This window comes from Platalea leucorodia (assembly GCF_965183815.1).
Source record: "Platalea leucorodia genome assembly, chromosome: 1".
NCBI classification, from domain to species: domain Eukaryota; kingdom Metazoa; phylum Chordata; class Aves; order Pelecaniformes; family Threskiornithidae; genus Platalea; species Platalea leucorodia.
The window spans coordinates 31,662,950-31,734,604 of record NC_138823.1 but is presented as its reverse complement, the minus strand read 5'-3'; the positions used below and the strand labels follow the sequence as shown (position 1 = coordinate 31,734,604).

Below are 71,655 nucleotides of genomic sequence, written 5' to 3'. Positions count from 1 at the left end.
CTTTACAGAAGATGTGCAATTCTGCTATAACACAGATGCTGATGCTTTCTGCAATTCAGTTTATTTTTTCTCAATATCAGTTATTCTGTGGTATCATAAACTGGTTTTGCAAAGCATCCAAAACCAGTAAAAGCACTATAATAAGTCTGACCTTTCTTATGGCTTTCTTTAAAATAATTTTTTCTAAAAAATGTGACTGTTTTCTGATTCCATCAGTTTTGGTGATATTCCCTGTAATATCCGCACAGAGTATCTCTACTCTGCTATCAGTGTTGCCAGTTGATGGGTTTACCTGCATCTCTCAACATTCAGTAACTTCCTTCAAGTCCCATGGGAGACAGAGGCTTTCATTTAAAAGCTGTTTCTAGCTTTGATGACTATGAAGAAAAAAAAACCCTGAAATTGTGTACTCAAAAAGAAATAACACCTAATTTATTGATTCAATGCACATAGACTTTAAATTAGCTATATGAGCTCATGGTTGTTTGGTTGTTTTTTCTTATGTTGGGGACTGACTACACTGAATTTCCTTATATATATATATTTATTTATAGCGTGCCTAGTCAGAGCTAGGTGTTGATGGGCTGACTGACTATGTCTTTGCTAATATCAGTTGTGTGATGCCACCAACTAAAGAGGAGACCTAGTCTTCTCTGTCTTGTACCATCAGGGGACTGTTAATTTCTGCTGACCCAAACCCACAAAGGTGTCTATTAGAGTGGCAGGGTTTGTAAGGAAAATAAATGTTTACAGAGCAGCAGAGCTACAGGAAAAAAAATGGACAAACTTCTGAGCACACCAGCTCTTCCAAGGTTGTCTTTGCTTTTCAGTCTTTTATGTACATAGGACTGCAAGTGCACCAGCCCTGGGGGCTACTGTCCATGAGGCAAGAGCCATATGTTGTCACCCTCTGCCTAAAATCACCCAAACTCTAATGGCAACCCTGAAGACTGCAGAGATTCACCAGTCTGTCCATGAGTTCTGCAGGCTGTAGCAAGCTCCTGGCCAGCTGGGTTGCTCACTTCTGCTTGGAGGGCTTCCCATCAGGCATTAGGTCATGGCAATGGCTCATTCAGGGAAATTAGGTGTCAGCTCCTGGACCTGGACAGGTTCCCAGCAACGGGCAGTGTGGTGGTGCTGTCATCCTGAACAGTTATAGTGCCCAACAGTGCCAGAAGCATTGGCCGCCTGTATTATTGCCACAGTACTCACGACCCTGGCCTTTTGTCCTCTCCTGGCTTTCCCAGGGCACACTTGCAGTGCATGGCGTGCATGGCGGCTCGCTCCCATCACCCATCACTGTGTGGCATTGCAGCCTCTGCTGCAGAATGAGGCCTCCTGAGGACAGGTCCCAGCTCCAGAGGCAGATCCAGTGGGCTGGTAATGGGAACAAGCTGAGCAGACAAGATGCCATACCCACAGGACCTGTAATCTTATGGACCCATTATCCAAGAAACTTTAAAGTTAGTAGTGATACAGCAATACTTTTCTGATATCATCATCATGAGAAATTCAAGTGGGTTTCTCACCCTCATACATTGTGCATGTATATGCATACACAAATAGCTTGGTGGGTTATTTGAAAAACACTTCTCAGGCTCTTTAAACTTGGCCTTCTGTTCCTGCATGAAAAGTAAAACTAGAGGGCCCAAGCTACTGCTTTCCAATTTTGTCCAGTAAGGAGAGAGGGATTTTTGCATTTCAGAGACAAACCATGGCAGAGCGCTCAGCTAACAGAAAAAAATAAAACCAAAACTAAAGTTCAGCTGTCCCTTGCCTCCTCACTTCTATCACCATCCCCTAACAGGAGATTCCCTTAAAATAAACTCATTTTGAATGATATTGTTTGGTTTCTTTCCATGTACCTCTGGGTCTTCAGAGTATTCTGAATTTCTCTGCATCTAGGAGAGTGAGAAACACACTCTTCAGACAGAAGGTGTAAGTCTAGTGCAATTTCTTGACTTCTGACTTCGGGTTTTGAAAAAAAATGTCCTCAAAACCAAGAAAGAAAGCACACAAATTTATGAAACACTCTGCAGCTTGAGATAAGCACACAGTTAGCTGTACTGAAGCTATAAAAAAAGGCAGCAGCTCTTTATGAAGCCCAAAGATGCTGTCAGACTGATGGTTTAGGCAGGAAAAAAGAGGTTTGCGTTTTCTTGATAAACAAGATGTATGTTACTGTCAAACTGACATACAGAAACAAGTAGCAAAAGCAAAGAAAAGGCACTAGAGAAAGCGTCCGGCTCACTGTGGATGAATTATAAAACAGCTGAACAGGGAAAGGCCTCTAAGAACAGTGTTAACAACAGCCGTCACACTGAGTGAGGGCTGCCCAGTCCAGACAGAGCACGCACATCTAAAAGTGAATTTGGATGTAATTTCCTTTGGAAATTATTGATGTCAGTTAGTTTTATGATTACCTAAAATTGAAGGGTCTAAACTCAGGGGGCCTCTATAAACCCGCATCTCTGCCTTCATCTTACACACTAATACTACTGAGCATCCATCACACTCAGCATCACCTACTTGTAACTAGCCAGTTTGTAGCCAGGAGCAAAAATATTTTAACAGCATTTTTAGGGGAATCTTTTCCTAAAAATAGCAGAGGCCCAAAGATCTTACCCAGTAATTTTTCTCTCTCCTTTTTGGCTCCAAAATATGGTTCATAGACAGCAGAACTTCGTCAGGAAGGAAGGCTGAGACAGCTGGCTTCCACAATGCCCTGCAGCTTCTCAACTATGTCATTAGTCTTAAAAGAAGGAGGCCTCGATGTGCCAAATTATGGGTAGAAAGTAATTTGACCTGGGTTTCCCATTTCAGACTATTCCAGTTATGGAGATCCTAGATTCCTTGATAGCTCTTTTCTGGCATGAGCAAGAAATGATCTGACTCTAGGAAAAGAACTGGTCTTTGACTGGATGGATGAACATTTCCCTGACCTGGGTAAAAATCAAGTAAATCTGAGCTGCCTGGGGCTTCTTCCACTCCATGCCTACTTCGAGTTTCTTCCAACCATGCTTAGTTACTCTTCTCTCTGTGTGCTGGCTTTTGTGGGTGCCACTCCTATGGGCCTACCTTCCCCCCCCCGCCCCCCCCCCGCTTTGCTCCTACCACTCTCAGCTCCCTTGTAAAGGAAGGAGACCTGGACAGGCAGCTGGAGAGAACACACAATGTGCTCTGGGCAGCTGGACTCAGGGTCCCTGGAGCCTGCTGGGGCATGCATTGGTCACCCTGTCAAGGTGTGCACCCGTATTTCTGTGTATGTTGGTTCCTACCTTGCAACTTGGGTCCTATTTCTCCATTTGCTCACTGAGCACCCTTGAGCCCTCTCAGCCCGGCAGCTCTGGGATCCAGCTGTCCCAGAATACTTGTAAAATTCCAGCTTCAAAAATTTTTCAAGTCAGCATGACCCCGGTCAAAATATTTTAAATTTTTTTTACTCCTTTCCTGTATTGCATAACAGGTAGAGTGTTTGGTTGCATTGCGAAACGCCGGGGCTGGGCTGCTTGCATTCTGCTGCAAACGTGTCTGAGTGTGGAGGGAGAGTGTCCAAAAAGCTGAGATCAGAAATCAGCAGGTCTTGTTTTAACAAGCCAGTAGAATTCATTACAGGCTTTTTGCTGAGTGTGCAAGCAGCAACAAAGAAGAAAAACTTCAGTGCTCAAGTGGTGTAACTGCTCCTAGCTCTTCCCTGGTGGCTCAGGTCTGACAGCTCAGGATGACTGAACCTGCCAGACTGAAATCTGCAGAAACAAATGGGACACCTTTGGATCCTTTCATGAATGTCTAACAACAATTTTTGCCCCCTTCTGCTGGACAAAAACAAATCACTTCATCTGATGCAGTGTACCTCTTAATGATCAGGATTTTGTGTATGTGGCCTCAATTCTACCATTTTGTTAGAGGTTTAACTAATGCCATAATTAATATCTAAGGTCCCAATGGTGCTGCCATTAGAGCTGTTGGACTCACTTGACTTCTGTAGTAGTGATGCATACTAATGATTAGAGGACCTCTCCATTCCCTCTTGATGCCATTGCAGATAATAAGAAGCCTACTATTACCTGTTACTGTAAATATTTATACATCTTCCAGCTCTGCAGCAAGCCCAAGAGTAATGAAAGTAGATTCTGTTTCCATCTGCTAAGTGCCTTTACGCTTATCATTTAAGCAAAAGTTTTGGTTTCTGCTTCCATGTTTATCTGCTTATTATATTCAGACACTGCCCCAGGGACCTTCCAGTCTCCCGATGCAGAGCAGCAAAGGAGAGTAACCTTCTAAAGTTTTTAATTAGTTGGATTTTCTTCCAGTTGCTAACATCTTCTGTCATATCTGCATCTGTTTTGTATCTTATCATAGAAGTACAGACAATATGGCTGGAAAGGACCTTGAGAGGTCATTGTCCCTGAAGGGATGATCACTAACACCTCATTTCTGATGGACATCTGCATAACTTGTTCTTGACAACTTGCAAGTAGATATTTCCCAGTCTCTCTGAGATTTTTTTCTAATGAGCATGAATCTTTCTTGCTGCAGTTAAAGTCTTTTATTTCTTGTTCTCTCTCCACTGAATGTTTATTCCTTTACTTTTTGCAGCAGCTGCCTGAGGATTTTAGGTAACCCTAAGTATGTCCTCAGTTTTCTCATCTCTGTTTAGCAACCACCCTTCTTCACAGCCCAAGTCTTCCAGGTGCTTGATCCTTTCTGTTGCCTTTTGCTGAACTCCCACTGGCAAACACTGTAGAGACGGGCTTCTCTAACTTGCTTCTTCTTCATTGCTGTCAATGCTTAGCACACTTTTCAGTAATGGCCAGCAAAAAAAGCTTCAATATGTCTCTGTGGCTGGTCCTTTTGCAGAAACCAGTTTAAAATATATTTTTATTGAGATGTATAAAACCAGCTTATGAGGATAGTCACAGTCTTTGGTTTTGTTTTCTTAGCATCCTTCTGTCAGAAATACAACATTTGTGCATAAGCAGCTCCAAAAGTCTTCCATGTATAGACCTGCAAGTAGGAGGAAAGGCAAATAATAACCCATTTATGTGTAGAAGGACAAACAGGTTCTTTGTGAGGAAATTGAGCAGGATTTGGAGAGATGGGTTTCCAAATGAGGCATGAATAGTCCTAACCAGAAAGATTTGGTCCTAACCAGAGAGATTTGGGGATTGCTGTATGCAGGGACGTAAGGCACTGTTTTCAAGCTGTATGAACAGAGTGCTGGATGCTCAGTCTAACCTTAGCTGGTTAGAAATGCTCCAACGCTACCTGGAACATTTTCTCTGTGACCAGAATATTTTCTTTTGTCACCAGAAAGCAAAGCAGAGGCTTCTGCTGGCCCCATGCCTGTGCTCCTGACACATGTGATGTGCTTGGTGATGGTTGAGGCAGATATTGAACCCTTAACTGAATCAATTACCTGGGAGAAATGCTAAGAGCATCGCCAGGATCTGGGTCATGGTGTCTCTTCCCTGTAAGCACCTGCTTATCGCCTGCATTCCTCTGCCTGTGCTGACAGCTTTTACTGCTGAGAACTCAGCAGATATGTTCCTCTTCTCCAGTGTGCCTTGTCTGCTGCCTGGACACAGGGCTAACATACTTGCACTGTGGAGGTTTTAGATGCTGTTTTCACTAAATAAACTTTTATGAAGTGTGAAGCTGCAAGTGACATAATAAGCTTGGATCTAGCGCTGTTATCAAGATCAAGAGGCTATTATGCACACACCGTGTGAAGCAGTCTTTACAGTCAGAGGTGTCTGAATCATAGAAAATTATGGCTGGAAAGGGCTTCCACAGATCAGCCATTCTACCTCCCACACAAATACTGGATAAACTCCACCTACAACTTCCCTGGCAGATATTTGTCTTATGTCTTGTAAAAAGTCTGCTATGATGAAGCTTTTCACAGATTTCCTCAGGCAATTTATTCCTGTGCTGGACTATAGTCACTCATTTTCCTAATGTATAATTTAGCCAGAACTAATGTGTAACTTATCTTTAGACAAGAAAGCAGTATGATCAGAGAAAGGTAATATTTCTATCTCTCTCTTGTACAACTGCAATAAGAGAGTAACACACACAAATATCTTGACAGAGCTAACCCAGAGAGACCTCTGTAGATACATACGTGGCTCTGAGCATGGCAGCAGAAAACTTGTGAGGGAGCTATGTAAATTAGGTGGCTGGAAGTGCTGAGGTCTGACATTTTTCTTAAGTTTCTCCCTCTCCGGGCTGTAGGTGTCTTAGTGCTATGAAGTGATGCTTCCCTCCATGCAGGTTTCACAGCTCTGAGCCTTCACCTGGAGCCTCTCCTTTGGCGGAGCTCACTCCCTTTCTTCAACATAGATTGGCGAGAGGAACAAACGCTTGTTATAAATCACTCACTTGTGCAGGATTCATGCAAGACAAGGAAAATTGGCTTCAATGTCCTCTTTTGCCTAATGAGTCCAGGCTCATAACTTGCACTAAGGTACCTTTCCCGGCGATTGCTTGCAGTTTTCCCCTGTTGCAATGCCCTGCTTGATGTGAAAAAAGTTTCATTGCACTGGAAAGCAAGACTGTGATTTTTAGCCTTGCAATTAGATGCTTGCGTTGAAGCTTGGAACAGTTGGTTTGGGCCTGGCCATAAGGATTGCATCAATATTTTATGCAATATTTGTTTCATGCAAAATGCATATACAAACTTTGGCTGAAAGAGCAGGTATCACCCTCCACCCCCCAACCGGTTTTTTCAGGAATTGTGCGTACTTTCCATGACTCACTGAACATCCCACTTTTCCACACAGTGGAACAAGTTCAGCAGGTGCAGCAGAGCCTACCCTGCCCTCGGTTACACACCCTTTCGAAGGTGAGCAATGGTGGTTTGAATCCTTTCCCACAAAGAGAAGAATGAACCCTGTAGCCCAGTTCTTGGTGGCTGCTGCAGAGCATTCAACAGTTTCCATCCAGCTGCATTTTGAAGGAAAGCAGCAGCTTCCACTGGACTTCATGTGGATCCAAATTTGGGAGCTCAGAGGGACCTTGCCTGGCCACAAAGCATGCAGGGGAGTGTTTGGGGGAATTTAGACAAGTGAGGGCAGGGACTGAGCTGTGCATTGCTGTCCCAACAGGCCCAGAAATGGAGCTGCTGCTGCAAGGGTGGGGGTCATGCCAGAAACCCCCCTCCCTTCATGGTGAAGTACAAACAAAGATCTTGAGAGCCCCAGCTGGAAACAGCTGGATTTAAATTTCAATTTAAATTGCCTTCCCAAGAACTCGCAAGAAAACTACAGATCTCAAAACTTCCCATGTTCCAGTACAGTGGGCTAGCTCCCAAACGAAATGTGGTCCTATTACACCAATAATATGTTAAAGGATGCTAACTGCTTTTAAAATTGTTATCCTGCATCTTAGAGAACAGGGCAACAATTAATTAACATAACCTTCTTGTTACTATTCATCAAAGAATTTTTATCTAATTATAGTAGTTTACTACAAACTTTTCCCCAGAGAGTTTCAGACTGTGGTATTGCTGGGTGTGCTGAATAAGTTAAGGATGCACATTTCTAATTCAGCCATTCAGGAGTCTTTTAGTGCCTAATTCCCACAGAGTTTCTTATCTCTTTTGTTTTAATTTCAGATGTGGTTAAGTTAATTCTGGAAAATTAATTAACACCCAGTAGAGAGAATATGAGATTGAAAGCAGCTTGCATGAATGTGGCCAAAAGAAAGAGAATTCACAATTAAAAGGTGAAGAAAAAGGGAGAGTAGCAAAACAAAACAATAGACTTCAAGAAGGTAGATTTGAGTAAATTCAGGTAGTGCATCACTAAAATTTCATGGGAAGCCAGTAAGAAGGAAGGCTAAGCTAAAGGAGAATGGCTGTCACTCAGAAAGGAACAATATGAAGAACAGATACAGATAAATTCAGACAGGACACAGAGACAGCTTGCCTCTTTGTCAGTTCATCACTGTCCTCAAATGCAAGAGGAAAAAAAAATGGAAAGGAGGTCATGTTAATAGTTACAGGAAAACAAGAATGAGCATAAGCAATTAGGGACAGGATCCGAAAGACCAAAGCATAAAGGAAGATGCCACTTGGAGACGGCAAATGACATGAAATTTGGCTATAAATGGCCTTAGTATGGGAAGAGCCAGGCAAGAAGGCGGCCTCTGCTTCACTCGCTGAACAGCTGGATGTGGAGAAAGCCAAAATGTTCAGTTCTTTCTTTTGCTCAGCTTTCCCTAAAATGTTCAATGAGCAAATCTAATAATTAACACCAATTGAAAAAGTGTAAGATTTGAGCCTGAAACAGGCGAAGGATGGGGTAGGGAGATCTTGGAAGGTAAAATTCTTAGATGTTTGCTGTTTCAGCATGGCTGATAAATGTTCTGGTATGATATTTAAAGACAGGCTGAGGCAACCTCAGTGGAGAAGATACAGGAGGGGAACAAGAGTTCAGGCCAAACACCTGCCCTTAGGAGAGAGGGAGAGAATAGGAGAGGAAACAGGGAACACCAGGCCTTACTGACAACAATTGAAAAACTAATTGTAAGCATCTGGATGATGAAAAAAAATTCTAGTACTTGCCAACATAGATGTCAAGAGCAAATGACATCAATTAAACTATATTTCCTATTTCAAAAGGGTAATTGGTCTTATGGTTAGGGAAGAAGTAATACACCATCTGTCCTGACTTTAATAGGGGCTTTTGACACTCCCTTTTGATGCTCTTACAGGGGTGTTAAGGAGGCACAGGTAGGATGAAATCAGTAGAAAAGTACGAGGAAAACTGTATTTCTCCATGATTTGGTGTCAAAATGGAAGGACTGGGGATTCTGTAGGGCCCTTACTTAGGTTTAACCCTGTTAACTTTTCTACTCAATGTAAGAATAATTTTTGTTTTACATGCTCACACAGGATGGAACAAGAAGTAACAACCTTAAGTTTTAGCAAGATTCATTTTAGACATTATCAAAAACATTTCTAACTGTAAGTGACACAAGGAGAAGGAAAAAACTGCAGACTATCTGGCACTGGAGATCTGTAATAACAGCTTAAACAAATATCTGTCAGGGATGGACAATTGTAGTTGACCTTGACTCTTCTCTCCCTCCCTTTTTGCTGTGATTAAAGGTATTCAAAGAAAAAAAATTTGACCGCAAATGCAATTAAAAAAATAATTTTTCCTCACTTTAAAAGGAGAAGAACCCTCCTATTGGTTTGTGGAGTCAGACACTTACATAGCTTTGAGAATCAAAGCCTCTGTGACATCAAATGTTAGTGATGTTTGTAAAGATCACTATTTATCTGTATCTTTTATCTTTGTTTCTAACAGCTGTAATCATAATTATAATTCCAACATTGCTTACTGTTGTGGTTCATGTTGAAGCTTCTTGCTTTGCAGTGGCATAGCTGAGACACTGATCAGTCTCTGGAGCTGTTAATTAAAGGATGAACATTCATGGCAGAGAACTATAAAAAATGTGTTTGTTGTGGGAGACTAAGTGCTAAACGGAAATGCAGGCGTTTATCAAGAGAAGCAGTAGCCACACAGAGAAAATCAGTCCAATGAGTGAACATGACAAAAGAGAGTTTCAGCAAATGCGGTTATTAAAAAGAAATGTCAGTGTTGCCTCCTGAGACTCAGCATGTGAACTGGTGCCTGCTGGGACGGAGGGCTCTGCTCCAGCAAAACCCTGAAGTCTTTGCATGTCCTGATGTGAACAGGCATAAAGGTGGCCTGCTTGGAAGGGTGAAAATTACTGAGCAAAAGAAACCCTTCTGCTGAAAAATACTGACAGAGAAAGGCCTGCCAGCCTGGAACTGCGAGCCAGGGGACTAGGCCTGGGAACCAGAAACACCCTTGAGAAGTGCAGCTGGCATCTTTGAAGTACAGCTGAGTACCTAGAAACCAGAGACATCCTGAGATACTACTGATTAAGCCCCAAAACAAGAAACTGTAACAGCAACTTATTGCCTGAAAAAGTGGAAAGTCTGGGAAAATAAAATGGTTCTAAAAGAACAGAAAACAGCATAATCTGTTGGCTGCTACAGGTGAAAAATTGAAATTAACAGCATCTATTGGCTGCTTGAGGTGGTGATGTCCTACACCCTCTTATGCCTCTATGATATAAGAGGAACTTAATTTTTATCCAAAATGAAGCCTCTCTCTGAGAACTTCCCATGTTACACATGCTTTTCCTTTCCTAAACAGGCTGAATCTCGCACAAACTTTCTACAAGCACTTGGATGCTCACCAGGGATGCCTGGCTGACTCCAGGCTCAGTGATGCAGATCATCTCTGAAGTGAGACCTTGTCTATTTATCTTACTGGAGTCCCTTTGGGCTCAGTTTTGGGGGTTTGTCCTCCCACCTCTGGGGTGGTTGAGTCACCCTCTGGGATCAGTTTGTCCTCTCCTTTGGGATGGTTTGGCCCCTTCTGAAATCTGTCTAATTGACTTAATACTGGCCAGTATTATATACCTGCATAAGTAATCATCTCTCATAAGTACATTTGCTGCTATATTGTTGATAAGTTACTTCACTAATAATGTTTGTAGTAATCTGTAATAGCATATACCTACTTTGTTGTTGCTATGCAATTGGTTGCTGCTGTTATTAACTGCTGCCATACTAATGATTGATACTATGCTATTGATTGCTGACCACCATTTGTAATAGCTTGATATATGTATATATTTGCTTTACTAATCATAGGTATACTTGCTATTGGTGATTTTTGTGGTATTTGTGCTAATCTGTAATAATGTAGAGAAATTTAGAGGATAAAAGCCACTGTGTCCTTGTGCATTACGGAGTCCTACAAACCACAGTCATGTTCTCTACCCACCTGCAAGCTGGGTAGCCCGTCAGGTCGTGACATATTCCCAGGCATGTTCTCAGTTTCCCTAAGTGTGCTCCATGATGCCATTGGGAATACAAGTGAACCTAAAGGTAAGCATGTGACAAAACGTTTGTCTGGAGAGCTGCCTGGCAGAAAAGGACCTGGGGTGTTGGTTGACAGCCAGCTGAACATGAGCCAGCAGTGTGCCCAGGTGGCCAAGAGGGCCAATAGCATCCTGGCTTGTATCAGGAATAGTGTGGCCAGCAGGACCAGGGAGGTGCCCCTGTACTCGGCACTGGTGAGGCCGCACCTCGAATACTGTGTTTGGTTTTGGGCCCCTCACTACAAGAAGGACATTGAGGTGCTGGAGTGTGTCCAAAGAAGGGCAACAAAGCTGGTGAAGGGTCTGGAGCACAAGTCTTATGAGGAGCGGCTGAGGGAGCTGGGGTTGTTTAGTTTGGAGAAGTGAAGGCTGAGGGGAGACCTTATTGCTCTCTGCAACTACCTGAAAGGAGGTTGTAGTGAGGTGGGGGTCGGTCTCTTCTCCCAAGTAACAAGCGATAGGATGAGAGGAAACGGCCTCAAGCTGCACCAGGGGAAGTTTAGGTTGGATATTAGGAAAAACTTCTTCAATGAAAGAGTAGTCAAGCATTGGAGCAGGCTGCCCAGGGAAGTGGTTGAGTCTCCATCCCTGGAGGTATTTAAAAGACGTGTAGATGTGGTGCTTAGGGTCACGGTTTAGTGGTGGACGTGGCAGTGCTAGGTTAACAGTTGGACTCGATGATCTTAAGGGTCTTTTTCAACCTTAAATGATTCTATGATTCTATGTACATGAAGCTGTAAAAGTCAATAGCATCCCACCAACAGACAGGATCATGTAGGAGGTTCAGGGAAGGGAAAACACACCTGCATTAATCAAATGGCTGGTCATCCACTAAAGATGTTTGAGAACAGACCACTGTCTTCATTCAGATCTGTGGTGTTGCAGGGTCAGGCTGCTGAGCATGCAGCTACTCACAAGGCCAGCTGCACCTGAAGAAGCAGCCGGTGATCTGAACACTTCTCCCCCCAAAAGCTGGGGAAAAAGGGACTGTTCACCAGTGCTGCCTGCTCTGCTCTGACATGGTGGTGGTTTGTCACTGCTAAGAGTGGAGGCTCAGTGATGTAAAGCAGCTAGGTGGTGTTGAGCAGAAAATATTTGGCACCAGGTCTCCTAGCCTAGCCATGAAAAAAGCAAATTGGTGGGTACAAGTTAAATTAGTATTTACCAAGTTTAAAAATTTAAACTTCATCATACATGGATTCATACATGAATTTACACATGAATTTTAGCTTCTCCAAACCAGTTTTGTTTTGATGTATGTGGACATTAGCTAGGTAATAAATATGTATAATATAGGTGTATATGGATTTTGGCAGAGTAACATAACATTTTCTCATGATGCTACCAGGAGTCATTTCTGTGGCTCATGAATACATGACTTACAGTTCCAGCATGAAATCAATGGAGTTACACATAGAACTGCCTTGCCCTTCTAGGTTTCCTCCCCTACTTTCAGTCACCTAATTGACTCAAATTGCATCAACTACAGTCTGGTTTAATATGACAAAGTGCCTTCTGTATGTGTCTTCAGACCCACCTGCGTACCTGCTGTGAATGTGTCTGCTTTAAAAAGCCAGTGAACTAAGAGCTGAAACAAAACCAACCCAAGCATACTCTTGCATGAAGCTTCAGTTTACCCAAACATGTTACCTCTAGTGGAAAGCTATTGCAAAATGTCCTCTCTACCATTAGCTTGCAAGATCTCTGCCACCATAAGCCAGCCCTCCCTTACATGCCCTTTTCAAAAATAAATGCACCCTGTCTTTAATGGTATTTCAGTCTGAGTTCATTAAGTTCATGTTGTCTCTGAAGCTGTTGACAGAAGACATTACAACAGGCAGGGTGGGAGTGTATTTACAGTTACTGTACCGCATTTGGAAATGCCAGGGAGAAGTTTTCACAGACTTTAATGGAAGAGTCACACATCCAAGACACTCCCTCTGCATGTCATCCTGCATATCTTGGAAGATATGAGGCAAATGGGGGGGGGAAAAAAGCCTTCAAATGAAACAAATCTTTAATGAGTATGTTCAGGTAAAGATGAATACAGCAGAAAATTTGATATGTGATTGACAGAATAAAATTTCCTCTCCAAGACAACTTAGGCTGCAAGAAAGACTATTATTAATCTGCCCACAGTATTATCTAGTCTTTGAGTCTTGCCCCCATGATCCAAATAATATTATTAATGTATTTGCAAATGTCACTTCTTTTATTTTATTTGGTGCTTACATTATCTCAACAGCCGTAATTTGATTTGGGAGTTTTTTATTGTAACTGATGCCACCTTTAGAAAATCATTAGTCTCTTTATAGGTTAAAACCATAACTGAGTCTTCCCTGCTTTCTTATCTTCTGTTCCATCTTCTATGCAGATGGTGCCTTTTCTTGTGAAGGTTAAGTCAATATACTAGTTTTAAATATTTGTGGAAAAAATAACCAATGACTTTCTTTCCTAGCTGTTCTGCTAAACTAAAATTATTCTTTTAATGGATGCAAATGTCTCTTTTCCAGAGAGCGCTCTCTGAAAGCTTCGTACTGGATTACATCAGAACTGCAGAGGTCTGCATGGGTACAGAACTTTCTCGAGCAGAGCTGCATGTGGAGTTGGAAGTAACTGGTTTTAGCGTTCATTTAATTTTCCAGGAATTCACTCAGACTAGTTAGCACAGAATATGAGCTAAATAACAGAGATTTCATACAGATAGTCTGTTAAATGCGCGTGCACATGCTCAAGCAGTTGAACGATCTCACTGTAATCAGGGAGTATGTATGTTCTTCAGTTAAATATGTACAAATGTCTTTGCCAGATCAGACTGTGGATTTGATCCTGTGCTGCTGAAATGAATGCCAAATCTCCCATTAAGTCATGATTATTCCAGAAGTGGTTTCATTCTAATTCTCAGTGAAGAGGTAACCACAGGAAAATGAAGAAGTAGGAGAAAAAAACCCTCAAACAACTCCACACAACTGCCAAGGTTATACTGAACCTTCTATAACAAGTCTGTATCTTGCATTACTTGCATGCCAGTGACTGAGAAATGTCAACTTTTGTACTGTATGTTTGTTCAGTACATTTTATTTTCTTTTCCCTGTAAGTGGAAGGAAAGAAGTCCGTCGTGGCTTCCCAGTTTTCAGGAACAATATAATTATAGAACTTTCCTGTAGCATCTATTTTCTAGGAGTGAAGATGACAGCATGACACCAAGGAAGTACTGACTGAGTGCAGTTGTCCGTGTCCCATTCAAATCTGGGGATCGGGACTCCCCTGCTGGTACCGGACACCCAGCAGTGACGGCCGCGGACAGAGAAGGTGCTGAAGCATCTGCAGCACAGTGAAATGTAGGTGCACAGGTCTCCACATCCATTACCCCACAGATCTAGTTTCCACTGGAGGTACCTAATCTCTCTTATTACTGCATTATTTGTCTTGAGAATTCCCCAGGTGCCCAGAGGGTGCAACTCTGCAAATGCCCAGAATGGCCTAGTACTGCCAGTGCTGAACATCTTGGACACCCCAATTTGGCAAATATTTTACCTATCTGAGACTAAAATCAGACTAAGCCTCTTGAGGGACTCTGTCCAGAAGTTCTCCCAGCATCCTTCCCTGGTGGCACAAGGACCAGACTCTGCAGAAAACGCAGTTGTGGCCACCACCCTCTTTTGAAGTTTAAAGACCAGGACGTACTTTTATGGTCTTTTTTTTTTGCACTTCTTGAAGTTGTGTCACTCTGAAGGGAAAGAGAGGAGGGTATCCTAGCCTAAAGAAATCAGCACTCCAGTGAAGAGCACACTTACCTGACAGAGGGAAGGAGGCTGTGATTTCTCTCTCTGCTTCCCATTTTTTGTACATTTTGTCTGTAGTTCTTTCATTTAAAATGTCTATCAGTTCTTGGATGAGGAACTGGAACCAAAGACTCTCCATTTCATGCCCGGGTGTGCAGCCTACCCAGCAAACTACACCCTTAAAGTCTTCCTTGCTTGCTCTCTAGTCCAGTGAACCTCAAATTCTTCTTTGGTAGTTAGGAGACTCTCCAAGAATGGAGGTCTGAGTTTCCTCAAGCAGAGAAGGACAACCAGATGATCAGGCCCAGTCAGCATGGGTTTATGAAAGGCAGGTCCTCCTTGACTAACCTGATCTCCTTCTATGACAAGGTGACCCGCTGAGTGGATGAGGGAAAGGCTGCGCATGTTGCCTACCTGGACTTTAGTAAAGCCTTTGATGCTATTTCCCACAGCGTTCACCTGGAGAAACTGGCTGCTCATGGCTTGGATGAGTGTACTCTTGGCTGGGTAAAAACCTGGCTGGATGGCCGGGCCCAAAGAGTTGTGGTGAATGGAGTTAAATCCAGTTGGCAGCCAGTCACAAGTGGTGTTCCCCAGGGCTCAGTATTGGGGCCAGTTCTGTTTAATATCTTTATCAATGATCTGGAGAAGGGGATCGAATGCACCCTCTGTAAGTTTGCAGATGACACCGAGTTGGGCGGGAGTGTTGATCTGGTGGAGGGCAGGAAGGCCCTACAGAGGGATCTGGACAGGCGGGATCAGTGGGCCAAGGCCAGTTGTATGAGGATCAACAAGGCTCAGTGCCAGGTCCTGTACTTGGGTCACAACAGCCCCATGCAACACTACAGGCTTGGGGAGGAGTGGCTGGAGAGCTTCCCAGTGGAAAAGGACCTGGGGGTGTTGGCCAACATCCGTCTAAATATGAGCCAGCAGTGTGCCCAGGTGGCCAAGAAGGCCAATAGCATCCTGGCTTGTATCAGGAATAGCGTGGCCAGCATGACTAGGGAAGTGATTGTCCCCCTGCACTTGGCACTGGTGAGGCCGCACCTCGAATACTGTGTTTGGTTTTGGGCCCCTCACTACAAGAAGGACATTGAGGTGCTGGAGTGTGTCCAGAGAAAGGCAACGAAGCTGGTGAAGGGTCTAGAGAACAAGACTTACAAGGAGTGGCTGAGGGAGCTGGGGTTGTTTAGTCTGGAGAAGGAGGCTGAGGAGAGACCTTATTGCTCTCTACAACTACCTGCAAGGAGGTTGTAGCGAGGTGGGGGTCGGTCCCTTCTCCCAAGTAACAAGCGATAGGACGAGAGGAAATGGCCTCAGGCTGCACCAGGGGAGGTTTAGGTTGGATATTAGGAAAAATTTCTTCACTGAAAAGGTAGTCAGGCACTGGAACAGGCTGCCCAGGGAAGTGGTTGAGTCTCCATCCCTGGAGGTATTTAAAAGAAGGGTAGACGTGGTGCTCGAGGACATGGTTTAGTGGTGGACTTGGCAGTGCTAGGTTAACGGTTGGACTCGATGATCATAAAGGCCTTTTCCAACCTAAACAATTCTATGATTCTATAAATGTGGGCTCTTGTGAGCTGTGAGCATGCTCTGCACAAGGTAGATGCCTTTGTCTCTGGGCATGCGAAAAAATGGTTTCTGCTCCAGTACCACAGTAAGAACAGGAGAACCACAAAAATATCTCCCACCCTGTACACTCCTAGCTATCAGCCACTGTCAGCTCAAGAACTTTCTGAGACAGATATAATTTATATTTAACAATTCTCAATGATGAACTTCATTTCACTGGAAACTTCAGTCTCTGCTACATCGTTTTTTGAGGTCTGGTTTTAAATTTCTGCTAGGAATAGGATTCAAGACATATTGCCATTCTTCAGCTTTGCCTACTGATTAATTTTAAGAACTTCCAGCTGAAGACTGCTCTCTTTTGAGGAGTCCCTAGTTCTCCATATTTATTGCATGGGAAAACTAGGCACTCAGCTCTCTGTTCTGGCTTTCCAAGCAGACATAATCATCATGACTTCAGTTGAGGTGCATTGAAGATTGCAGTGAAAACTTCAGGAAGAAGAAGAAATAAATACTAGTAACAACAGAGCCTGCTGAACTGGGGGAACTAACTTGAATATAGGGTTGGGCTGGCATTTCCTAAAACATCAAGTATGAGGCTTAGTAGTTGGCAGGTACACAAGGGGCTGAAAGAAATACTTCTGATAGAGTCTACTAGCTATTAATTTTCCATGATATTTAAATAAAAGATAGGAGAAATTAACCGAACAGGAGTGTGCACTAGTAGAAAACATATTTTCTCTCTTAATTGATTCAGTTGACTGAATAGCACTGTTTTTCAGCGTCAGATACACAAATGACTGTTGATGGGAATCATTTTGTCTGGGTTTGCACTTCCTTTCAGTGGAAACTGCTATTAAGATCTAAGTGCCTACAGAAGTAAAGCTTTTAACCTCCCCCTGCTATGACAGTTTATCATTATGAATTCCATTTCAACATAGTGAGCCAAACAAGGTGCGCAGATGAAGTGGGATACAATTTACTTTTACACAGCTAATACATTGCTAATTACACCTGAATAAATATTGAAACGGGAATTTCTAATAACATAAACCATTACTCTCTTTTAAATGCATTTTGCTGGAGGACTGTTCAGAACTGTAATCACAATTTCAAGTATAATGAAGCAGAAATAAAGGGACCTTTTATTATTTTTAGCTTTCAGTAGTGAGGTGAAAATGATGCGTATTTTTCAGCTGTTTGCCTACAAGAGGCCAATGCAAACATCCAATAACGTGGAGGTTTCTGCCATTAATAACAAATAAAGTCATCCTGATGAACTCATAGACTTGAATTAACTTTTTTTATTCTGGAAGACCTATAGAAAATTGAAAATTTCTACAGAGGCTTTCTATATGGCTATATAGAAAACCTATTTAGATGTCACCCTGCATGTTCATTGTGAAAGCTGGAAAAGAATGACCTTTCTAAAACTAGAAGAATTCCCTGTAGGTACTAATATAAGCTGGTCCAAAGCTAGGACCTCTTGTCCCTTTTGCAGCTACCTGCTGCTGTTGGCCTTCTCTGGTCAGCCCCTCTCCTACCTTCCCCAAGATCACACACCCCATGCATTCCCCACGTCGACACTTCTCCTCAGCTGGGACTCTCTTTGTGCAGCTATTTGCCCTCAGCCAAGGTCCCCACTGCCAGAAACAGCATTTGGAGCTTTCTCTTGTCCAAAGGGGAATTTGCAACTGAGGATAGCTGGAGGAAGGAGAGTGTAGCTGTCTTGCAATACCACAGAGAAGTCATAGTAGAAGAGAGTTACATCATGCTGATCCATACTAGAGTAACTTGCTCATTTTATGTCACCCTGACCCATACTGAAAGCGCATTGCAGCACTCCAGGACATCTCTCTCCTTTTGCTACTCACTATTAGTGAGTACCTTGGGGCCTGCCCAATAGCCTGTGCAGATGTGCTTGGCAGCGTGCTGATGCTGGACATGTTCTGGATGGCGTGCTCCAGCAGGGCATCTCCAGATGTATTACAGGAAGGGCAGGAAAGTCATTCCTGAGAACACTGTTGAGGCAATCCTTAACCAGCCACGTTGACATAAGTAGTGAACCTTCAATCAGTAATGCATTGGCACTTAATCTCTAGGCTATATACTTAATCTCTGCACTATATAGTGACAATGCAGACGCAGTTAGTAAAGCTCCTTTACATCGTCACATTTGGAGGTAAAATAGTTGCTACTGGGCTTGTGTTCTCTTTGGAAAAGAAAACAGTTGCATCTCAAAGATCATAAGCAGCTGCTCACTTGTGTCTGGGTTTGTGGTCCCAGGGCTCTTGTATCTGCATACAGATTGATGCATGCTTGCCCAGAAGATTATCTGGTAGGTTTAAAAAAAGGCTTCTAAAAGCCATGTCTTAATTTATGACAGCAAAAATCCAGGGGAAATGACTACAGCCTTAAATACAGTACAATCTGATCACTTGTGTGGCTTTTATCTTATTTTAGAATTCAGATTCCTGTTCTTGTGATAGATACCACAGTCTTCAATGTACTTACATTGAAAAGGAGGAAATGTTAACACTGCTGACGGAAGTCCTGTTTCAAATTTCTTGTCAAGTCATGAAACACAGACTCCAAGTCCTCAAAAATTTGTGGTATAATTCTTTTGAATAATTCTCAGATACGCTCTTCGTTGTATCCAACAATAATCACAGAGAGCAGAAGGAGGGTGGGAGGGAGGAGTGGAAAAAGGAATCTTATCTATAAAAAAGGAACCCTGGGCCTCCTGGTGTTTTCCTGGCTCGGGCTGCCATCTAGTGTTTTGTCAGGCACGGTGAGGTACACGGCTTATTTTGAGTCTGCGTGAATCTTGTCTGAGACTGAACTCTGCCTGTCTACACAGGCAGGATAAATAGTACGGAACCACCTCTCCAAGAGCCAGCAGAGGAGGAAGCTTTAGCACAGCAAGTTGATGAAGAGTTCCTGTGAAATTAGTTCTCAAGGATTTGAGGTAGCATCACTTCTGCTGAATTAACTGCTTTGTATGGTTTTAAGTGTGGTTTCTATTGAGCTAGGGATAGACATATCAAAATGTAAACTTTGATCTTCCCCTGCATAAAAAGGGGGCAGGCTTCTGTTCTTCACTACTGCTGTGGTACAATAGTTGCTGTTGTAGTTAGGGCTTCTTTTCCTTTCACTTAATGGGTGTACAGAAGGCCCGATTCCTAACTAAAGCAACATTGGTGTAGGGAGAATCATCTCAGCATAAAACTCCTCACTGCAACTGTGCAAACCAAGTGTAAGTATGACACACAAGGTAGAAACTCAAGCTAATGTAGCAGTCATCAGCAGTCATCAGCATCATCAAGCATCATACGCTTCTGAGACAGGATACACATACACCTTTATTTCTAGCATCTTACTAGCTTGAATTGTGCTAGGAAATTGTTTCTGCTCTACCGTGGGAGATCTAATCCATCCTCAAACTGGCAAGAGTTAGTAGCTCTTTAATACAGTGGCACGATGTGCTCTCAGCTGAGCGCACTCCTCCGGTTTGTTTGTTCCGGGTATTGCACATGGCTTTGAAGTGTGGCAGATTTTGTTTGCCCTGTTGTTAGAGCAGGCAGACAGCGGAGAGCGGGCACAGAGGACATTCCAGAAGCTCCTGATCTTTGGGAAGCCGCGGATCTTTGCGTGAAGATTGTACAAACTGAAGAGTGATGCGACAGACTACATTCACTGCTACTTTTGGTGCAGGACAAGTAGTAATCCAGGGATCGAATGGATTATGTTGTCTGGGAGATCTGCCTGACCCTGGCAGCGACTCTTGAGGTGTCACATCACTGTCAATATTCTTCTGATGCCTGGAGTTTGTGCAAACAAAGGAAGCCATGCCAACGGCTGTAGATCCAAAAACAATGTGCTGCTGGAAAGTCGCCTGTCAGCACTTCAGGAACAGGATCAGACTTGGGAAGCAATTACTTCACTCACAGGTAATGAATAGAGCTGAATTAGCAGCTGACTTTGAGAGGATGGGAAGAAGCTCAGGAAAAGAAAGAGATCTCCCTTATTTAAATTGCTTCATACTGAGGTCACATGTTGACATTTTAGATCTAGTTAGACTGTCTAGTTCAGCCCTAGGCATTAGACTATGCAGAATTAAAACCCCTAGGCATTAGACTATGCAGAATTAGCTTTGGGGCACAGATATTATGAGGAACAGTCCACATTTCATCGGGGTGGGGGGCAGGGGAGGGATTTTCTGCAGGGCTGCTTAAGAGGGCTGGACGAGAGCCTGAAGCCTTTTATGACTTTGTCTTTGCCAATATTTCATGCTGGGAAAAGCTCCGAAGGGTTGAATCTACTGGAACACCCTGCTTTGAAGAAGGAGCAAAGCTTTGCAGGTTGTCATAGAAAACAATCACAAACTATCAGTGAATCAATAAATGGAGAAGGCTTGTGAACAGGGATGATAGCCAGGATGGTAGACAAGGCTACCTCCCCTTTTTCATACATATCAGTGCTAAAAATCAGCATCGCTTATTCTGTAGTAATGATTGTTTTAGTCTCGGGCTAAAAATTAGTACCCCTACTCTGAAGATCTTTGTTAAGAAGAGCAGTAGGCTCCATAGCAACTATAGTGATGATTTTGACCATTTAGTCAAATTCCCAAAGTAAAGGTGAAGGGACTGGTTAAATTTGCCCACGTGGTCCTTTAATTTCCAGTAGTATTTCTTGGAATTTTTCACTTGCTCCAGTTGCTGAATCTGTCCACCTGATCTCCTCCTTCTTCTTCTTCACTCAGAGTTGAGATTCAAACCGTAGCGGAATTTGCCAGCTGAAGTCACGAATTGTTCACTGGAAAGCTATGTAAGAAAGCTTCCTGTACACTGGACTGTCTTCATGAAGAACATTCATGATCTTAATTCGACAGTCTATCTGTTCAATCTGTGGTAACTGGTTTTCCATTCCGATTGCCTCACTGCCCAGCAAAAGCTATCTTGTAAATATATAACTTTTTCTTAAATTATTAAAAAAAAAAAATCTAAGATGATTATCTCTGTCACTCCATCTTCCAAAGCAACAAAACCACGTATTTTATTGTTTCGAACATTCAGGGACTACCTCTCATATATAATGTCTCAAAAGCATTTTGATTACACAGCAATCGTGACTTCTCTGTTTTACTATGAAAAACACTTACTACAAAAATTTGCCAAAATTGCAGGCCAGAAAATGCCTTTAAACTTCATAATTGCATTTCGGTGTCCTTTCACATGGTGAAAGAAGTGGCCACATATTAGATGAAGAGTTATCCGAGAAGATAATGCTTAGCAAAGTAGCAAACGAGGGATTTCTGATCCCCCTGAAAAGGAGAATGAAATTAAAAAGAAAGCAGACAATTGATAAAAGCTGCCATTTATAGAGTCAAAAAAAAAAAAAATTAGGCTGGTCTCCAACACAAATAGAGTGAGAGGGACAAGATGGGAAATTCATATAAATTTTTCCTTGAAGAGCATTATTAGGAAAGCTAACGGTGAGACAGCTACACGCTTCAACCAGGTGATGGGCCTCCAAAACAAATCACAGGCACAATAATCCGTGAAGTTTGAGCTCTGGGGTTGGAGATGATTAATGCACCATGATCTCATTGGAAGGTGTTGGAATATTCACTCTAAAACCCTACTGCAGGTGTATACATAATCCCACTTATCTAAAGGCTCAACAGTTTATGACCTATGTACATCAGAGGCCACGAAGAGAAAGCGTTCAACTCAAAGTCTGAAGCCCACAAATCCAGCTTGTTTGGACCCAGCATTGTACTCTGATGTATGTTAAGAAAGGAAGCACATCTGAAGCCACTGCTGCTAAAGCATATTTATTTTGAATGTGTTCTCCCATCTCAAGTACTTTTTTAGACATGTCTCCATTTCACAAATAAATCAGTTTTAAAAAGTTACGCAGAATTTGTTATACAAAAGCCACAGAAATGATAGAGTAAACATACTTCTCAAGAAATAATGATGATCCCAAACCATTTACAGCAATAAAGTTACAGTGAAATGCTCAAAAAATTTCTATCCTTGTCAATGGGAATTTAAAAAGTAAAATTAATATAAGTATGGCTTTTTGACAAGGCCTTTAAATAGCAGACTGATCTCATTAATGTTAATCATCTGGCATTAGATACAACTTCAAATTAAATATTTTTGCAAAATCTGCAAAAGTCAACTGACACAAAAGACTGACATTTAAAATAAGAGACAGAGAACACTGTTTTCCAAAATAAAAATAGTGGGACAGCAGTACAAAAAGTCAGGTTTTCCAAAGCATTGCTATGTCTTGACTGGATCATCAATGAGACAACTTTCTTTAGGAAACTTTAGACATGGAAAAATCAGTCTAAAAACTGATCTCAGTCAAATCTTTTTTTTTAAAGTGCATTAATTATTTGAACAGTACACTCATACTTTCAACAATCTTCAATACAAAAATTCAAAGAACCAGGATAGTTTTCAAAGTTTAGAACAATTGACACCAAGAATAAAATTACTAATATTTCTTAGATTTATAAACCCTTTAGGTTTAGATAGGGATCTTCTTTTGTGCCTGTACACTCTATAACACAATGGAAACCTGATCCTCATTCGTCACTGCTTTTATAACTTACAGAAAATTATGTAAAAAAATCTGGACTATGGGCTTATTTTTTTGCCAGCTGAGTTACTGAAAACCTTCTTGGATTTTTATGATTCCTTAAGACCCTGAAACACACTCATCCATGGAGAAACCCAAGCAAAATTAACAGGAATTATAATTGCCAAGAATAAGATAGAGGACCTAGTATCAGCTGATTCCAATGGTCAAACGCAAACCATACTTCATCTTAATTCAGAGTAAGTCCATTTGGTGATAGAAGGTGCGCTCCGAACTTATTTCTCAGAGACGCACGTATTTTCTGGCACAATAACTATTATTTTTGTAACCGTAATTAATTTGCAAGTGTACTGGCCACATAAAAGACTAAAGAGACTGTGTTTAGCTACCATAAGAAAGGTAGAACAACGATTACCAAACCGATGACAGCTAAGTAATACAGGCTTTAAATTACAGCCTAAACTACAAGCAACTAAAAAATGTTTGGAAATGTGTGAACTACCTCTACAAAAACTGCAACAAGGTAAGGAAACGGATACACTGATGACACTGAAGAAAACAGACAAGATAGAGAAAGACTGGATAAACAGTAATGCCTTCATCAGGTGTGATGATGCGGTGTTAAGACAGTGAATTTTGCTTTGTCACTTATGGACCTAGAGATTTTTATTTATCTACACATCAAAGTGTCTCTTGCTATGCCTTCCAGTGTAGTATAAAACTTGAAAATATTAGTGGTATGTATTTGCTTCTTTTCATAGATCTTTATGTAATCGTGATGTTAAATAAAATACTTAACAGTAAAAGCTTACTTCGAATATTGGTCCAATCTCAAAACACTACTCAGCCGTCACACCAGTACTGAAAGACTACCATCTGTTTATCTATCTTTTTATCAGGTTCAAGGTGTAGAACAACCACCACATGGGAGTATGAGACAACGATATATAATCACATTTATGGTGTAGCTTTGGTATTCAGTTAGTTGCATCATCCCTTTTCAGAGGAATTATTTGAAGTGCTTTGGCTATTCTCTCTCCTATAGCTCGACTACTTGCTGCAATTATTCTTCGAGACATCAAATCAAATGGTCCACCTAGAAATCAAAGCAAGCAAAGTAACTAGCTTGTATCTGGAGAAAACTAAAAGTTGGTATGAAAATGAGCATTGAAAAAATTAAGTGTAAATGATATGTTACTATTGAGGACCAAGTTTGCCCCTGGATAAAAATGCATTTAACACAACATGTATCTCATATGAGCTACCTTTAAATTCTCTTCAGTATATGTTTATTGCCTTTTTTCACTCTTCCAAGTGCTCAGCCAAGTGAGTAAGGGTTGTCTTGTAGCTTAAGAACATACAATTGACTCTCTCTTTTTCTGTTAACTGGATGGGAACTCTGTTCAGTAGCAGTAACTTGAAAAGAGGATTGAAAAACCTCTTGCCTTCTCATTTCAGTGATGTTTTGCTCCCAATTAGCTATTTAAACGGACAAAAGAGAATCACGCATGCCCGTGTATTTACCTGATACATCTAGCAGTACTCCGCCTGCTTCAGTAATAATGATTCCAGCCCCTGCCATATCCCAGCAGTGAATCCCCATTTCATAATAGGCATCAGCGCCACCCGTTGCCACAAGGCACATGTTCACAGCTGCTGTACCAACGGCTCTAATCCTAAAGGAGACATAGTTGTTTTTTTAATTGAGAACAGTTTGTAAGAAAGTCACAAAGTCTGTGTACACTGCACAGAGAACACATCAGCATCATATGCAAAGTGAAGTGAGCTAGAGAAAATGTTAAGGAATGCTGCAGTGAAACAAATTAAAAAATTGGGAATGAAGTTTTGCTTAAGTAGCTTGAAGAGCTCTCCAAATATAGTAAATTCCCAGAAGCTACATTTATGAATTCTGTTAAACAATTTTGGTTTAGAGTGAAAACACATCCTAAACAACTTCTTAACCTAAAACATATTATAGAAGATATCTACCCATGAAACAATAACAGATATTTTACTTTGCTTTTTGAATACAAGAATTCAAGTAGAGTGCACACTGTTCTCAGTGTTGAAGAAACAGTTAGTTCAGTTTCTCTGGTGATGCTCAGTAAGCACCTCTGACTTGCAAAAAACCCTAACAGCAGTAATCACAAAAAATAAATTACACAGCATAAATTTGGTCTGGATAACTTCATCAAAACCCTTATATTACAAATTCCAGTTTCTTTTGGAAATGGTGATGCACTTGGTTAGTAAGTGTGGCTTGTATAAATAATTGCAGTTATTTCAATTATCAGTAAAATGTACATTAAATTGCAACTGATAGCAGCTAAGTTACTGCAAGAAGCAACTCAAATCAACTCTAACTCAATTTACTGTTTATAAGTAAAATACCAAAGCTGAACTGACAACATATCTAAAATGTATTCCCTACTTACAATTTAGCATATATTATTTAATGACATCAGAAGACTTTTTCAAAGTAGAAAAAATCTACATGTTAAGTGTCAAAAAAAGAATCCTGAGAATCTCAGGATAAAACTACAACCCCTTTTAGATCAGAAACATGAGTAGGGTTGCGTAACAAAAAAATATCTACTGAAAACCACCTTTAGACATAATAGGGTTTGCGGAAATATAGGCTTTGGCTTATCTGGAGGAGAGGAAGCAGGGAATGTAACCAAAATAAGAGCAGTTTATGAACCATTTCAATTACTTGGACAAAATCAGAAAAATTGTACGGTGTTGAAAGACGACAGGGAGATCTACTTTTGTCTTTTGATATATATATATATATATAAAAAAAAAAAACAACGATGATTTTCATTACTACAGGGAAAGAAAACTAACAAAACGTAATACAGCTTCTGTTTATCCAGTTTTACTCCTTGTGTGTTTCTGAAAAAAAAGAAGCACAAAACTGTATTTCATTTTTTTAACTAGTAAATACAATACGTTTTAGTCCTACAAAACCAAACATGCTTCGCTTCTCAGTACTGATTATTAGGATTCTCTTATATATGTCCCAGCTTGAAAAAGTTAAACAGGCTTAGAGTTTCTCTGCAGAGATCATATTTCACATTTAAGGTGTCAAATGTAATGCAACCAATCCTTCTTAAAAATTATCATATTTACAAAAATCACTATCAGTGAATGTAAAAAATAGCAAGTATCTTACCCATGAATAGGAATACTGAGAAGTCTTTCCATGTTAGAAAGAATTATTTTTATAGTCTCTGGATCACGATTTGATCCCAATTCTGTTACTAAAAGGGATTTTGTAATGTCTGGAAAAGAAACAAATCCTCATTTTTCCAACAGTACAACTTATATAACAACAGTAATTAGCAGAGTTTACTTCATTGCTTTCTTACAAGACTAAATAAAAGCAAGGTATTTTAACACAAACGTTACATATTTAATGTATAAAAATCTGTTCTTAGATGGAAAATGGCAGAAAAAATAAAATACAGCCAACAAAGCATGATCTGGTTCAATTGTGCATATACCTTAATCGATGTCAATAGTAAATAAAATTCTACTGCTATAAAAATTAGAACAGTCCTCAGATCTTTAAAGGTCCCAGTTTAAGTGTGGATTTTAGTTTGCATAGGGTAGTAAGTATACAAGAGTGATACTGATTTAAACAACTAGTTCACACCTGGAAGCAAGTTGAATTGCTTGGTTGATTTGCTACAGACTCTAAAGAACCATCACAGACGGATTACAGACATACAGAAAATTACAAACAATCAATCAACCACAACACACAGACACACAGGAAATAAAATCTTCAATTGCTGAGTCCTGATTTTGCAAAGATCACAAGCACGTTATATGCATCAAGAAGAACATAAAAGCTGTTTCTCAAAACTGAACAACCCATGGCCAAAAAAAGCCTGTCTTTGCAAAACAACACTATGAGCTAAGAAACAGGAATATATCCAGGTCTAAAAGTGTTGATGCTTCATTTGCAAAATAAATGTAATTGCTAGAAATAAGATACTTAGTTCAGCTTACCTTCTTGGCCTGATACTTGAATTTTTTGACCATTGCAAAATGCACCTTTTCCTTTTCTGGCAGTATACATCTTGTCTTCTATACAACTATACACAATTCCAAACTCTATCTGCAAGAAAAAGTAAAGATACCTTGAGGTTTCCTTTTCCTTTCTTCCTATTTACTGTGAAAATACAGATCTTAGTTATAACTAGCAACAAGGAATTAATTTGGTTTTGATTGATTACATATTAAGTAATAAAAAGTATACCTTTTTGTTTACAACAAAGCCAATTGAAACTGCCACAAATGGAAACCTACAAAACAAAACATTTCACTAATTTATAGAGATACTATGCTTCTTTCATTACCATGCTTACTCTTAATAAAAACAATGTTCAGTTAAATGTAAGGTATATTTCAAAAAGAAACTTTGACTATACAGGAAATATTAGTTTTCTGGAACTTGCACAATTTGCTATGAAAATAGACCCAACAACACCAATTACCATTTAAAATACAAACTTTTCCACCCACTGAAACTCAGCCTGTCATCCCTGTTACAGCTGTTACTAGCTTAGGGACTGCCATTTTATAGCCAAAGAATACAAGCAAGCCTCTATGCTACTAACCTTTCTCAGAAGGAACAAGGTGGCCAAAATGGTCTCATCAAAAGAAGCAAGTCACCTCTCCCCCCACCTCTACTTTCTCCACCAAAGCAACGAGAAAGACAGATACTGAAGTGAGAAGGGAGAATGCAGGGGGAAGAGTGAAGGCAGTGGGAGTATATAGGACATGGTGGGCTGCATCTCAGCCTAAGTTTTTAATGATCAACCAATTAATGTATTTTTTAAATTATTATTTTTTACTCTTCAAAATTTGCAGTTCCAAACCATTTGCTTTAATTACTATCTGCAAAAAATACAGACTTTTAAGTCTGTAAGTCCAGCAGAATGGGTTCTTTTCTTAAACCTTTTTGAACACGTTATTTAGCAGGATTCAGCAGCTGTTTAAAGCCGTGGTGCACATAGCAGCAGTCATTTCAAAATTGGATCAAGTATGATCAGAAAAGCTCATCAGGGCCAAAATCTATCATGTTTCAAAGACAGAAGGAATAGGCAGTCAGCATTACACTGAAAGTCCCCTCTTCATCCTGGAGCAAAATACCACTCGACAATTACTGTCGATATTCCGCTTTCTTTCATGGTAGCGGCTCCTAGATCTCAATGAATTTGAAATTTCTTCGAAATCAGCACTGGGAGCTGTTACCGCCTCTCTGAATATGCTGCATCTCCCAATTCGGAGTCCTATTGCTTTACTGTTAAAATCTGCCCACCTATCTTTGGTACCTGTGCCAAAGGCTGCTGACTCCTGCTACGTAGTACGGGCCTCTCATGGAACAACTGCTGTTGGTTACAGCGTGAGACTATGGTAATACTTACAGAAATACTAAAATGATTACAAAAACTGCCCAATGGCTCTCAATAAATGCAAATAGCAATTTGTAACTATTAACAAGTTCATAGTACCTCTTTTAAAGCAATTTAAAAGTGTAAAAACCTTACTTTCATGGAACTGGAGAAAGAAAAAAGGTAATCAGGTGAAGTTGCTAACTTAAAAAAATGAAAGGTGGACCTGTGTACGAAGTTGGTAGTTCCGTCAATAGGGTCTATAATCCATGTGGGGTTATCTGTCAAAATGCTGCCCTCTCCAGCTGCAACAGATTCTTCTCCAATGAAGCTAGAGTAACAAACACATTTAAAAGATACAAAGAAATAATATAAAATGTCTGATTTAGAACATTGTCCTTGAAATTAAAATTCTTAAAGTGAGATGCGGGTTTTGTACCACCAGTGATCACACGTAAAAAGCTGAGAAATACACAATTTACCTGGAAAGCATCAACCACATCTGACCAAACTTGCATCAATATTTATGATGCCAGAGATAAGCATAATATGTGGGGAAAGAACTTTACGTTTTAATATCCATTACTGGAATTTAGCATTCAGAACATTGAAGCTTTCATAATTTTTTCCAGTAACAGCATCATCAAATTTTGGTCAGAATACTGGTAGCTATTTAACGCCCTTCAGTTTATTTGTGCTATAAACCGCTGCTTTTTAGCTTGTGTTTTAACTGAAGAAAGACTTTGTGGTCATATGCATCTGGTTAGACCACCGCGGTAACTGTTAAATTTGTAGTCTGATTTTAACCCAAATATGACAGAAAGTTGTTAGTCTCAAAACTGTTTAGTTTTACACGCATTACAAAATGGTAACGTGGTAAAGGGATGAAATCCAAACCAGAGCTCCTCCTGAAGAAGACGGTAAAGTACGTGCTCAACCATAATACTAAACTCAAGGGATACACGAGGCACAGTGCCACAGGAACACGAATTTCACAGTTTTTGCTGCTCATGAAAGTATTTGTTTTGAAGTGCAAAATTATTGGGATGAGTGTAAGTGGGTGGAATTCTGTTCTGTGCTTTTTGCATGTTGTTAAATTTATCACATTACTCAACCTATGAAAAGTACGCATCAAACACATGCTTTCCTCCACAAGCATGTAAAACGAGAACTCCAGAGAGTAAACAAATAAGGTCCCCTTAATATCGGTTAGGAGTTTTATGATTAACTATGGAAGTGAAGATGATTGCTCAGAAAGAAACAGCATGTTTCCAAAAAGCAACAGATATTCACAAAGAGAAGAGAGAGACTGAATAGTTATTTAGGTGGATGAGTAATTCATTAGAAAGAGAAATTCAACACCAGTATATCTAACGTGATATCAATTATCTAATATAAAAAGAAGCTAAAATATTCTAAAATGTTTAGCAATGTCACAGAACCTGTTATTTCAAGGTCATTCCACAACTAACTTGGTTAGCTTACCGACCTTTTCCATCACCTCAGTTGTTCCAATTCTGTGCATATTTATTATGTTTCACATATACAGCTACAATAAGAAAATCTCCAAGAAAATGCAAGAAAAATTAGCAAACTCACTTTAAGGAAACTGTATTAAACTTGAGCCATTAGGTCAAAATGGGAAAGAAAGTCCCATGTAAGTAAAAGTAAGTAAAATAGATACAATTCACCCTTCAATAATAAACTTCTTTTAGGCGGTGAGGAGAGGTGGGAAGAAGGAAGAAAAAAGGGAAGAGCAATAAAAAAAAATGGGTATGTTGTATGACAGACTTTCAGTTATGCAGAATCAGAAGATCCTGTCTTCTTTTAAGCATGTTTGATGTTCTTAAACTGTGTGAGATTTGCCAAAGGCACACTCGCTACCATGGGACCCATCCAGCATAGACAGCAAAGGCATGCTAGTTTCAACGGCCAACAGCAGACAAGAAATTTGGGTTCCGGGTATCTTGAGGCCACCTTTGATTCTCCAACACAAATAACTAAGAAGTTATTTACAGCTGGCTCAACTGGAAGTGACTTTCAGCATAAGTCTTGAGCAAGGCTAAACTCATGTCAGTAGACTGGGGGCACCTTGTTTTGTTAGTACAGCCCTCTAAGCTAATGACAAAATTAGCTAGCAATTAATTTAGAAGCATTCAGGCAAAACTTCAACCTACTACTACTCTAAAATACTTAATATACTGAGGGTAAGGGAGAATTCCGTAACCGTCCAGCATGCCAATCGTAATGAAATTTTACCAAGCAAAATCATAAACTTTCAATTTTCTTCTTCCAGTCACCTTTCCCCTTCTTCTATAAAAAGTGTATTGATAAGAAGTACCTGTGAGAAGGATACTTTTCTTTTATCAAAGAAATGATGAAGTTTTCTACTTTTTGATCAGTTTCTGTCACTAGATCTACTGGTGAACTTTTTGTCATAACAGATATTTCTTCTTTGAGTGCTCCACGGATTATCTGTTAACAAAACAAATAAAAAAAGGAAAAAAAGCTTTCTTCATTAACAGCATGGAAAATATTAGTTTTCCCAAAAATCTGAGCATCATTTTTACTGTAATTTCTGTACTGCACATACAAAACACAAGCACAAGCAGTGACAAAACCTGGATTTAACTGCAGAAGCTGGAGCTTACCTATCTCCAGTCTATCTCCAGTCCCTACTCAGCACAAATTTTTACATGACCTTAAACCTGAGTACTACCAGAAGATCCACTGGTACCTGAAACTGAGCTCTATTTTATTAGGACAAGTTTTAGATTTATAAATTTAAATACCAGAGTTGAATGAAACACTTAAGACTGAGCTTAAGTCAGCTATTTTTAGCAAGACCCTGCATTCACGATCTTAAAACCACCAGAATCAGCTTAAGCAAGAATCCATGCCTGACAGCCCACAAAATTATTTTACTATAACTTAGAAAGATTTTCTGAGGAAAGACTTTAATGAGGTCATCGCAGGGACAATGTTCTGCAGATTCTGCAGCTCCAGGGGACAGAATTAGTACATGTGCCATCTTGTCTGGCTGCAATAGCATTCAAATGTACCAAGCAGAACTACCAAGAACTGAACATTTGGTAACCACTCTTATGCTGAGGCTCTGCCAAGATGTGCTGACTCTTTCTTGTTCTAAGCCATCTTAAATCACGAATGGGCAAAGCACTGCCACTGCAAGGGATGCTTCTTATTTACAGAAGTAAAGCAGTCTTCATAAAGAGAACACGATGTGGTATCTTGTGCCAACAACAAGCCACTGTATAAAGTTGATTGAGGTGTTTGCAAGAAAGACTGTCAACAGCTTTCAGGTGGTAAAATAATAAGGTAGACAAGTGCAGTTACAGGGGAAAAACAGAGATGTTCTTTGTTTACCACAATTCAGATTTTTTTTTTTTTTTAATCAAATTTAAGGAACAAAAGATACTCCTTAGCCTTTAATTGGACTCTGGTCCAAAGTAAAGTGCAAAGTTGTTGTCTTAAATTAACCAAGCTGTAAACACAAAAGACACCCCAATCTTCAACTTGAACATCACTAAATGATTCTGTTAATTTATGTTTTTGAGGAAACATTCCTCAGAATATCCAACATGAAACTCTTTCAAAAGCTATATACATACTAGACTCAATAAACAATGTTTTTATTTACAAATAGTTTATACTTACCTCCCCAGCTTTCCTTGCTAAAACAACTGCATAATCCATACATTCTTGCCAAGGATCTGCCATCTTTTCTTAGATATACAGCCTACAAAAAGGATAGATTAACACAAAAATTATTATGGCTTTTTTTTTTTACAAATTCTAATTTTCTGCGCTCCCTGTTCTGGACTGCACTGTTTTCTCCCTGCTGGAATATAGAAGTTTGTCCCATCCTTTACTCTGGAAAAAAAAAAAAACCAAACAAACTTAAAAAGTATTAAAAGCTTTGTCTAAGTTACCAGATTTTTTCCCCACATTTTGTGATTATCAAAAAGGCATAACATAAAAACATTAACAAGTACAGAGCCTCAGTCTTGAAAGATACATGCATATACAAGATGCCACATTTAGACACTGACCTCAATATACATAAAGGCTCTGAAAAGCAATAGTGTGGTTACACATAGCACATTCTCAAATACAGTGTACAGCTCAGGGCCTTTTTGCTTAAAAATACTAGAATCTTCACTGTAATTTATTACAGAAGACTGCTGACATACAGCTCAGTCTATATTTAAGTATGGTTTAAATGACTTTGAATATCTTAAATTAAAAGATTAGAAACTTAAACCCAAAATCTACCCTTTCTGTATTTCAGTCCTCTGTGCTTTGTTCTAGGGGTTTATTCCAAACACAAATATGAAATAGTTTTGATTCTACATGAGGAAGTTACAAAGTCCCACAGTCATTTAAAAGTGTCTTCTATATTTTTAAGTATTATGAAGCAATACAAGCTACCTTATCTTCTATGCATCTCTACTTTCACGAGCAATATGAAATACAAATCAGCATATCATACGTTATTTCTGATATACCCTCAACAGCCCACAAATTCATTCAATGACACAATGGTATTCTGAATTTTGGAAGTCTGTTTCATTTTTAAGACCTAGCCCTTTCAGAAGCCTTCTGGGTATTTCCTACTTAAGTGGTTCAGTCTTTAGGAGATGACCTGGGTAACAGTTTTGTAACAGTTGCAGATTCACAAAGATTAATGAGCATAAAACCCTCAGTACTGAAACAGTATTAAAAAACCTGTGCAATTAGCATGATCCATGAATCCTCAGTCCAGTCATCCTGATCTAATGGTCTTTGCCTCTTTCAGTCCTAAACAGCTAGAGATGGCTAGAAAAACTAGGTAAAATGCAAAGGGTGTGATGTATCAGTTATGTTGATAACGTTCTTTACTTATCATAGCCTTTAGAGTATAGGTTTCGATATATAAACACAGAAATAATTTGTCAGGACACAGAACTTGGTACAACAGCACTAGATAAAGTTACTGTGTTATCTATAAAAGACTGGTAGTACTAGTGGAACCTTAAGTACACTGACATCCAGTACAACGGCACAGCCTCACGTAGCAGAGGAAAACAAAAATCATTTACATTTAAAACCTCACCAAAACAGTAACTCCAGAACAGCTATTCTAGTGAAACACCAGCACCCACACTGACTGGAAGAAGCGTGTTTTTTTCCCCCAGCTTAGTTTCGTCCCCTCTGGACGCCCCGTGACGAGTTTGTCCCACAAACTCAGGGCGCGTATTCGGAGTAGAGGTTTGGATCCCGAAATAGAGGTTTGGATCCCGGGCTGGAAGGGCTGAAGGGCGGCCCACACTGCCCGGCCGGGGTGAGAGCACCTCCCGCCCTGCCCCGGGGGCTGCGTGGCCCTGCCGTCGCTCGGGCCCGGCCCGAGCGACGGCAGGGCCACGCAGCCCCCGGGGCAGCAGCGCAGCCCCCGGGGCAGCAGCGCATCCCCCTCACGGCATCCCGAAATGGCGGCTGAGGAAGGAAGAAGAGGCTCACCTCCGCCGCTGCCACCGCCGCCGCTCCCTCCGCTCTCCCTGAGGCGCGCAGCCGCGCCAGTGCGCAGGCGCCAGGGGCGAAGCCGTTAACCCCGCCTCCCCCCCCCCCCCCCCCGCGCCGTGTTCCGTGGCGGCCGCCGCGCCTGCGCCGTGCGTGGTGGTGAGGAAAGGGCGCTTCGCAGCTCGCCAAAATTACGGTTAAAATGTTGAAATTAACCTTTAATGTCGACTTCTTTTTAATAATTGGACGCGGCAGGGTGAAGATACCGTAAGTTCTCTCCCATGGAGCACGCGATTGGCGTTCACCCGGGCTTTTAGCTGCTGAAGGCGCCACGGTTGAAAACGAGACTCTGTTACTCAACGTGTGGAAAAAAGTATGAAGGCCCGTGAAAAAGAAGATGAATGTATGTGTAACAGTCCCTTCGAAGTAAAACAGCATTTCATCAATTCAGGTTACAGTGCTTAAAAACAGTAAACCGAGCAAGTTTCTTACAGATGTGGTCTTCTCCATTACGTCTTGATTTTTTCCTCAAAAAGTGTCAAAACCCGTGAAACAGTTTCCTTTGCCCCCTCACTAGCTTCTCCGGCTGACAGTTCTGCTGATTAGAATAATACCAAATCAGTAACCCCGGTCAACTGATGTTTTTAAGATATACAGTAAACACATTTTCCAGAAAACTCCGTAGCTTTCAAACGATTTTTGAAAACGATTTGCAGTTCCAATGATGCACTTTCAAGAGTACTATAATTAACGTTGTACAGAGGAAAAAAAGCCTTCCTTTCCAAGGCTGACTGATACCAGTGTCATGGTTTTTCTGTGGTCTTTTGACCCTATGATCTTTCATCAAGTAAAGGTAAAACACTGAGGTGTTGCCTTGTGTTCACAAATTGCAACTGATGTAATTTACCGTCATATGTAAAATGATGATCTACTGTAACCAGGACAGGGGTTGTAGTTTGCTTTATGACTTAAAATGATCATAAAATGTCTGCACCACCAAAATTAGCAGCCTTACCCCGTTTCCCCAGTGCCAATCCAGCCCACAACTAGGCACTTGTTCGAGGCCGAACGGGGGTAGTTTTGTCCTTTCCACATCAGTGAAGATATGGTTTCCATTCCCAGCGGTGCTGCTGTGGGGGACAAGTCACTGTGCCTTTTCATGTTTCCTCCTTCCCATTTCGTAAACAGGAATAGTCATATAAGCCTGCTTTTTAAAGTATTCACAGTCATTAAAGAACTGCAGAGATGATAAGGTGTGTTTTTATTAATTATTTTGCAAGTCATTCTTTACAAGGTTATAATAAAAGCATACAGCCAATTGAAAGAGACACTTTGGCTCTGATTCAGTTTTTGAGGCAAGTTGCCAAACATGCCTCAGTACAAGCTATATTGGAATGCACCAGTATTACAGAAAATAGCTTCTTTGACATCGTTAATAGTACATTTAACATTGTAGCAAGTGTTTTACAGGCTTTATAAGGGGATTTAAAATTCTGCATTGATCCTAAAATCAGCAGAAGTAAAACAAAGAGAAATGCCTGAAATTCTCTCCTCAGAAGTGTAAGAATTTCCCTAATCCAAACCGCAATTTCCATTCCAGCTGAAAGGAAATTTTGTATTTCATGTTAAGAGGCAAATTTTGTATTTCATGTATGAGGAGAACTGAGCTGCAAGGAGGTCTATTTTTATGTGACACCTGATAAGCAAGATGAACAGAGGTGATGTACTGATAAAAGTCCTCAAACCAGACTGATCACACTCCAGGACACATACTTTCTAAAACAGACACACAAAAGGAAAATGGTGAAAATAAAAGTATGAAGATTACTGCCTGCTTTCCTAGTGTGATGTATTATTTCTTGTTTGCTATAGCATTGCCCAGCTGATCTAACAAGTCACATATTCAAGCAAAATTGATCTTTTGATGTCAATGTAACCCTTTCCAAACTGTTAGGTATATCACAAATATATGCCAGGCAATTTTGTAGCAGTATTTGAACTGGAACAAGGCCAGGAGCTGCTACCAAGAGCATTCTCAGTGGTAAAATGTTTGCAAAGCCTTGACCTTGTGCATTCTCTAAAATTACTATACAGATACGGCAACCAGAAAAGCTTGATATTCACCTATTTTAATAGTTTTGCTGAAAGTACTGTTTATTATAAAATCACTAGGTACTTCTTTTGACTCAGTTAAGTAACTTTGCATACATTTTCTTTCCATCTACTAGAAGTGAGTTTAACATTTTCGTTATTAGCTTTGAAGTGAAACAGTTCAGCAACTTCTAAACACAAGCCTGTGAAAGTAACAATGGTTTCAAATGTCTCCTCTGGCGTGTTTGTTTGTTTGTTTGTTTTTTTCCAAATCCAGTTGTTTAACTTTCCCTATGAAAATGTGCTAAGATAATAAGCTTTAGAAAAACAAAAAATTGTATATGCTAAGTAAAGATATGCTAGAGTCTAAACAGCTAAAATGTGAGCAATTCTAGCCTAGGCAAGATACTAAAGCTCTGGGAAAGTTTCTGCTTTTGTTCCTAGAGTCGATGATTAGGACAGAGTTTTCACCTCTCCTCAATTATTTATCTGTCAGACTAGCTTAGTTTGGTTTTCCTTCTCAGTTTCTGAAAACTAAGTGGAATGAGCTTCTATATACAATCCCAGACACATTCCTGGAATAAGATGAAAGTGAATGTGAAAACTTTTTCGAGTCTTATCAACTGTGACTTGCTGTATTTGTACTGTCATTTACAGGCTGCTAGCCCTCAGCAATAACTGGCGCTTGATGAAAGCAACCTTCCTGGTAAAACCTTTGAGATCTCCCCAAAGATTTACTTCCTGCATCCCAAGTCTATCTTCTCTCTATCCACAACAAATGTTATTTTAATTATTTTACCTGCAACCGCTAGGGCAGAAAAATCGGGGGCAGAAGGAAGGGATAAGGACAGAATGAGGATTTTCTGCTGAAAAAAAATGAGCCTGTTCTCTAGCAGCATTTTCCACTTGCTTCGGTAACAACAGCAGGGGGAGCGAGTTCAGTTTGGAGCTCTTCTCCAACTCACTTCTCCCACAATGATGGTTGGCCTCTTACTGCGTATTCCTTACCACAGCAGCCTAAGATGCAAAGAAAGGTGAATAGAGAATTGCAGAGGAAAGGGAGGAAAAGAAATAACAAGGGAAAAGGGAACTGTTCCTCTTGCGCTGGAAAGGGAGATGACAAACAGCTGGAGAGACAGGCGGGGGAAGGTGGAGGAAAGCACGTATACTTCCCACTGCCAGGAAACAAAGATTTCCAAAACATTCAGCCACTGAAGACCCTTTCCTTCACGGAAACCAGAAGCACCCCCCTCCTTTTTGTGACATCCACACCACATCCAGTAAAATAATTTATCAATACCTAAGTCAGGTTAAAACTACGGTAAAGAGTACTGTAAAGCAAAACAAGAACAATTAACAGTGACACGCTTACTGAGATGCTTTTGGGGTTTATGCAAGTCCAATCAATATATAATAATCCTACAGATATTCCTAAGTTGTTATAAAGGTATACTACTCGGTAGTACTGACAACCATGATGCTTTGCAGCCACTTGAACAAGACCACATTACTGTTCTGCCAATGGAGAGGACCTTCGAAAAAGATGCTAGGCAGACTCCTCTTACATTGTGGTTTTTTTGTTGTTTTTTTTTTTTTTTTTTTATTGCAGCTGTGCCTAGAATGGCTATGTCATGCATGGCTATCTCTTGTTTTTAAACCAGTACAAATGAACGAGAATCTAGCATTGTAGCCAGTGGACGATGGTTCCCTTTAGGCAAGCACATACTAGAGAAAAACCTGGACAGTTTTCCGCAGTTAGCGAATGCGGTAACTGAATGAACCGAAACACCAAATCCAGATTTGTGAATGCCCGGGTGACCACTCGCAGGTCTGAGTGCCCCTCTCTGCCTCATGTCAGCTCTCCGAACCAAAACTCCATTTCTCACAGGACTAGCAACATTCCCTATCCTTATGTCCCCTGCCCTCCCCACAGAGTGACTCCCCACTGCTATATATGCCCTGCAATGGCAGGACAATGTCCCTGAAATGCATCATGTTGACATTTTTGTACAATGTAGGCATTCAGTCTCCCTGTGGCCCAGTTACACCTCCAGGCATTACTGAGTATGTAACACGTACATGCTGGAACATCCTTGTGAACATGAGAACAGCACACGAAGATAGCTGCCTGAAAGAAAATGCCCCGTGTCTGAAAAAGAAAGGTAGCTCTTTTCTTTTCAAACTTGTTGACAGGTGAGTCACGCTGATCTCGCCATCACTCAGGCTGTGGGAGGCAGAGATTTCTCCTCTTCTGTCTGAACACTGCGCCCTAATCACAAGCCACTAGGTCACTGCAGCAGCAATGGATCACACCTTACACGCTGCAGCTGATTGCAGCTGAAAATCTCGCTAGCCTATTTAGTATCCAAGGAACAGGTTTGCCCCCGCAGTTCGCTCACGCTGCACAGCACCACGGAGCAGTAGAAACACACTACAGCTTTGCAAATGGAGCCTAGGCTTGTGCTTTCCACTGCTCCGTTTACACCTGTTCATACATTGTCGGATTGCCTTTCCAGCTCCTCCCAACTGGAAAACGTTGCCTCAATAATCGTAAACAGATGAAAACAAATTGGAGGGATTAGTCTTGAAAGGGTTCTACTCCTCTAGCTTACATAGAGACAGGCTCAAGGCCACTGCAGAAGGAGTTTAGGTTGTAACAGGCCTGTTCCAAGATGAAGCGAGGCTCCTTGGTTATACATCAGAACTTATGGTTCGGAAAGTGCTGGCCCTAATATTTGCGTGCAACATTACATGTTTTTATGTTTCAGTAATTCAAAACAGCCATAACTGTGATAAAAATAATCTTGTGGTTCCTCCTTGCTATATTTGAATTTACAATCCAGCTTTGAAATCTACTAAAAGAGATCCAAAAACTGGAGGACATCAACTACTGATATTCTGAACAATCTTCCTAATGAGCACCAAACAATTTCAAGACACTGACAATTGAGAAAGCCGTTAATTCTATAGGTCATACTTAGGCACCCGGCGGTGTAACTTCTTTATGTACAATCACTGTAAACAACCGCTTTAAAACTTAGTAAGTCCATCTTGCAGAGTGCTGAAGAGGAAACAATAGAGATTTACCTAAGGTTGGAAATGCCAGGATGAAACTACAAGCTGTTGAATGCTATGCTCCTAGTTGAACTGTATTTCTTCCTCTCTTACCATATTTCTTCCTCTTTTACACAAGAATTAGAAAAGCATAATTTCAAGTTCTGTTTTTATCCCCCACCTAATCACACAATGGTGCTGAGATCTACGAACACAAGAAAAACATCTGTGTGAATTTACTTTTGCTTCACAAAGCCTTCCTTCTAAACACTGTTACGCTATTACGAGGAGAGAAGAAAATGTGGACCTGGGGCATGGACAGTGCTGGATTCCAAACTCAATGAAATCTGTTCTCATAGAAGTAGAAAAGATGTTGCAATAGTATAATCTGTTTCTTTCCTTCAAAGAACTGATACACTGCAAGTTTTTACATTTTTGTTATTTATTGATTTTAACAGACTTTTCCCATCACTTACACAAAAATAAATACACAGTTTAAGAAAACATTATTGACATCATACAGCTAAATAAAGCAAGAATTTATTCTAGAAAGTGAATATCTGTAATATTAGTTATTATAATAACTAATTTTCCTTTCAGGACATAGTTCTTCTGTCAGTCAAGCAATTGAGAAACTGATGGGAACTGTGGCTTTACAACTGAGGACAGATTCTGGCATACCAGTGATTTTAAAAGAAAACTGGACTTGGTTTGAATACCACACTTCTACAAAAATGTTCAATTTTTTTTGTTTGTGATAATTTACCGATTAACTAAAATACGACTCTGTATCTTCTATAAATAAAACATCGTTATCAAGATACTCCAAAATTATATTTCCACCATTGTACAATGGACAGTCTTTATCAGATAGCCATGTTTCCAATGTGTGCTCGAATGGCAAGGCTTCTCCAGAGGCAGTATGGCACAACCTCAGCTTCTGTAAGACAACCAGCACAGAAATTAACATCAGGATTTGCCTATCTGAGATGCAGGAAGTGGGGTGGGGCAGGGAACAAAGGGTAAAAAAAAAAAAAAACCAAAATCAAAACCCAACAACCTGGAAAATGTTTGTTGTTATTACTGATTTACCTGGGATGTTGATTTGTTGTTGTCATTTTTAAGGCTTGCTAAGGAAGCTGCAAAATCTACTACTTTGCCAATACTCCACTTACTGCAAAAGAACATGGGCTTGCTTTTTTCTTTGTTCCCCTTTGGTAAAAATACTTGAAAGTAAATTCTTTCTGTCTAGAAAAACATGAAAAATAAACAAAAGAGTATTCACAGAAGAAACACATCATTCCAGTCATAACCATCTAATAGTTTTTCAGTAAAAAACTTAAATTTCAACCCAAAAATAACCAACTGAAACTTGTTCTATTCCATCAGTACCAAGGCCCCAGTTTACTGCAGAATATAAATGACTGAGATCATCAAGCCCAATCCCCTCCAGCTGCAGGCACATATATGATGGACGGTAAGTTCAGAAAGGTGGAGAGAACGTCTTTCGCCAGAGTCCCACAGCTAGACTGTTATATACAGACAGCCACGAAACAGTGTCTGCCCTGGGTTTACTAGACAACAATGACTGTTCTGGGGAGAAAAAGGTGAGTTTAAATAAGCAGCGCTGGCTTTTGGCAGCAGTATAATGTCTCAAATTAGAATGCAAAGGTGGTCGAAACAGAACAATTCACTGTACTAGCAATGCCTGCTTCACAAACCAACATTCTGGTCACGGCCAGCTAATCCTTTATCCTGTTTTTCCTCCTTTTATGTACTAAATGCTCTTTCAGTATTGACTAGACTGAAACATTTCTTCAAGAAATTTCAAGAGTAACCTATGAAGGGGAGATTTTGAATGGGATTGGGACAATCCCTTCTTCAGGTTTATTTCTTCTTGACATTCGACAGAAGACACAGAGCAAGCATGATTGGCATATACATCAGTTAAGACCACCCTTGCCAGACACTAGCAAACGAGACAGAAGTCTTCTTTTTAAGGGATTTATTTATGACTTCCCTAGAAAAATATGGAACTACCCTTCCCCCAGCTATGTTCATAAAACTGAGTCTGAATTTCAACCTGTGCATTTTCCTCAAAACTTGAGTGCTCTCCACACACAAGAAAATCTTTAACATCCAGGAATATTACAAAGGGGCAAGGGAAGCAGGGCCTGAATCTTGCTAAAACGTAAATTACCACAACTTGTAAAACAGCTAACACAACAGCCATCCTTTTAGGGACACACGCTAACATCACTCAACTGCTATCAGAGCCTCAGCACCTTCCTACAGTTGCTCCTCCAGTTCTGAGGATGATTAGACAGTCTCCCACAGTTCACTGGAACTAAATTCACAGAACAGCTCATTCTACTGTTGCATCCCTAACGATGGGATACGCCTCCTGGAATTTCCGTGCCATATCCAAGAAAATGCCGGTCAGTCAGGGACACAATAACTAACACTATTTTGCAGCATGGCCCTCCTGTTTTAAGCTGGTCAGTCTCAAGAGGGGTAACTCATATCAGGTCTGACACCAAAAGGAGCAATCATCTGCAGAAAGCTAATTGGAACAAAGAGGCCAGAGAAAAGATATTTCTAAGAGAGCCTGCTTTTCCTGATCATAGATTAAGAAAGCTCAGGAAGGACCTCCAGTGTCACATCGTCCAAAACCATGCTCAAAGCAGGGGGAACTTTAAAGCTGGACCTAACTATATAGGGTAGATCAGGATGCTCCAAGTCAGAGTCAATCAAGTTTTGAACATCCCAAAGATGTCGATTCCACAAATTTTCAGAGCAGCTTGTTCCAAGGTCTGACCACCCTCACTGTCATTTTTCTTCCTGTTATCTAATGGGAATTTCGCATGTTGCAGCTTGTGCCCATGGGCTTCTGTCCTTTTGCTGTGCACCTCCAAGAAAAATGTGTCAATCTTCTCTATGTAGTGATGAGAGAACTAATGTGCCTAAGAGGCATGCCAGAAACTTCATATTCAAAAAAACTCTCATCAAACTGGAACAAGCTGGGCAGAAGGCTAGAAGGAGTCTAGGAAGCAATTTAAATAGAGAGGTGCTGAAGGTTAACAGGCCTAATTTACCAGTGTTAGAATTACCGCTATTCTAGATGATTAAACAATTAATATCCAAATGAGAAAATGAATAGTAGGAGAAATTAGCATATGGTAATTTGTGCTACACTTTTTAGAGCTTACTGGCTTTGGAATTAGGAAGCAACCTTTAAAATTTTCTTATATATATTAAGGGTGGATTTTTTTAATTATGTTCCACAATATTTAAAATTAATCACTTTCCCTCCAGCAGATATTTATTAAAGTGGTACTATCTGTGAAGAATGCTACAAGCAGGTCTTTGTATTATGACTTCTGCCTAAGCAGAGTTATCTCATTTCTAAGCATGGCAAAGTATAAAAAAAGAAATTCATAAGAGAACTCAGTAATGGAATAGCTGTAGTTTTAAAAACAATAATTAAATGTACTTTACTATGATAAGACCTAACAATAAGACTACCACATAGAATGTTTTCAGTATTATAAAATCAATATAACAGGCTTGGTGTGCTCCAACATATAACAATGTGGTGAAAAGTAATTTAAATACAGTTCTTTTAAGAGGATGCGTAAGTACAGATCTAAAGTAAAACCCTAGCTGAAAGAATCAAGGTGTTTCTAAACCCAACATAATTCTGATATGTGGAAAAGACTTGAACACCAGCTTTGACTGGCCACAGTAGTGAAAAACAATAAAGAATCTGTGAAATACTGCAAGAATCAAAGAAATTAAAGGGTGAAAGAAACATAAAGAGGCTGTCAAAACCCTTTTCCAACCCAAAGGCAGGAACAACTGCTGTCAGGCCCTTCATACCTCATCCAGAAATGTAATAAATGTCTATTAAATCTGAGTAGCAGAAAAAAGAATAGAGCTTTGCAGAACACAAAGCTCAGTTTCGTATGAGACAGGTTCAATCTGACTGGTAGAGAGTTGTGCAAGCTGCGTCCTCTTTGTGTCAGCAGCCTCTCAGTACCCAGCATGAAAAGCATCCCTTTGAGATGAGTTTGCCATGTGTGACTGGTACCCCCTGCTCCTGACCCGTGGTAATATGCAGCACAACCATTCATGATTAAAGAAGAATCATGTCCTGGAGCTATCCCTCTGAAACATCAGAAAATATGAGTAACTAGAGTAAATGGAGCAGTGCTTCCTTATTCAATTGTTAAGGTAAAATTGAAACTTCCCTTCTGCCTCTCCCTGCCCCCTGAAAACAGCAAATATAACCTAAATATATTCGGTATGGATATTCTGTGAGCTGGATACACGGCAACACTAACTGGGCTACTGAAACAATTGGTGAAGAAACAATGCCAGAGCCCCAGCCAGGAGGTCACCTGTTTGGGGACCAAATGGATAGGGGGTAGGAAATAAGTTCCGTGGTCCACCTGCCAAATTGATTATGTTGGACCTCTCCCTCGAACACCCAAGGGGTGGCGTTATATCCTTACTGGAGCTGAAAGACTATCAGGCTTAGGGAAAGTTTTTGCTTGCCGGAAAACTGATGGTCTTACCGCTGTGGCAGGATTTAATCAATGGTTTGCTGACACTCCCATGCCCTCTGCTGTGCAGTCTGACAATGGCACTCATTAAAAAAAAAAAATTTCCAGGAATGGTGTGAACACCACAGAGCTGCCTGGGTGTTCCACCTGTCCTACAGACCCCAAAGTAACAGCACAGTCGAGACCTGGAATGGTCTACTCAAACGATCTCTATACAGATTGTTTATATACAGGAAAATGGGGTAAAGCCCTACCTGAAGCTGTTTGATGCTGTTTGATGCTTAAATAACCAGCAGACAGCCACTGGATGCCCAGTGGTACAAGCTCATTTTCTGCTCTCCAACCCATAAAACATCTAAAACTCCCACTGTCAGCATGTCATTTTTCTCAGGGTGACACTGTTCTTATTAACTACCCTTTGACGGTTAAAATATCTGTCACTTTACTAACTACCTGAGAAAAGGGCATATGGAAAACTGTTTCTAAATGGGGGCTCCCTTTAACTTTCACTGAGGCTTGGATAATTCCCAAGACTGAGTAATTTCTTATTGCTTCAGGTAATGAACTGTACTCGGACAGATTCTTTGGCCTCAACAAACCTGGAGTGCGCCCAAGGAATCATCACTTTATCTTCATGGAAACCTCAGCTGTAAAAAGATGATCACAACACCCACTGTATTGTACTTATCCTTATTTGTACCTCTTCCTCTCTATTTCAAGAATGGGATGATAATCATGTCATTCAGTTCATGAACATCATTTCTTAAATGGGTAATGAATAAAACTGTTGATATTGTTTATATCACCCCCAATCTTCAGATGCTAATTCTGAGTGGGTTGCTGAACCTGTTTCTGAAACATCTTGGTACCAACCGAAGCTGGCATACTCACTCTCCAACTCTCCAAATGATCAAACTCAACCTTGTAAGACACATTCTTAAGATAAGACCCCATGGTGCACTGCAATGCCCCAACATACAAATTCAACCTGGGTGGGAAAAACAAGCAATTGTGATTATACCCAGCTCTACAATCGAACACAAACTCGGTTTCAGCTGATACACTATAATTGAACCACACTTTTGTAATGAATCCAATTTAAGAACCACAGGCATCTGTAAAAACAAATCAGTGATTACAAATAATACTGTTTTAAATATTTCACCACCCTGGAATCTCGCATGGACTGTTAATGGCAAATTTTGCCAAAGATACTATAATCTCACTTGTCCTAATTCTACACTCTACAGACTAATGGTTGGTTAAGAACTAACGACAATTGGACCATTGGTAACTGGAATAACAACTCTGGCTGTATATACACCAACCCTTTTCACACCATTTGAATGAGCCACACTCGCCTGCTTACATTTGATCATTGTGGCCATGAAAAAGAGGTTCACCAATGGTGTGAGGAATGTTTCCCTAGAAATTTTACAGTACCAGATCAGTGGCCCACCATTCCAGCATCTGGATGGTTCTGGCTCCGTGGCACAAATGCCTGTAAGTCTGCCACCACAACAGACAGGTACTTGTACCACATCATGTCTTGTTCCTTATGCATTTCAATAAAAAAAATTAACTTCTACCTTTTTACACAACCATTACCCTGTATGCGATTAAGTGTGTTCTGATCAATCCCTTGGTATAAAGAATGACGAAATTCCATCGATTTATGCATGCATTGTTTCCAAGTTTAAGTATTGATAAGCTGGAAAGAGCTATTATGAATATTTCTGCTACACTTGAAATTGTCCAAAATGCTACTGTAGATGCTTTAAAAAATGTTTGCAATCAGAAATCAGTTCACTTTCACAATTAGCAATTCAAAATCACTGGGCCTTAGATTATCTTTTAGTGTCACAAGGAAGTATATGTATACTGTTAAACACCACTTGTTGTTTTTATACTAACAAATCTAAACAAATCAAATATGATATAAACATCATTCAATGACAAGTTTGTACTTTTCACCAAATATCTTGAGAGCAACTCTTGTCAGAAGGTCTACCCGCTGACTGGTTTTGGCTGTGGTTCTGGCTACCTGACTTCAGAACGTGGGCCCGTCACATTTTGTTAATGTTAACTCTTGTTATAGCTGTTGGAATTATGTTATTTTGTGCTATATCTTACTTTAAATCTTTATGCATATCAATTGCTAAAACCAATGGTTTATGCTCTCCTCACCCCTCGGATGAGCAGCCTTCAGATAACACATGGCCCATTGCTGCCGTGGAGTCCTCTTTATGAACCCGTTGCTAAGCTGTAGGCTGTGGGCAAGAGGGGATGGTACCACCATCACTGGCGTCCTTCCCTGTTCGCGCCGGTGTCAAGGGGTGGGGTGTGACCGGTACCCCCTGCTCCTGACCCCTGGTAATACAGTTAGCATAACTAACACCATTTTAAATGGCAAACAGCCATTCTCTGTGACCAAGCTGGTCACTTATCAGTCCCCTCTCCCCTCCTCCTGATGGCCCTGAAGGTCCTGCGCACCAGGCAGACGACTTCTCCCCCTCCCTACTGGTCTCAAGGTCCCTGAGTGCCAGGCCGACTACTCCTCTCCTTACCAGCCTTGAAGGTCCCAGACACCAGGCCAACCTGGTGGTGACGACCCCATCACAGAACAGGGAAGCCTAGCAAAACACAGAGCTCTGTCCATAAAATCAAGCAGTTACAAGCCCTAAGCGGGACCTGGACCAGAACTGCTGCTGGAATGCAAAACCCGTCATCCCCCGGTGGCCAGGGATGCCTCCACCATCCTCTGCCTCCTCCGCGGACTGAGTGACTTGTATTCTTTTACATGTTTCGAGTCTAGATGATGACTGTGATATTGATACAGCAAGCCAAGTATTAAGATTTGACCCAATCTGCAGAGGGTCCAGGTGATTAGGAAGCATAAGCTAAGCTGTGCTATAAAATTCTGTGCTACGCTACTTATAAAATTGTGCAACACTGATTCTGATTATAAAAATCCTGTGCAACTCTGATCAAAAAATTCTATGCTATGCTGATCATCAAATTCTGTTAAAATAATAAAGCTTTAATTGTAACTACAACTTAGTGCCGTCATCATTCCGCCAAAGATCCCGAAAAGAACCCGTCTATCCTCACAGTGTTGGGTGACAGCCATATGGCAGGCAAATACATTTCTGCTATAAAATAAAGGAATTTGACCTGACTGCTCCGAACTCTACACGGACACCTTATAACAGACATAAGACTAGTGAGATCGTTTTTGGGTACTGGCTGAAATAGATGTATAAATGATTGTGGGCTTGAAGAATTAAATCGAAAACCAAACTGAGGGAACTAGATGAAGAACAAGAAATTTAGAAAACTTCCTATTTCCTTTGAGAATTCAGTTATTGAAAATAAACATAACTGACCTGAGGCAAGGACTTGTCCCCACACGCGTGCATTTTCAGTTTCATTAATGCCACTTTTGCTGCTGTCTCATTGTTTTTCGCTCCTTTACGTTTTTTGCTTTTTTCTTCCTCATTTTTTTTAGAATCTGAGAACAATATTATTCCCGTTAGTGTGATGAGTCACTGCCTCCTGAACATATCCTGAAATTAGCCTATTGGGCCTCATTATATCTCCAAAGTTCCCATTCCTTTCATGTCCCCCTGAGGCATGATATCAGGTACTCCTATTCAAGAATATTTGGAATTCTTACAGTCCTAACAGAACTCTTTTACACTGAAAAGCAGATGAACACTGTCACGAGGCAAACACAGGCTGCAAATGCCAAACAGATACAAATTCCTAAGTTTCTACACCTGTGGCCATCACAGCATTCATATGGCAACAGTTTCAGGTCCTCCTGTCTACACATAACCCCACCGTCCAGTTAGGCAGCTCTGTTTATTCTCTTTCCTGTCCTACATCTTGTTTAAAAGCTGCAAAACATTACCTTGTAGACTCACATTTTTTGCCAGGTTGGTTGTGTAGATATAATCCCAGCAGATTGGCATGTGCACCCAATACAATACAATTGCATTATTTGCACATGAATTAATATGCAAATAATAATGGCTAAGTACAATTCCTTACATTATAGTAGTTGTAGAATGAGAAAAGACAATAATTCTGAAAGAAACCTGAGCCACATTTAAAGATTCTCTTTATAGACATACGCTACTGTTGTCTCAGTCTAGATGAACAGTATTACATGCTGACAGGGGAGTTTAGGGCTATTTAAGCAAGGAAGCCCCATCCTTTCTTCTTATTTGGTCAAGCCTGAACCCTCAGAGGAGGTCAAAGCTCAAACAGCCTTCTGAAGAAAACTGTACAATATGTACCCCAGTGTACTTGCCTATAATATGTTTAACTAGCTGCTGGGTGGCAGCCATTCGAGGTTTTGGTGTGTCCAGTTTCTCGCATTCATGGTCTGATTGATGCCGGTGTCTGTAAACAACAGTGTAAAACCTTTATTACCTTTTCCACACACTAATGAATAAGTATTGATGTTTAAACACTCTGTTCCACTCACCTTAGACAAAAATGTTTTTCACAGTAGGGACATAAAACTGGCAAAAGCTCCTTTCTGTTGCAGTCCTTGTATGAGCATGGGTAAGATCTGTGCTGATCTGGTTTCACAGAATTGTTTCTTATATTCACCTAAGCATTAGTACAAAATATTTTGTGTAAATAAGCAGATATTACAGATACAAGTCACCACCCCAACTTTCCAAAAGAACTGTGCTAGCTCTCCATTCTATGGGCAAAACTAGAGATTTTCTCCTACTTTTGTCCTGGTTAAGTTTAGCTCAGTGTTACAAAAAGAACCATCATCCTACTCAAACTCAATTTATTTCTGACAGGCAGAAAACGAGTAGGTTCATTTTTTTTAAGATTGTCACATTCTCAGTTAAATAATTCGTACTTATATACTATGTCTATATATCTGATCTGAAAATAGACAGTTAAGTTGCACGGAATTTTAATTTTAAGATAGTCATATATTTTAGATTACCTCAGAACACCCATGAGCATCCCGGCTCCTGTGCTGAAGGCTTTGTGGCGAAAGAAGAAAATATCACACCGTTATCAACATTTCAGGGAAAGAAAACTTCATATGAAAACATTTAAGTATTTAAAGAATGATCTGACAAGTTTTATCATGGGAACACTTCAATTGAAAAATTAATCTCCAAAATTTGTTCTAACCTATGCATTTCACACCTTGAATGGATTGATCATATTCTTCCCGAGTATGTAAAACACTGAGCTCTTGGAACTTATGCCCCAAGATAACAAACCATTTCAAGAGAATAAGGACATTAGCATGCTTAAGAATTCAGCTCAAAGCAACTGGAGTTTGTCTGTTTTAATGGATTTTGCATCACCTTTCACAACAGCAGAAATCCCTTGAAGGCTTTTAACATGTTAAAAGTGAAATCTGCCCTTATTCTATCTGAGTTTATTTCAGGTGCCCTCTGCTAATCTGAAGTGTAAATCAAAGTACAGGCCCTGATCTGAACCTTAGAAGAAACTTACATTTTTTTTCTACAAGGAAAAATACCTCCCCCTCCCAAAAAAATCAGTACAAAACAGGGTCTAAGCTAGATGCCTTCCAAAATAACCTACCTGTATTCTCAAGATAATCCCACTGATTTCGAAGTTCCACAACAGCCACGTGGTAAAAAAGTGGCATGTTCAATGAAACAATTATTTTTAACTAAATGTACCTGAATTGAGGCACAGAATGTTTTATACAATGTTTAGGTCTACACAACTGCCACACTGAGATCTTGTAGGAAAACCAACTTAATTTCCTTTCATGAGAAGGTCACCCATCTAGTTGACCTAAAGAAGCCAGTAGATGTGGTGGTTTTGGATTTTAGCAAAGCTTTTGATACTGTCTCTCACAGTATCCTTCTGGATAAAATGTCCAGCACGCAGCTAGACAAGTCCATGATACTTTTTGGCTCACTGGTCAGGCTCAGAGGGTTAGAGTAAATGGGGTTACATCAGGCTGGTGGCCAGTCACCAGTGGGGTTCCGCTGGGCTCAATTTAAGGGCCAGTGCTCTTTAATGCTTTTATAAATGATCTGGATGCAGGAATCAAACATACATTAACTTTGCTGATGATACTAAACTAGGAGGAGCTGTGGACTCCCTCGAGGGTGGAGAGGCCTTACAGAGAGATCTGGACAGACTAGAGAGCTGGGCAGTCATCAACCATATGAAATTTAACAAGAACAAATGCTGGATTCTCCACCTGGGACAGGGTAATCCTGGTTACACATACAAATTGGGGGACAAGAGGCTGGAAAGCAGCCCTACGGAGAGCTGGGGGTTTGGGCTGATGGCAAGTTTAATATGAGTCAACAGTGTGCCCTGGCAGCCAAAAGGGCCAACCATGTCCTGGGGTGCATCAAGCACAGCATAGCTAGCCAGTCGAGGGAGGTGACTGTCCCACCCTACACTGCACTGGTGCAGGCTCACCTCGAGTCCTGTGTGCAGCTTTGGGCACCTCAATATAAGGACATCAAACTATTACAGTGTGGCCAGAGGAGGGTGACCAAGATGGTGAAAGGCCTCGAGGGCAACACTTGCGAGGAACACCTGAGGTCACTTGGTTTGTTCAGCTTGGAGAAGGCTGAGGGGTGACCTCATCACAGTCTATGGCTTCCTCAAGGGGGGGCAGCGGAGGGGGAGCTGCTGATCTCCTCTCTCTGGTGACCAGGGGTAGGACACAAGGAAATGGAAGGATGCTGCATCAGGGGAAGTTCAGATTGGACATTAGGAAAAGGTTCTTCACTGAGACACTGGGACAGGGTCCCCAGGGAAGTGGTCACGGCACCAAGCCTGTCAGAGTTCAAGGAGCGTCTGGATGATGCTCTTGTCACATGGTTTAGTTTTAGGTAGTCCTGCGAGGAACACAGAATTGGACTCAATGATCCTTATGGGTCCCTTCTAATTTGAGATACTCTATGATTCTATGAACTTACCAAAAGACACCTGAACAGCCATCACATACAAAGGGGAGAAAATCTGAAACAAAGAGATTTGTTTTCAGTTAGACAATATGGTCATTGTTTTGCTGATAGTTTCTAGCTTAATTTTTACGATTAACTTTTGCTTACCTATATCATGGGGTAGGTATCTCTACAAGGACACTTAGCAACTGCATCTACACAGTACCTAGAAGTGGCTTTTGTAACACAGTTACACTGTTAACTCCCCTAGCTAGTATTACTGAAAAATATATGAGTAGGTAAATTATATTTATAAACATTCCGGAAGTTGGAATTATGCTTTAAATTATTTTTTTTCAATATCGAACTTTGAAACTAGAACATTTGACTAGCCATCAAACTTACCAGTTATGCTAAAAATTGAACTTATTGCGAGACCACTAAGAATACTATTTACTAACTGCTGGAGTACTGGACAATTTAAATTTTTATTATCTGGATTGCCAACTGGAGGAGATGCTATCCCTTCCAAAAAGCCAGCATCTCCTCCATTTGACAGTCCTGATGATCCTGATTGTCCTGGTTTCCGCTGGCATAGAGTTAATTTTCTTCCTAGTAGCTGCTACAGTGCTGTGTTTTGGATTTAGGATGAGAATAATGTTGATAACACACTGATGTTTTGGTTGCTGCTAAGTGGTGCTCACACTCGTCAAGGACTTTTCAGCTTCCCATGCTCTGCCAGGTGCACAAGAAGCTGGGAGGGGGCACAGCCAGGACAGCTGACCCAGACTGGCCAAAGGGCTATGCCATACCGTATGACGTCATGCTCAGTGTATAAGCTGGGGGAACAAGAAGGAAGGGGGGGACGTTTGGCGTGATGGCATTTGTCTTCCCAAGTCACTGTTATGTGTGATGGAGCCCTGCTTTCCTGGAGATGGCTGAACACCTGCCTGCCGATGGGAAGTAGTGAATGAATTCCTTGTTTTGCTTTGCCTGTGCACATGGCTTTTGCTTTACTTATTAAACTGTCTTCATCTCAATCCACGAGTTTTTTCTCTTTTATCCTTCTGATTCTCTCCCCCATCCTGATGGGAGGGGAGTGAGCAAGCAGCTGCGTGGGGCTTAGTTGCTGGCTGGGGTTAAATCACGACACTGATGATTCCTCTCTATCCTTCATATCATACATACTGTCCTTGTGTAATAAATTGCACATAGTTCTTAAGTCTCTGCACACATTCCCCATCTACTGCATCAATTCTTACAGATAAAATCACTTCACCGTCTGCTGAACTCGGCCACATCACCAATGGCTGCAACCGCCCCCCTCCAGGCCATTACTCCATTTCTCCATCCTTCAGATTTGGTCTTAATGGGCCACCATGCACCTGTACTCCACAGCTCAGGTCACAAAGACCTCAGTCACTTCATCTGTAAAACCGAGCGCTCCCATCAGAAAGCTTTCCGTACAAGTGTTTTTGCTGCCTCTTGCTGAAAGGTTACTTTTTTCATTAACATCGTTCCTGAGATCAAAGAAGGCAAGCGAGGGGGAAAAATGGAGAAACAGGGTAACGACAGTCGGCAAAGCAGGGGATTACACGCCTGGTGGCACAACTGAAACGGCATGCCCCGGCAGCGGACCCTGCGGGGCTGCGGCAGCGCGGAGGACGCCCCGCGGGGGAGGCACCGCACCGCCGCCCCCGCACCGCCGCCCCGGCCCCGGCCCCGCCGCCGCCTGGCCCCGCCACCCCGCCCTCCCTTACCGAGCTGGCGGCAATCCGCCACCCCGCAGTGCTGCCCCAGCTCCAGCTCCGCCATCTTCCCGGCCTCCCACAGGGGGCGGGCAGGGGGCGGGCCTGCTATGCAGATGTGCCGGCGCTCCCCGCCCCGGGGCGCGGCTGCCCCACCGGCGGGGCCTGAGGGGCGGCGGCGGCTGGGCGCTGAGGCGGGGCGTCCCGCCGCCCGCACCGGGCCCCCGGCAGGAGCGGCTGCCTCGCCGGGCGGCCTGCGCCGAGGAGCCCGCCTCGGCGTGAGCAGCGCCGCGGGCTGCCAGCCCGCCCGGGGCCGCGGCGCCGGCGCTGTTCGTGCGCCGGGCTGCTGCCACCGGGGCGAGGAAAGGTCTCGTTTTTGTCGTTAGTCGCGGCCGCCCGCCGCACAGCGCCTGCTCCAAGCGGCGGCGGGAAGGGGAACGCAGCCTTCCGAGGCGCTCCTTGCACGTCTGTAATTTACGAGCGCCGCTGTGGTTTCCTTAGCGAGGCACCCCTACCTATAGAAGCCACGTTTCCTAAGAATTTGGTGTTTGTTCTCAGTCCCAGCCCGCGTGCGTTCCTGTGCCCGAGCGTCCGCCGGCAGCGCGCCGAGGGCCGTGACGCGCGGCTGGGTCTGCGCCGGCCCCGCAGGCCGGGCGGAGGCGCCGTTCCGCCCCGTCACCTGCTCGTCCCTCGCCGGGCGCGGGGTGCGCTGCCCCGGCCGGCGCTGGGGCGGCCCGCAGCCCTCCGGAGCACACCTCGCGCTGAGAGGCTGCGAGAAAACGGGGGGAAGCACAAACTCAGCAGCCGCCTCCGCAGCGCGGGCACGGCGGGCACGCCGGCCCGGCCCGGCCCCGCCTCGGCCGCCCTCCGCCCCGCCCGGGGCTCTGCCCTCTCCCCCCGGGACCCCTGCGGGCTGACCCCCGGCGCTCCCGTACACCTCCCGCCACTGGCGGAGGGCATCCGTGAGGCCCGCGGCGGGCAGCGGCCGTTCGGCCTCCCCGGAGCCGCCCCTGGGCGGGCAGCCCGGGCCCGCCCCGCCGCCAGGTGCGGTGCCGCCGCCCGCGGGCCCAGGAAGTGCCGTCACGGCGTGTGCCGGGCGGGGAGGCTCCTGCGGGCCGGGCCGGGCCGGCCAGACCCTTCCGTCGGCGGGTGCCGAGCCGGGGCCGCCGCCGCCGCCATGAGCAAGATTTCCAAGTTCTTCAAGGGGGGCGGCTCGGCCGCCTCCAAGGGCCGCGGGGGGCCCTCGCCGCAGGAGGCGCTGGCCCGGCTGCGGGAGACGGAGGAGATGCTCAGCAAGAAGCAGGAGTACCTGGAGACGAGGATCCAGCGGGAGCTGGCGGCGGCCCGGCAGCACGGCACCAAGAACAAGCGAGGTGAGTCCTGGCCTCCCGGCGGCCGGGGCCTGCCCGGGCCCCGCTGCCCTCCGCCCGCCGCCGGGGAAGCCCGGGCGCCCCGCGGGGCCGGCGGCGGCAGCGCGGGTGCCTGCGGGGCTTTAAATCCCAGGGTTCAAAGGCCTCTGGGTACGGGGCTCTGTTAGGAAGAGGGGGGACTCGGGGTCTCGCAGGGGCTGTCGCTGGGCCGGGTCTGTCGGCTCCGCAGGTACGCGGTGCGTTCCGTCATCCAGCGGTGGACGCCGAGCGAGCGACACGATGGTGGCTTTGGGTCTTCGGCATCTGTTAGTGTTTAATGCGTTGTGGATTCGTCGCGGTGGGCTGATCGCGGGGTACTTTATTCCTCGCTAATGTCTTTGGTTCATGCTTTGCACCGCAGTCGAAGCAGGTATCGGCTGGATAGCTGGTGCTGCAAAGTACTGTTCAACGTGCAAAGCTGAGCGTTGGTTGTGCAGATAGCAGAGGAGCTGAAGCGTGTGAGGATCTCTTGTATGTTCATGGGTGAATTCACATTATCCCCACTGTGAGGGTTGGAGAATATACTGCTAGCAGCTGAAAAGCAAAGTTATTCAATGATTTGCCTCAAATCACATAGGAAGTATGTGATATCACTAAAAAATGAACAATAGTTCAGAGCATTAGTAACGACTGGTCTGGTCTGGGCCGCTGTTGGCTGCAAAGGAGATGATGCTAAGGGATAATAAGGTCTGGATCCTGCTTATACTGATGTCATCTCTGGGAAGCAAATAATGGTAGCCAATGTCTTGGAGATATATAGGCCTTTGAGAAACAAGTTAATCACTTCCTAAAGTCACCTGGAGTCTTGTTTGTCTACCCTGAGCTTTATTTTTCTTTAAACTTTCTTTAAACTTTCTCTAACGAGAAAGTAGCTCTTTGCTCTTTCTATTGCTGGATAATTTAAAAAGTTAATGCCATGTAACTTAGAACTTGTGAGGAGCTGCGTGTTAAAGGTGTTTTGGTTAGCCCTTTAATGTATTTGTAATACTTCAGCATTTAATAATCATTAGCAAAAACCATTTATTTAGAAAGGATTTAAAAGCGTTGGTCGAGATGGGACAGATTTGAGGGCGCAAAAGTAAAGCCAGTTCAGCAGCGCAACTGAGTGTGCCGCTCTGCAGTGCGGGAGCCGTCAGGCTTGTCCCGGTCCCTGTTCTCCCCTGGCTTCGACTGGAGTGTCTGTCTTGTTCCCTTGTGCAGGTACTGGCACCTGTGTGCTGGTGCAGTGAGCTAGTTCAGGAAGCTGATCCGGCTGAAAACTAATTTGCTGCAGGACAAAGTGACCAGATAGCTCCCAAGACTGGTTCACTGTGCAATTGCCCGAGCGATGGGGCTGATGCAAGAACACAGGCCTGCTCCTGCGACTGTAGCAATTCCTGTTTAGATCCAGACACACTGCTGTGGAACTTCATCCCAAGGCTGGACTTTAAGCTGGCATGGTTGTAGGAAGAAGCAATGCTTCCTGCCTTGGTCCTGCCCCCATGCTGCTCCCTTCCTTTCCTTGGCAGAGCTCCCTGAAGGGTGTGTTTCAGAAAAGCTGGATGCAGCTGTAAGATGTTGTGGGGTTTTTTTGGCTGGGTTATTTTACCCAGGGTACGTTAAGTTCCACTTACTAAGTTGACTCCACAGCTGCACAAGTGCTCGGGCACATGTGAAGGAGAGGGTGGTGCACAGGCAGGCATGAGCAGTTGTTGTTGGGAGAAGGTGGATCTTCTCCTTTAACTCATCTGGCTGATGCTGGTTCCAGGTGTTTGTCAGACTATGCCCTTGTGCTTCAGGCATGCAGCGTTTGACATATGAAGCTTTTCTGCCAGATGTTTGTTTCCACTCCTGTGCTCAGTGTGCAATTCCCCTCGTTTTACCTATGCCATTGTTTGTGGAGTCATGCTGCAAACTGGATTGTTGAGCTGATTGTGGTTAAAAATAACTCCTTTTTATCTTGTTGTTTGCTCAGGAGCCTGCAGTTAAGGACAGTAAAGAGACAGGAGTAGGGCAAGAAGTACAGAGTGGGTTTTTTTTCATGCCAAAAATGGCTCTAAAACCAAAATGGGATAGTGTAACTACAGTCAGAGGAGAAACACGAGAAACTAACCTTGCTGTGCCAAAGTGCTTGAATTTAGCAGGCTAGTGAGTGAACTTAAATCCCCAAGAATACCCTTTCATTTGATATGTCCATTGCTTTATAGTTTAATTGCTGTTGGTTTACATATAGCAGCATATTAGCTGGAAATCAGTGCTAACCAGCAGGTATTGTAGCATTATGTAAACATACACACAAATGAGAGAATAGAAGTTTTAATCTACCTTGCCTTGTTAAAGCGAATGTTTCAAAGGGACCTCATAGCTAATTTTTAATGTTGTTTTTTCTTAGTTGCATCTGTGGAGAAGCCTGTGGAAACTAAAATGGGAGTGTCCGAGACTGGAGCAAGATGTGTCTAGGTATAGAAAATGCACCAAATTAGCATGATCTCATTTGATTTTTAGGCACCTGAGTCTGAGTCAGTTATACTGACACAAGAGAGAGAAGATTCAAGCACAAGCAATTTTTCGTGAGTTCAGATGACTCTTGAATGGGTTCATGTGACATCAGCAGGCTTAACTTGATTTGAAAGCTGTGACGTGTTAGCTATGCAAATAGATGTGAAACATCACTTAAATATTTTTGGCTTCTCCTTTATCTCTGCAGTTCCTGTACCTAATCTGAAATCAGCTACGCTTTTGGGGTGATATGGTTCCAGCATTCCCTGTTAATGTCCTACAGTAGCTCGACCACTTGAGTGTTTTTGGAACAGCGATGTGTGTTGGAATTCCTCCTGCATAGGTTATGTCATGATAAGCAATATTTCTTTTCACAGTTAGCACTGCCTTTTAATCTCGCCCCATTTTAGATACAAACTCATGATTTTTTTGGATATCTCTTGCTGTACTTTTTTGGGTATCTCAGTTTCAGCCAGTGCACAGCTGCCAACTTCATCTGTAAATTGGCTTTTCATCTTCAATATTTTGAAAGTCATACAGGAAAATTTAAAGGACAGAAAGTGATACTGAATATTTGAGAACTCTGTTTAAAAGGAAATGTGTCTTCTGAGTGTGCCTGTGAAAATAACATACATGTGAATGAGTGTTGTTTTAGCCTGGAATCTTTCACAGATCCTAAAAAATGGCTAAATGAAAAGAATTAAGTTAAAAGAAGCCATCCAGAATAGGATTAAATGTTAACCATCAAGAGCCACATAGTACTACTGAGGACAAAAACTATAAAGTTGGAATAACAGGTAGATGCTGCTAAATATGTTGTGTGGTACATTTAGGCAGGGCTTATGTAGCCGTGTAGCATTCCTTTTCAATGAGTTAGTTGTAACCAGAAGGCTGTTGAAACCAAACAACAATGTAGTAATTGCACGTTAACACGGACAGGGCTGTCATGCCTATGGCAGGGTGTATGACAGGTTGGGACTGAGGGCTTCTGGTGGGGAGGTATGAGGAGGCCCTTCGCGTGTCTTTGTTCTGTGAGTTACAGCTATTGTTCTCTGATCTTCATGATCACATTTCAAGTGTCTTGCCACGAACTGGAATAGTTATAACAAGTCAAGTGTATTGTTGTTCTTGAATTAGCGCCTCAGTTGTAACTGTATGTGGCTTTCCCCACAAGGTTTTAAGCATTATGAATGCTGATACTGAGCTAGTAAGGTGGTATGATTTTTATGGCCTCAGCAGCATTTCTTTCGGCTGTCCCTAGTATAAGGGAGATCAGAAGTTGTATGCATCGGTCCCTTGCAGGACTGAAGTGGAGGTTTGTGAACTGTATCCAAGAATGAGATCCAGCATTTTCACAGTGGTGTTATATCTTCTGAGGAAACACTCTTTTCCTTCTTCACCAGTTTGCCCCGGGAATGTTAAGGATTACTAGACAATGCTTTTATTTGTGCTTCAGAAGATGAGATCGACAATTCCCATATTGATGGGTGTTGGTGGTGGGCTTGACAGGTAAAGGTGTTGTTATCACTGTATTGTCTTTTCATTCTGATCTGTCATGAAACCATGAGGAGGGTGCCACAACTCTTCTATGTCACTAATTTTGTTCTCTCCTTTAGAAACCTGGATATTCAGTGTGGCCAGGATTACTATTGCCCGGCTGGCCATTTCTGCTTCCTTAACAAAGTGTCAGCATAGTAGTGACACTGGAAAAGTGTCCTTCTGTATGTTAATAACAGTAGTTCTTTAATATGCATACTTGAACTGACATAATAGTCTGCTGTTGTTCCAGCCACTTGTCTTGAAAATAAAATAAAAACTCAGATTAAAAGCAGTGGTTGCTAATCTATGAGCTGTATCCTGCTTGCTGGACTCAGCAGTAGAGCACAGGAAACATGCTAAAGCCCAGCCAACTGCTAACCACTTTGTAATGAAATGCAGGAGTTGAATCGGCTTCTTTGGAGCACAACAGAGAGAGTGTATGAGATTGCTTTTTCCCTGGAGAAGACCTCCACCTCTTCCTGGTTGAATTGGTATTAATTACACTTGATTTCTCAGACTCTACCCCTGCTTAGACTCTTCCTCCCTGGGCTGTCTTCCTTCTTTGAAATCTTTGGAATGGGCAACACCCTTTTTCAGTGCCATTCTTAGACCTTCAGTGAAGTAAGTTTATGTTCTCTTCTCAATTTCTTTATTTTTTGGTAGATATGTTCTTCTTCAGTTTGGTTATTATAATGCAGTAGCATTTCTGTGAAGCATTTCAATCTTCTTGTAAGAGTTGCACACAAATTTTAAAATGCCTGTATGCACAGTAGAAAAGCACTTAAAAGTTCATGATAGTCTGTAAAACACAGAAAAATAGATTTCAAATAACAAGGAAATTCTCATATCTTAGCTATAGGAGCTACTATTAAAAAACACTGTACAATGAACATCATTCATTTAATATAAATGAGAAAAATCCTATAGTGTGGTGTGGGAATTATGCCTTGGTTGATAAGGAAGGAGTATGAATTGATTTCCTATGAAGTGCTTTGTTCTGTAAGTCACTGGTAAAACTAAAGAGAATTAATAAAGATGATATGTTGCACTACAATAATTAGGAAAAGCTGTTTATGAATAGGTGAAGTCACACAGAGTCTGGCGTCTTCTGTGGTTTCTTAATTTGGGTGTGGTTTAATTAAATCTTAATACTTCAGGATTTTGAAAACAACTGCTTTGTGTGTAACTGAGGAAATCCATTTTCTCTCTGAGGAGCCACTAACAACAGCACCATTACAGAGTCCCATTTCTGAAAAACACTGACTGGAAGTATTTCTCTGTGGTAGCTACTTATTCCAGCTGAAGCCTTTCTGCATCAGCCAGTTAGTGCTCCTCAGTCCACAGGGCTTCAGAGTCTTCTCTGGCACAGCCAGTGTTATGCACAGTTTCGGACCATTAAACTTACCTGGAATCTCTGTCTTCCTAACCTAAGAAGCCAGGATCAAATTTTGATTCAACTGAAGGTGAGGAAGAGAATGGCTGGTGTCCTAATGCTACCAATAATAAGCATAAATAAGTAGGGAAATAATAAGTAGGTGAAAAGATTATTTGGCATTAAGCCAAACTAATGTATTTTGGAATTGCCAATGAGAAGTTCTCACATTTGCTATTTGCATGACATCATCTGGGGTTCATGCATCTTTTTCAGAATATGCATGAACTTCAGACCATCCCCCAAAACCTGGGAAAATCTTGAATTTGAATACTGTGATTAATCTGTTGTGATGGCGGTTTGCTGTCCTGAAACATTTTACTGCAGGTGCTAGAAGCCATTGTGTATCTTAGCCTGTGTGAATGCTTGTCCTTGCGCAGCTAATGATGAGCAATTTTGACCATGTTGATTCAAGCATTTGTCAACAAAGCACTAAACATTTTAGTGTGTTGTTACACACCATAAATCTGTGCCCCCTCCTTGGAGGGATCCTGACTTCATTTGAAAAGTTGTGTACCCCAATGTCACGGCTCAGTGTTACTGCATGTGGGCAATTATTTGAATAGGACAGCAACAGTAAGTGCTGCTACCAATTGTTTTGAGTTTGGGGGGCTGCAGCTGCTTGCTGGCTCTGAACCTGATTTAAAAATTAAATGTAAGAGGCAAAGGAAAGGACATGGGTATTAATAGCATTGAAACAGCAATGGGTTAACTCAGTCTTTTGGTTTTTCTTGGTTTTTTTTCTTGCCTGGCACATGTGTAGTTTGGAAAGGACAGTGGTCAGGAAATGCTTTGTGGCAAGATTGTGTGCGTTCCACTCCCAGAGGTTGAGAGAAAGCCCCTTTCTCCTCCTGCTTGTCACGTGCATTTATTCTGCTAATGATTTACTCTGGGCAAAGTATGCTGCTCATAACTTAGCAAATATAAAAGACTAATCTCAATGATTTACAAAGATAATGGCGAGTAACTAGAATTGACTGTAGCTGTGTCTACAAAGTTCTATATGTTTTCAAGTTCTAAGGTTTAAAGATCATGCTCCTAAGTGATTGTAAGAAACAGATGCAGCTGAAAGCCAGAGAAATGTGAGTCCTCCCCTGATGTAACCCACCTGCTTGGTTAGGCCATTTGGGCTTTCCATTGCACTTGACAGTTTCACTGCTGCTGAGACAAAGTTTAGAAAGCAGCGTTGGTGGAGGTGTCGTTGTCATGACAGATCTTCTTACGCTGTCTTCCTTAGTTTTTACTTATGTTTTGCAACCTCTTCTTTTCTTTCTTTCCTGTTTCCTCCTTTCTGAATTCTCCCTGACTTTTCTCTTTTTCCTCCCCATCTTCCCTGCTTTGCCTGTGTGCACAGGATGGAGTTCAAGATCTCTCGCAGTGGAGGAAGAAGCTGCTCTTCCCTGTGGTGCTAAAAGGAGTTAATCTAAGAGAGCTTCCCAGCATGTTCATGCAACAGCATGTTGGTGATAAACAGGCTGCTGATCTGGTGTGGTCAAAGTTTGTCTCCCTACTAGTAAGGTAGGAGGGTGAGAACTATAAATTCTGCAGGTCGGCTTGGTGCTGAACTACTTGTCCTTGCATTTTGCTATGAAAATACACAGTGCGCTTTGCCTCTTCCCATTCCAGCTGCCTTACAAGCACTGAAGAGAAAAAAGAGATATGAGAAACAGTTGAGTCAAATTGATGGGACACTTTCGACCATTGAGTTCCAGAGAGAGGCATTGGAAAATTCCCACACCAACACAGAAGTGCTCAAGAATATGGGTTATGCTGCACAAGCTATGAAAAAAGTACATGAAAATATGTAAGTGCTTTCTAATAGCTTTCAGGTTGAGCTTACTAACCACTTTCAAACTATTTCATCGCTACAGCCTATTGTATCAAGCCAGCCAGTTTTGACTTCATTTTTTGTTCAGGTGTTTAATGTCAGGAATGCTATTGGTGCTGTAGTGTTATTTGGCAGAAGAATGTCTTTTCTTAACAGCAAGTCTAGAAGGAAGTCCGCTGAACTAGAGAGATCTGTGTGGTACTTTTTTTTTTTAAGTCTGCCTTGGCAGTGGAGACTGGCCTCTGCCCTTGGTTTTTCCAGAAGAAAACTTAGTTGAAGAAACTTAAGTGGACTCTTTTCCTCCAAGTGCATAAGCTGGACTGTGTGATTCAAAGTACTAATTAGACTTGAATAAAAGAGAGGGCAATTTTTTTGTCCGTGTAGAGTTTTTACATGTCCTATATTGTTTCATGAGGTGCTTTCCTGCCTGAATAAACAGAGTTATATCAGAAAGGTTGTTCTGGGAGAAGTAAACAGGAACTGAAACAATAATGACGTTAACAATAAGGGGAAGCTTTTAAATGGGGTATAGTCCTGTTAAGTTCCCCCCAGTTCTCGTGAAGGCTTAACATCAAAAAATGTCCATCTGTAAAGATGCTGACCTCGGGAAGGAGATGGGATCTGCCCGGGCGATGTGACTGTTGGCTGGCAGAGGTATGAGAAGCACAGAGAGGGAGAGAGACAGACTGCTGCAGTTTGACTTTTGTTATAATCCTGAAGTGGAAGAAATTCGACTGGCTAAAACACACAGACGCTTGCCAGGAAACATTAAGGTGTAGGTGAGGGAAATTATTGCCTGTGGGTTCTGCCGTTTATACAGCCATGGGCATAAAAAGAAAATAGGGTCTGTTCAGGTTTTTCTGAGTCTCTTCTGTAGCATTTGAATGATATATCTTTAAAAAATGTTTCCATCTTATCTTGCCAGGGACTTGAATAAAATTGATGATTTGATGCAAGATATCACTGAACAGCAAGATGTTGCCCAGGAAATTTCAGATGCTATCTCAAACCGAGCTGCCTTTGGTGATGAGTTTGATGAGGTTAGTACTTCAGGCCTGTGAGTTTTAGTTGTTAAATGACTCCATAGTTATTTTGTTGTGCAGTGGCTTGTTCCAGTCGTTTGTTTCTCAGAAGGTACGGGTTTGAAATTCCTTGGTTCTGGCTTACCCTATCTAGGACATTTTTACAATTTTTAGATATATATGTATAAATGAAATAAAATTAATAATATATATTATATATAATATAATAAAAATCTATATATGTAAAACATAAAAATATTTTTTATTTATATATAAATTTTAAGAAAGGTGATTTTAACTGCACTCCTGTAATTGTTATTCTCATTTGTACCATGGAAGGTCACTGAAACGTGTGATTTGTACTGCTCCAAGTGGACACAGAAACATGTAATTTTTTGCGCTCCAAATAGACATCCGTTTGACTAAGTACATGTTCCTATCCCACGAGCAGGCAGCTGTTCACAATTCTGAATATTTGGACCAGTTTTTTAAGGACGCTTTTGGTGCTTGGAGACACAGGTCCTTTCCCTGTTTTCCAGATTTTCTACAGAAGTAGGTCCGTTAGGTAGCAGTAATTCCTGTTGGAGGCACTAAGGTTTCTTCCTTGAGCTCTTTTCTTCTGAAACCCCCACAAGGCACTTAAGGCCTGAAAATTTGTTGCAATAGCTTTCATCCAGTGTCCCTGGCCTTGATTTTACATATCTAAGCAGGGCATTACTTATTTCTCATCCAGCCATGGCTGAGGACTCAAGGGTCAAGTATACTCAAAATTCTTGCAATCTGTGGAATGCAGAGCTGAGGATCAGACTCAGCATCACAACCAGTTTGGTTTTGTTTTTTAACTATGTTTTAAAGCGACCAAGCACTAGAGATCATTTGAAGAATGTCCTAAAGAATCAAACAATTCACTCCCTCCCCAACTGATTTGTTCCTATGTGCCCAAATGGACAACAAAGAAAAATACATATGCTTTATGATATTTGCTTGACTGGGAGGGAGGGGAGGTTTCATTCAACAGTTATAATTTGTTGAAAATAGTAATGATTCTTTGTATTTTGTTCCTATTATCTGCTTTCCTATTTTTCCACTTTGAATGTAAATAGACTTTTCAAGAAACATTTAATCAGTACTGGCACAAGGAATGGGATTTGGCCTGTATAAACTGAGCTTCAAACAACTGAAAAACATACTGCCATCCCAAACAGCTATACAGTGGCACTTACTTTTCATCGGGGCTTAACTTTTAGGAGTCTAGGCTTAGTAGGCATGTTGTAGATTGACCTGGAACTTCCTAAGAGATACTAGTCTAAGTTGATGGGCATGTTTCCTATTCTGGGAAAATAAGCCACTGTCACATGGGGCATCATTGTACCAGCACCTGCCTTTGCATAGGAGCCTAATACTTAAGGCACTTGTCCAGTAATTGGGAAACCTGGTTTGCAGGCCACTTCAGCTTAAGAGCACTAGAATCAGTGACTTAATTGCTGGGTTATGGGGTGATTTGTGTTGGAGGATGATATTTAATTTTATTTTTTGAAGGGCATTTTCACCACACACTTGGATTTCCTCTTCATGTGTGTGCCATGGGTGTAACGAGATCATGGAAGCATGTAATTTCTACTGCTCTAGATAGAGACAAAAACATAAGGGTTCTTTCTCCCTGGGTTGACACAGTGTATATCGTGAAGAATGCAAAAAAGCTCTGTCCTACCTGAGTAGGATGCTCACTGGGAGGGGTGATCCTTGCCTGGAGGCATGTTTCTGATAATCAAATGTGAAATACACACATTCCAGTGGACAAAGCCTGGAACTTGAGAGTTCATGTGGTATCTTCCCTCTGCTCTCTTTTTGGCCTAGGTTCAAGAGGAGAAAGGAGATTTGATACAGCTACTGCAATACTCCACAGCCTAGTTGTAGAGCAGTTCCTGAGTTGTGGGAAATATAAGTTAAATCCATGCTTAAGGATGAGAAGAACTTAAAACTTGAGGCTCCTACTTTGAGAGCAAATGTTCTAGCCATTACATTATTATGTTAAAGGTGTAGGGGTCATGATCATGGTTTCTTTTACTTTTTTTTATTTTTTAAAAGAGAGTGTGTTGCGGCTGACACTACTTCTTAATTGTTTACTTGTTCAGCAGAGGTTGGTAGGGACTAATTTGGTGTTGGAGAAGGTTAGATGACCATCTAGAGGTCTTCAGAAATACCTGTTTCCCTTGACTTTACAACAACTTGGACACTAACCTTTGAAGCTTGTATTCACAGCACTGACCGAGGCAAAGTACAGACATATTTTTGCCTCAGCTAAATGCCTGAGTTAGACATGGGGCCCCAACTTACACATTTCCTTGAGAAATCAGCTGTGAATTGAACACCATCAGGTGTAGACCTGATGCTGAAATTTTTAGATGTTATCCTAGGATGATTTGTGCTGTGAACTAGGTCAGGTAGGCAAACTGGAGCCTTATTTTTTTTTTTTTTGCCTTAAAATATAAAACCATGAGAAAGTAAGTCTATGAAGGCCTGTGGTGGCTGTGTAATTAACTATAATTAATTTTAACTTCCACGTTGGTGATAAGCAAGGTATAAATGGGTAAGCAGAGCCCATTTCAATACCTAGTAGATCTCACTTTGCTGCAGCCGCTCTTTCCCCAGCCACTTTTGCCCATTGTTTCTTTTTAAATCATTTTATCAACGTGGCAAAGGTCTATTTCTCTACAAATATGTAATATTTAGCTTCCTTTCTTTGGGAAACTCCAGCCAAGGAATAAGTCTGTGGCTTTTTTAAAAAGTGTATAGCCTTTTGTTTTTTAGTATTATACAAGTGGATTAGATCATCTGTCCAAATCAGCTTCTGCAGCTAAAAGCCCAAGAGTGTTATGTGCTTCAAGAGTGAATAACAGGACCCAGGAGGACAGCTCTGATTCCAGTGCTGCTTTGAAATCATATATAATCCTGGGCTTGTGTGATGGGGCTGAAGCATAATGTTTAATGACCGTCTTAACTGGAGGAAGCTATTTGCTTTTTAAAATGGGAGAAATTGCACATTAAAATTAGAATCCGTTGAAGAGTACAGGCTCTAGATTTGGAACAAACCTGAGGATGGCAAAGGGACCTTCCCCCCACCCTGCCCCGTGTTTGCCTTTTTGATGAGTATTACATTGCCATCAGTTTTCTTTCTAATTTTATTCCTTTTCCTGTTTCTAACTTCCACTGTCCTTCTTTCAACTTTCAATTAAGGTTTACTGTTATCACCTACATTTAGTAAAAATTATACTTGTGATATGCTGGTTTTTGATATTTGTTTTCAGATGTAAACTGTTTTTCAGAAGCACTTAGCTTCGTGGTGGTTAAATGTGCCCTTGCCTAAGATCACTGTCAGGACAATGAATTTGTAAATAATGTTTTCCTTGAATTTAGGATGAGTTGATGGCAGAATTGGAAGAACTGGAGCAAGAAGAATTGAACAAGGGAATGAGAGATGTCAGGTTGCCAAGTGTTCCATCCACATCGCTGCCTTCTCGCCCTGGTAAACTGACTGCTTGCCATTTTACATTTCTCATGATTAAGCCATGCTGTGAGAAGGAAGAGAGGAAGAGAGAGTTCCAGATAATGTATTTAACTCTGTTTTAACTTTTAAAGTATTACAGATTCCTTTTCGTATTTTTGTATCTGTTTATCAGAAAAAACAGAGTGGAATTCTGGTTTGCTGTATGAAAGCATTTGGGACCAAATTCTCTGTAGATTTGGGGTGACAAACTCAGGGAACTTGACCTTGCACATATACTGATGCATCTCCTACTGAAATGTAGTGAGATCACTGAGGAATGGGAAGATTTTTTTTTTTTCTTTTTGGCAATTAAATCCTTAGTCTTTTTTAATTAGTCTGACCTAGATTCAAAATGTTTGCGTCACAAAGATCCAGCTTTGTAGAGTAGTGGTTTGATATTTGCCACTGGTATTTTAATTAGAAATGAAGGAGGCAGCAGGAAATACACATTTAAAGAAATATTGTCATTCTTTTGCTTTCTTTCTACAGAGCAGACTTATTCCTGGTGTTAAGCAGTAGTCTTATTTTTCTGTAGTTCTGCGCTGTTCATTTGGAATTAAGGCAGGGACAGTCAACTTTTACTACACCTTTCACTGTGTCCTCTGTCACTCTTGTGTCCTCTTTCACTGTTGTTCTCTATCAGCTGGAAGACTTGCTGCATGCTGATGCTGGTAAAAGAGTATAAATATTTGACGGTAAGGACAGCACACACGTGGCACAGGTTGTTTATGGTGCTTTCTGCTGCAGAACTGGTTACCTAGACCAGCTCAGCTCAGAGACTCTTATGTGTGTTTTGGCAGACGGCACTTAAATCCTGAGAAGCAGTTTAAAATGTTCAAACTGGGATTGTGGCCTCATCTACTGAAGTCAATTGCAGAACAGCTAGTAAAAAAACCAAACCAAACCAAACCAAAAATTTAGGAAAACCCAGTGCAAATTGCAGTCTGGGCATTTATGGCTTGTTCATACATCTTCTTCCAGATCCAGCTGTGCCAATTGACATTTTTATTAAACCCAGGCCGTCTCCATGTGCTTCTCACTATCTTAATTTGATACTTCATCTGTCTGAATGGCTGCTTCAGGCAAAATTAGTTGGTTACAACTGTATAGTTTAAGGCCTTGCAAAACTGGCTTATCTTTTCTGAAACTCAATGCTTACTGTTACACAGCAATAGAAAAATAAGAACAGTTAATGGTTCTATAATGCTTCTAATTGGAGATGCATGTTACCCTCCTGATTTTAGAGGTGAGGAAACTGAGATGGAGCAAGGCATAGTGACCTTCCCCAGTCGCACAGTGAGCCAGTGGCACTTGCAGAGTAGGGACTGGACCCCTGGTCTCCCGTGTCCTTCTCCCACCTTTAGTCTCCGAAGGTGGTAGTTGCAGCCCCTCTCAAGATGGTGGCTCCTGGCCATACAGCTGCCACAGGCAGGAGCCAACGGTCTGCTGCAAAAACACACATGCAGGTGTACTGCACCCGGTAACAGTGTTCCACTGATGTTTGGAGGAACGCAAATTCTGACGTGAACAGCCCACAGATGGAGACATGCTGAGGTTGAACCTGGGCTCTAGGGCTTCCAGTTTGTAGGTCAGTGCATGAAGACTATTTGGGTGAGGGTTTAGTTCAGCGAATGTGAAAGATGCATGATAGGAGATTTGGGTAAAAAAAAGAGAGAGAAAGTGTACCTGGTACAGAGCTGGGGCTTGCTGTTGCTGTGAACACAGCAGTTAACTGATGTCACCTGAACAAAGTAAGTTCAGGAATTTCTTTCTCCCTTTTAATGAATGACACCTCTCATTAAAATGGGGTGAGTCCATTCGGAGGCTGGACCTGCGCATGCAGAGCCCTTCAGTGCTATTTGGAAAGGCAGCCGGATGCACAGCCAGCCAGGGGTAGGTCACTCGTGCCTGCTTGAGTGGCGGTGAGAGAACTGGCAGCATTCTTGTGGACACTTGCTCTCTGTGTCAGCTTTTAGAGATTAAATGTATTTTCTGTGGGAGTCCTTCAGTAGGAGTTACATCAGACCTATATCGTTAACCTCAGGGTTATATGTGAGATAATGGTGGGGCAAAATAGTCGCATCTCTCGTGAGCTTCGTTCCTGCGTTACTTATGTTTAGCTTGCTACTCAGTAAATTGATCTGAGATCTTCACACTGAAAAGCACTATGCAAATGCTCATGCTAACAAATAAAATGGTTCTAACTGTTACATTAGTTGATGGTTATTGTTAATCTCTCTGCAGCATCGACCAGGAAGAGAGCGGAGGATGAAGATGAAATGAAGAGGCTGGCTGCCTGGGCTTCATAAGAGCATGGTCTTTTTATAACACTGAACATTAGAGCTGTAATGCTGTTTTATAACCATACTGATTTAGTGTGGTTGCATTTCATACAGGCTGATTTTTTTTTTTTATGGCCAATCTTGCTAAGAATAGTGTTACTGCCATATTACAAAATTAGTTTAAAACCAAACAAACAAAAAATACAATAGTTGCCAAAACCTCCAAGCATCAAAGTTTTTTTTCAGCCTTAGCCAGAGATTTGTTTTATTAGTATCAGTTTTTGTTAGGTAATGTCTTACTATATCTTGCTGCTTTGCCTCACTTATGCACACAGCTGGATTCATTGAAAAAGTTCAATAAGTCATCAACGCCCTATCCTAGAGGGTAACTTGGTTCAGACTATTTGAATATTAGCAAAACAGCTTTATACATGTCCTGACTTGCAAGTTCCTTTGAGCCCAAGAGCTAATAGCCATTCATTTGGGCATGGAGATTTAAACAGTCTGCCTGGAGCAACTTCTGGTGTCCTAGATATTAAGAGGAAGCTCTTCTGTAGGTTTTTTGAAGTGGGATAGGTTTTTTGTTTTGTTTTAAACTTTGGCCAGAATATTCCATGCACTTTTATAGGTCAAGTTGAATCATATTTTGAACTATTTCCAACTCAGTTCAAGAACAGTTTTACAGTGATTGGGGAAAATGAAATGTCCAAGTTCTTTTAGATCCCTGTCAAACAAAACTGATTTCCGCTAACTCTGTCAAAAATCCAGAAGAGATTTGACCTTCCTGTGTTCTTCTCCTCCACCATGTCTTTCTAGGGTGAGTCTTTACGTAGTACAATAATACCCATCCTCAAAGGAATTAGTAACACATCCTTTTAATTATACATTTTCAAAATAATTTTAATTTCTGAGCATTTGCTTCTTTTCTCTTACTCAGTTTCTGAACAGAAATAATACTAGCGTGTTGTATTTGAAATACCTTTCTAACCCTGGTTAAAAGCTGATTCTGAATTACTTGTAAAGTTGATGTGTTACTGTCCAACTGACAGCTTTTTAGCTTAAGGAACAAATGCCACTCTGAGTGCTAAAATACTACATATATAGAGAAATCACTGTTCAAATACAAAAAAAAAATTAAATAGGCTACTTTCTACTAACAGATTTTATTAAACAAGACTTACGCTCTATGCTAGTAGCCTGCTGTCAATCACAAGGAAATATTGAAACACTGGAATTGCTAGGGATGTGGGAAGCAGAGTCACATTGATCTAGGTTTCTTGTTTTCAAATTAATTTAAATTTACTGATGATTGAACCACTTGGGGAATAGTAGGAGACTTGGTTCCTGTAGATCTATAGCAACAGAAGACTGACCCTATCTTCTGTGGGCTTTAGCCTGTGATTTGCTGGGTGTTTAGCTTCGATAGGCTGCAACAGGCTTCAGCTTATTGGATTTTAGGTTAAGGGTAAGGTAATGTGTGTTTCTGGGCACGGTGTGCTGGCGTGCTCAGAACCTTTCAAGTTGAGTTCCATGGATGAAACCCAAAATTTACAAACCTTGTGGAGAGATTCAGTTTTTCAGGACTTTTTCATTCTCTGTAGTGGAATTGCTTTTGGTTTGCATCCATATGAAAGGAGAATCAAGCCTTGACACTTTACTTTGGATAAATTTCTTACTGGAAAAAATTGTGTTAATTCTGTCCCAAAGTTTGGAGGTACCAGGAAAATTGTCCCTTTCTGTTGAGAGCAGAGAAAACCTGGAACTATTCAATTTTTGTTTTAAAAACAAAAAAAATTGAAGAACTGCCTTAAATTTAGAAATACATTTTGAACTTTCAGTAGGAAACCAAACACGAACAAAATATTACTCAGTTTTAATGCTTGCTGAAATTCAGGATGAGAAGCCAGCTGAAAGCAGGTATATTTAATAAAACAACAAATATTCTGAGCTATTTAGAATCCATTTGCTAATCCTTTTGGCTGGAATCCTGTTTTCAAGGTATGCAGTCTCTGCAAGTCTCTGAATTGGGTACAGAAGGTAGTAGCGTACACCGATTGCGTCACCGTGCGAGGCTGGCCGTGTGCTTGTGGACACATCTGGTGTTTCTAAATGCGAGGCCATGCCAACATAGTCATGTGCTTAGCTTGGAAAAGCTGGCTTCTAGCATCCGTTCTTGGTCGAATTAGTAGTTTTCCAGTACTTGGAACTTACTGAGCACTTAGCATATTTTAAGTGCTCTACAACCTAACCAAAATAGGTCTCTAATCTTCCAGTTTGAAACTAAAGTGATTTTCAGTCTGCTTTGGAAAATGTGGGCCTGCTCTTTTTGTGCAAGAACTTTCCATGGGAACACCCTGCAGGGGAGAAGAAATCCTAGGGAAGGTCGTCTTTGCAAGCTAGCATTTGACTGCTGACCTCCAGCAGTGTTTTGGCCAGGTGTTGATCCTGGGAAGCTTCAGGTGTCTTCAGCTTATTGATTTCAGACCAGGCACTTTAGGAACAAAATTTGTGAAGGGCGAAGAAAAGAAACTGTGGTCATTTGGGTGAGCTTCTCTAAAAGCTTGTGTGTAGTGGCTGGTGATTCTGGAGGACAGAGTCACATACCAGTTCACAGACGAAGACGTGTGGTTGGTGAAGCTGTACTCAGAGATACCATAGTTGTGTTCACAGACCAAAATACAGTACGGACCTCCAGAACTGGAGTGCTTGTTGCTATACTTGTTTGGGAGACAGTAGATGACTGGTTTTCTTCAAAAGCAGAGAGGTTCTAGGGATTTAATTCAGCTGAGGAGGCGGCTCTTTCCTGTCTAAATTCGGATGACACTGGAACAAATGGCTCTTCCTAGTCTGAACATATGTCTCTCTTCATGTCAAGATGGTATTTGTTTAGTATGTAAGCAGATGAGAGTGAATAGTGTCAACATGTTACTGTAAATGCACTCTCTATTAACTGGAACATATTTTACAAGAGAATTGTGGCAGCAGATGGTATACTATAGCTGACTTTCTTATTTATTTTGAGAATGTTTTCTTCTCTTAACAGGCTTGGACATTTTTAATCTGGATAGCTTTAAAAGGGGGAAAATAATAAAAAGTAAAAAGAATGAAAATATATATATATGCTGTAAATAAATATTTTGGTGTCATATTTGTGTTATATGATTGTATTACATTTATTTTCCTATCAGGCAAAACTGTAAGTACTGTCTTTACACTGTCATTAGGATACAGTGCTCTTTAGAAGATGTGAGGGTATTTTGAAACACTTTTTGATGTATTAATCTTTCAGCATCGGGTTACAATTCAAGAACTCTTCAAAGGTGATTTGGTTTAAAAAATCAACCAACCAAAAAAAAAAACCCCAGTGTATGCTATGGTGTTTGGGCTGCATTCCTTCACACTTAACAGTTGTGTTACAAGACATTCTTTTATTTTAATGTGTCCAAAATACCTACTTCCCCCCCCCCCCCCAAAGATCTCTGTATTGTTTCAGAAGTGTGTGTATTTCACTTTCCAGGCCTTAGTTGAAAGGAAGAATGGTCAGGTCTTTTAAACACAAAAAAGAAAAATTACTATAGGCAAGGATGAATTGAAACAAATAAAATAATGCATTTTTTCATGCATCTCATTAGAATCTCCTTAAAGTAAGTGGGTCTATAGTATCTCACATTTTATGTACACACACATGTATATTTACGTATATGTATAAAGTGTTGGAGCAGTGATTTAAGACCATCGTTCATTATCTGGTGTGGAAAGGGTTCAGTTGCTTGGGCAGCTCATCTTTGCCTCCTTGTAAAGCCTAAAGGCTTCATCACAAAATGTCAAGGAACTGTTCTGGTACGTACACGTGCCTGCTGTGTATACCGCTGTGGGGGGTGGAAGAACAGGGTGGGCATGTATGGGGAATATTTCCG

General features: G+C 41.5%; 3 protein-coding genes across 3 annotated transcripts; 1 reads left to right on the top strand and 2 right to left on the bottom strand.

Annotated features, from left to right (window-relative positions):
- Positions 1 to 22,143: 22,143 nt before the first annotated feature.
- IMPA1 (inositol monophosphatase 1) lies at positions 22,144 to 33,866 on the bottom strand. Its single transcript, XM_082306508.1, has 9 exons — positions 33,821 to 33,866; positions 31,979 to 32,060; positions 30,645 to 30,778; positions 28,530 to 28,634; positions 27,166 to 27,211; positions 26,916 to 27,024; positions 26,074 to 26,182; positions 24,423 to 24,574; positions 22,144 to 23,994 (listed from the first exon to the last, which is right to left on the bottom strand). The coding sequence occupies exons 2-9, from the start codon at positions 32,039 to 32,041 to the stop codon at positions 23,876 to 23,878; spliced, it is 837 nt and encodes a 278-aa protein (XP_082162634.1). The 5' UTR covers positions 32,042 to 32,060; positions 33,821 to 33,866; the 3' UTR covers positions 22,144 to 23,875.
- A 5,654-nt stretch (positions 33,867 to 39,520) lies between these two features.
- Positions 39,521 to 52,270, bottom strand: ZFAND1 (zinc finger AN1-type containing 1). Its single transcript, XM_082337737.1, has 8 exons — positions 52,214 to 52,270; positions 50,487 to 50,529; positions 48,506 to 48,545; positions 48,023 to 48,150; positions 47,846 to 47,937; positions 46,917 to 47,041; positions 40,058 to 40,213; positions 39,521 to 39,905 (listed from the first exon to the last, which is right to left on the bottom strand). The coding sequence occupies exons 1-8, from the start codon at positions 52,266 to 52,268 to the stop codon at positions 39,735 to 39,737; spliced, it is 810 nt and encodes a 269-aa protein (XP_082193863.1). The 5' UTR covers positions 52,269 to 52,270; the 3' UTR covers positions 39,521 to 39,734.
- A 1,108-nt stretch (positions 52,271 to 53,378) lies between these two features.
- Positions 53,379 to 67,765, top strand: CHMP4C (charged multivesicular body protein 4C; the record flags this gene model as incomplete). Its single annotated transcript, XM_082330373.1, has 5 exons — positions 53,379 to 53,574; positions 60,686 to 60,863; positions 61,813 to 61,927; positions 65,327 to 65,435; positions 67,701 to 67,765. 5 exons carry the CDS (start codon positions 53,379 to 53,381, stop codon positions 67,763 to 67,765), a joined length of 663 nt encoding a protein of 220 aa, XP_082186499.1.
- Positions 67,766 to 71,655: the final 3,890 nt, after the last annotated feature.

Bases quoted from the DNA above. Each gene is read 5' to 3' on its own strand.
- IMPA1 (XM_082306508.1), bottom strand. From the start codon at position 32,041: ATGGCAGATCCTTGGCAAGAATGTATGGATTATGCAGTTGTTTTAGCA. The intron at 30,779-31,978 runs GTAAGTATAAAC...TTTTGTTAACAG, and splicing joins TAGCAAGGAAAGCTGGGGAG to ATAATCCGTGGAGCACTCAA. The intron at 23,995-24,422 runs GTAAATACACGG...TTTGATTTCTAG, and splicing joins AGTACTGCTAGATGTATCAG to GTGGACCATTTGATTTGATG.
- ZFAND1 (XM_082337737.1), bottom strand. From the start codon at position 52,268: ATGGCGGAGCTGGAGCTGGGGCAGCACTGCGGGGTGGCGGATTGCCGC. The intron at 50,530-52,213 runs GTAAGGGAGGGC...TCTTTGTTTCAG, and splicing joins GGCGGATTGCCGCCAGCTCG to ATTTTCTCCCCTTTGTATGT. The intron at 47,042-47,845 runs GCAAGTACACTG...TATTGTTCTCAG, and splicing joins GCTAGTTAAACATATTATAG to ATTCTAAAAAAAATGAGGAA.